The 60,948-nt window shown below is 43.1% G+C and overlaps 1 protein-coding gene across 3 annotated transcripts; it reads right to left on the bottom strand.

Annotated features, from left to right (window-relative positions):
* Positions 1-300: 300 nt before the first annotated feature.
* On the bottom strand, positions 301-58,649 carry NCALD (neurocalcin delta). 3 transcript variants are annotated; one of them, XM_074898628.1, is made up of 5 exons: positions 58,515-58,646; positions 17,191-17,587; positions 10,248-10,353; positions 9,833-9,952; positions 301-1,419 (listed from the first exon to the last, which is right to left on the bottom strand). In XM_074898628.1, exons 2-4 carry the CDS (start codon positions 17,566-17,568, stop codon positions 9,855-9,857), a joined length of 582 nt encoding a protein of 193 aa, XP_074754729.1. In that variant the 5' UTR covers positions 17,569-17,587; positions 58,515-58,646; the 3' UTR covers positions 301-1,419; positions 9,833-9,854. The 3 variants fall into 3 exon arrangements, with proteins under 3 accessions (XP_074754729.1, XP_074754730.1, XP_074754728.1); XM_074898629.1 differs by lacking the exon at positions 301-1,419 and having other exon boundaries at positions 4,572-9,952; positions 58,487-58,649; XM_074898627.1 differs by lacking the exon at positions 301-1,419 and having other exon boundaries at positions 4,572-9,952.
* Positions 58,650-60,948: the final 2,299 nt, after the last annotated feature.

Genomic DNA, 60,948 nt, shown 5'->3' with positions numbered 1-60,948 from the left:
CCCTTTGCTTGGCCGCCAGCTTTAGCCGCTGGAGGAAAAGATGTACTGGCAGCAGAGAGCCCAGCCAGCTGCAACGTGCCAGCACAGCCCCCATGCAGGGCTTAAGCCCTCACTAAGCCCTCCAGATTGGCTTGCCTGGCTGCTGCCCCATTGCCCACAGTGGTGAGTGGGCCAGGGGCTGTGAGAGCGGCAGTCAAAGGCTTCTCCAAGGTTTGCTCACCAGACCATGGGGCTAGATGAGGTCTTAAGACTTCAGTGTAAAGGGAGTAACAGCGCATGGCACATCACAGCTAGCTGCAGCAGAATGTTTATTAGTAGGAAAGAACATTTAGGGGATTTCAGTAGGAGAATTTGAACCATTGGTATCCACCATACATGGGTTTTCATCAAGATTGTTCAAGGTAACATATTTATATAAGAAAACAAAATAATTCATATTTAGGTGCAATCAGTAATTCCAGTATGAAAAAGCACCATGTCACAAAACAGTTTACAATACAAAAGTCTTCAAAATCTAACATTTAAAAACAATATTTGTTCAACAGTAATAACAATACAGTAAAAAAACTCTTATTTCCCTTCAAACAATACTGCTTATATATTTTGGCACTGAAAAAGAAACTATCACAAACGCGCCTTTTTAACCACACAATGCTGTTTTGTGAGTGTCTATATAACAAGGAAAAACATGCTTTTGAAGTCAGTCATTTTGCCAGGTGCAGTTTGAACTGCTTTCTCCATTAAAAAGAAAAAAAACTCAAAGAATAAAAACTCCTAAGCTGCAGCATGTCTTGTCTTTTGGCCCAGGACATGATCAGGAGAAGCATCTCTCTCAGACTCAATCCTCTGAGTAAATCAGCCTTGCCTGAAAGGCTGGATCTGAGCCCCTCTTCCCTCTCCAAATCCGACAAGAAATGCAGATTTAGTCCTGTCTTTTAGGGACTGACCCGAAGTTTTCACTATATTAAGCACCTCAATAAGATTCTGACCCCAAACATGCCACTCAGGCTCTTTCTTTTCCCTTAATTGCTTAATTCCTCAAAATTTTAGTTAATTTCCAAGTCACTTGCAGAAATGGTCTTACAATGTGAACCCATCTGTTTTGTCCTGGTATAGCCAGCAGTCCTAAGGAAAGCTGGACGCTGGGGCCAGCGGGGTGCCCTGGGTTAGGGGACCCTCCTCAAGGTCCCCTTCTGGGGCAGGGGCTGGCACACAGTGCAGGAGGAGGAAGCTTGAGTCTGAGAGAGGGTAATACAGAAAACTAGACTTTTCAGGAAGAATTAGTTTCCACTCAAAACTGACCCCTATTAAAACGAGAACGCAGGTACTATGCTCCAGGTGAAACACCGTGCTGTGTGCAGCTATGACGGCCCTTGAAATAGGCTGATTCTAGTGAACATGCAGTCCTTGGTGCTATCTCTAAAAGCCAAACAATAACAAAAAAAAAAAAAAAAAAAATCACTTTAAATAGTTTTACATCTTACATCAAAGATGCCACTACAAAAACACAATAGTATCACACATTAATTAGTACAGTCTTAAAAATGCAAACCAACACTGGTAAGACCCATACATTCTGCATATCGTATGTACAGAAGAGAACAGCTTCTTGAGAGGACAGTCATAGAGAGATAATCTCTTTTTTTCTGAGTACATTGCATAATACAAATACTTTATCAGCATAAGAAAATTTTACTCTGACACTAAGAATTCAAGAAAGGTCCTAACTAGAAATTAATAGCAGGGGGAACAGTGTGCGTGCTGGGGGTACAAAACACATACACAATCCTCCGCCAAAATCTCTGTCTGCTCTGATGGCCTGATCATCTACTTCCATTTTACCAGGTAGGTTTTACATGTTGCTCTACAGGTACATGCTCCCAAAGCATGCAACAGCACAGCTCCAAATCCTGAGAGCTGCCCTCAGTCGAGGCAGCTCACCTCTAGATGTCCTTTCCATGGCCTTTGCCTCATGAGAACTGGCTGGAGACTCTGAATATCACCAAGTGAGCTTACAACAGAACCGAGGGGGAAAAATTTAACACATCACAATAGCTATAGGCAACTACACGCAGGACACTAGCAATTCTAGACAGCATAAGAAAAATATGCAGACCACTTAAATCATAGTTGTCCCTCTTCTGAGTTGTAAAAGTCTTCTTTAGGATATGTAGGTTTGCTTACAAAGCATTCATCTAGAGAGGTATCTAATTTTGCCAAGACACAGGATATGCTGAACTCCATGCTGCTGCAGTTAATCTACCCATGGTAGCTTATTTAGATTTGGTATCTCTACGCTGCAATGTAGAAATAGCCTGAGAGAACAGAGATGAGAAAGCTCTCGCTGTGGAATGGTCATGGACTTAAACAGGAACCGGACACTTGGATCCATTCAGCTTTTGGCTATGGTTTATCTCAATTTATCAGTCTCTACATCATTAAAAAATATCTGCCCAAATTTACACAAACAAATGTATCACTATTTACTTTTGCATCCATTATATAATTTATTCAGCAATATATAATAATCAAAAAGTATCAAGTACTTCTGTCAGAGGATGCCAATATTGGTCACCTTGCATTCAAGAGAGAAATAGAACTGAATATACAAATATTAACTACAAGACTGCTTGGACGGAATCAAAGTGAGCAAGTGGAAGAGATAAACATATTGAAATGCAGCTCAATCTGTCTCCTTGTGACAAATGTGCAGACAAAAATAATCCCTAATGTAATTAAGCACTTCATTTTTACTAGGCACAGTGAAGCCACCTTGCTGGTATTTGCTCGGGCAGCTCTGTTTCTGGGATCATTGGGAATTTTGCTAACATATGAGCTAAATGACCAGCAGGGATGAATCTAAGAGGATCTAAAAATAAATAAATAAATCACAAACACAACTAAATCATGAATAAGGAAATTAAATACAAAATACCAAAGAAACATGATCTTGTAGAGCATTCATATGACTAACATGGAGAACAATATCTTTAGTAAGCTTCCTTAGATCCCTATCAGATTGAAACTCGGGTTTTGTTTTTCCTTTTTCTTCCAGCTACTAATAAAAACTATTTGATTGCCCTGGAAATGGAAATAAGCCAATGACAGGAAATAAAAAGGTGGTGGTGGCAAAAAACTGCGAGTTCTCTCCTAAACAACTGCATAGGTCCTATTAATCTTCCCTCTTAAAACAGCCAATTAGCAGCACAAATGAAGCTTAGAATTTAAGAGGATTTTCTCAGGTGGGTTTACTAATCACCATCATCCTCTTCAGTGGGGGAACATGAGGCCAACCCTGAGTACCACTGAAACCCTTGTCCCCAGGGAGGAGAAAACCAGAGGTCACACCCTTGACACGTGTTTTTGACAGGTGGCAGAAAGAGTTTCTGCCTGACATTACTACACCAAAATTATCACTCGGTTCATAGCATCAGGGTGCTCCAGGCAGCATCAGGGCACTACACGCTGAATGGTGACACATAGGAAGATGCTGCTCCTGCCTGGAAGAAATCAGCTGTCTGGGGAATAAACTACGGGGGCAGAGAGCAAACACCAGTCAGGTTCAGTCTGCAGTGCATCAACAAACACATACATGATAATGAAAACCGCATTGTTCCAGAGGTTCAGTGTGTTCCTGAAATGTTTAATACTGTCATTACTTAATAATAGGAAATAAAGAGTGTGGTTGGCAGGGTACACACAGTAGGGCCAAAGTCTGGGAACCAAATCAGAAGCTGTTCCATCTAAGTCCATCAAGCCTGGCTTCTCCAGATGTCAAGGGCTGGTGTTTGTTACTCACACAGAGGCTAGGGATGGCAACTGGGAGGTGGGTGCAAAACTTTGGAGAGCCAGACACCCTGAGCGCCTGCCCTGGGAAGGTGAGAACATCTTTGGTATAAGGTCAGGGCAAGAAGGGAAGATCTAAGACATGTCTCAGCTGCACAGTAAGTGAACGCTATGGAGAGGGTGGCCGTCATGTACTTCGAGATTGGAGAAGCACTCAGCAGGCTGAAGAAGCTCAGACGACCATCTCTGTGGCAGGACCCAGAGTCCCCAGCCTCAGCACACAGTGAGGACTAAGCAACCTGGGAGGTCTGGGGTAGCGCAGAGGAGCTATTCTGTGCTGACTATTGCTAAGGGGGTTTCACCCTGTGAATTCAGACCCTGATCTAAAGGCAGTGATGTCTCTTACAGTTTTTTATTTCTCTAGTCTTTTCACGTTGTTCACTATAACCCAAGCTCTTTTTTGCCTTGTTTATTGTGCATTAGTCAGCATTTTACATGTGATAGCTTAATCCCAACTATACATATTAAAATAACATTTATGACCTGTGGGAGCAATAAGGAAACCAAATATCTACATTGCAATAAGGCCCTCACATCTGGCCTTTCCAGCTGTTATTTGTTAAGATACGGAGAGCATATCTGAAAAGCTTTATATCTTATCCTGCGAAAATCCCCACTCCTGACACAACTTAGTATGGATGATTTGGATGCAACAACAGCAAAAGCCAGGCTGGAATAAGGGGTGCTGCTGAGACACCCATGGCAGCCAGTGAGGGTTTCTGCAAGGGACAAGGAGATTGCCTTTGCATTCAACTGCTCTGAATGCCAGAGGCACCTAATGGCTTCTGCAGCTCCTCAACAATGGACCCAATTTCTAGTGTCACTGCCTTCCATGCCAATTTACAGACTCTGCTGCTTTTTCCCTCACGTGCTTAAAACACAGCTGTTCTAACCTTCGCCGACCTGAAAAATGGCACCTGGGCTTTGAGAGTCAAACGGAGCTTTCCCTTCCTGTATACCAGGACTAGGAAGAAAGCTCCTGCAGGCGTTTTGCCTTGTTACATTTAGGAAATGCCTTATACTCCTCCTGGGAGCTGTTTGTTCAACTCATAACTGGGGCACCGCAAATAGCTCTGTTGCTTGTATGTAAGAAAGAGCAGAGTTGTTCCACTCATGCAACTGCATGTTCATGCTGAAGGTACTTAAAAGTGTATTTTTTCAGTGCCTCTGACTGAATATGCAGCAGACAGAGCTGCTCAGCTAGAAGGTGCCATTTCTGGTCTAGCTCTATCTCAAAGCACATCACACCACGAGTCTGACATATCACTGCTTTGTATCTTATCTGCCTACTGCGCAGTCAGTGGAAAACTCCACATGCAGCTCTGACTGTTGCTCAGCTGTCTGACGCTTGCCAAGTTTCTCTGCATTTCTAAGCACAAGTTCTGCCTGTGATACCAAGGAAACCAACTTCCCCCACTTTAAGACTCCTACATGAGATCCCATCCAGTAAGACACAGAGCAAAGAATGCAGCCAAATGCTTGTGCAAAGGGCAGGTGAAATATTCTTCTTGCACCAGTTACCTGACACCTAACTCCTGAGCCCAAGGACCGCCTTGCCAGGGAACCGAGGGAGCACCATGAGAAAGACAAAAGGAGGTGCTGGCGTAGTGGGTGTTCAGGAGGTCTTGTCCAGCCCTCCCTTCTGCTTGTTTCATTTAGTGCTTGTATGCTAGGCTTCAAAAGAAAATTCTTTGAAGGATGCCTCCTTTATCCTGACCGTGCTATATTGCTATCATGTTGCTTCTTCACCAGTGTTGCTAAAAAAAAAAAGAGAGAGTTTTAAAAGAAGGGAGACAGCTGAGCTCAGGATGTTCATTCTGAGGCAGGAGATTCCCCCCCCCCTACTGCCACGTGTCCCCAGGGACCTGCCAGCTGTCACCGTGTTCCCCAGTTCACATGTACTGAGAGACGTATGACCATGGCCATATTCTCATCTCAGCTTAGTCTGCGGATTAGGGCTCAACATCAAGTTACCACAGTTCACCAAGTTTCCATGAGTCAGCTGAGCTGAGGTTTCTGCCCATGTGTGTGCTTTCAGCCCACAGCAAATGCAAGGTAATGAGACTTAGCATGGTCCGCAGTGAAAGAAAATTCAGCTAAGCCACATTATTGCATGCTTGCCATCAGTGAAGAGAGCACATGCAGAAAAGTTCTGGGGCTCAGCCCCCAGGGGCAGTTATTAAACCATGGAGATTTGGTCATGTGTGACCACTTCTTGTGCTGGTGTGCAATACTTCTGCACGTAGACCTTGTCCAGCTACAGAAGTTACATAGTTCTGGCTTATTGTCTTAAGCAGCAGTGTCTAGAAAATGTGGAGGTCATCCTTTATAACAAAGAACAACAAAGGACAAAATGTCTTGACAGTAAGATAAAAATCCTACAAGCTCCTAAGAATAGCAAGAACAGAACAGCTCTGTGTACCTCAGGAACATCCACTGCTGTGAACTCACAGGGCTTCAAATAATGTTGAAACACAGATCTTTCTTCAGTCCCTCTCAAACCATTAGTGCTCACAAAAAGACATGCATGCTGGTTTTACAAGGATTGCATTCCCTTTTCTTCTCCCAAAGCACCCTAAAACAGACAGGCTGCCACAGATCACACAACCCATAGTCCTCACTTCATGTCTTCTGGCCCAGAGTTTGGCAAGCTGACTGGGAATGCTGTATAAATGGTACTGGCATTTTCCATGGATTCAGTCTGCATGTGAGATGTACTCATTAATTCATTTGGACAACACACTGAGTGAAAGTTACCCCTTTCGCATGCAACTAATATTGGAGAATGCATTACAAAATTGAGAGGTGATGTGAAATAGTATGTGCTGTCTGCCATCCTTCTGGTATGGAAATATTGCTGATTGATCGCTTTCAAGTGTCTGACCTGCTGTGCTATTTTATACAGGATAGGTCATTTTGTTTTCAAGAAGTTTATGAAGGCAGTTATGTTTGCAAATGCAAATGCCAGCAAAGCACAAAATTCCAATCTGAAGCACAGCACACCACTGCTGTCCTGCTGATCTGAGGTCTGCAGACGCTCCTATCACAACTCCAGCTATGGATCACTTTTGAAGTATGTGCAGAGACAGAGGAAGAAAGGGATAGTTAATAATTTAAAACAATATTAATCATCAGTGGTAGTCAGGTAAAAGAATAACCTTAGTTTACTCTGTAAATGTTTATACAAAAGTCTTATCTCAGCTACGTCTTCTGCAGCTGTAGGCTAATTCTTATTCTCCTAGATTTTGTGAACTGTGGGAAGAATTACATCTCTGCTGGCCTGAGGTCACATTGCAGGTTGTGTTTTCAGACACGTGTTGTACACTATTAACATGTGAACCAAGCCTGGTCCCAAAGCCCCACAACTACTGAGTCAAAACAGAGAGATTAGGTTCTGGGCCAGAAATATCTTATAAAACTAAAAAGAGATGGAATGCAGTTGCTTAAATAAAAGACAACTTTTTAAAAGTTTCAGTCACATGCAGCTGCTTTCACAACACCAAAAGGAAGATGGAAGTGTAGAAGGTATCCAAGTTGACCTTCAGTAAATGCCAGCTTCTGTAGGTCTGGGCTACTTTGGGTCTGGGTTCTTGTACTCAGTAGGTAGGTCACAAGTTCATCAGGGTTCCTCTAGCGTCACCTAGTCCTGCACTCAGCACTGGTGGTGATGGAGCACCCCAAGAACGACTGGGACAGTGGGATTGGTCATTCCCATCTGACAGAGGGGATGTGGATCAGTGCATGTCCACTGACCTTCCTGCAGCAATCCCCGGCAGTCTGGCCAGGCTTGTCCTGCTGAAAAACAATTCTCAAAGCACTCAAGTGGGAACATGGCTTTCAATATCTATGGGGTGATGGATACAGGAGAGAGGGCCAGAACCTCTCCACGTAAACCAGAAAATTACCTCGAAGGAGGTAGACACAGGCTCTCCTTTGAATTGTTAGATTTGTGCACAGGATGTCTAATGAAGATTAGGGAGAAAGACATAGGGAACATTTCCATTAACCAGAATAATTGGTGCAAAATTTGCCAGTGATGCTTATAGCAGCTAAAAGCACTAGGTATTGAAATATGTTTGCATCTGTGGTTGGACCTCTTTTGCTTTCTCATTTTCCCACATAAATCTCTGCTCACTATTTTCATTACTATAATGGGAATTTATCATGAACTGGATTTCTATCATCATTTGAGACAAAGGTGTGTGCCTGAAGACATTTATTGAGTGTAATTAGCCCCTCATCATTTTACTACAACTGATTAGCAATGTTATTTTCAATTTATTTTTATTTTAATTTAAAATGCTCTGCACATCACACCTGGCAAAGCAAATGGTATGGAAAAATTGATCTGGGATTTTTTCTTTCAGTTATTGTACATGCTAGCTAGTGTTCAACAAAAAATTATTCATACCCGGCTACTTATTCATGACTTCTAATTAGTACTTAGCTAATCATCATCTGTAAAGCAGATTTATTTTACTTAGTTTATTTTAAATTAAGGCTACTAGGGATTAGCATCTACAAGGTCACTTGACAAAATGCCAACCTTGCCTGTTAGACAAAGGTTACTCTAATGAGCTCATGAATTCCCAATGCTGTGCACTGCCTACATGGGTACCTCTCCAACAGGATCACAGAGCAGACTTTAGCTAATGACAGATTAATGCCAATTTAGTCAGCATAATGCCTCCTGTCTCGAAAGCTTTTCTGTTGCAGCAGCACTTGTGAAGTCCCTAAGAAATCCCTTGTATGTGTACTAGCTTTGCATACAGCAACTTTGACCAAAGGATAAAGTTTTGCAGCAGCAAATTTCAGAACTCCTGCATCTAGGTGAAAAGATAAACATTCAACATTTCTCTCAAGAGCTGATCTTTTTTTTTTTTAATTTTTATATATATAAATATACCATAAAGCGTACCATTTCCTTGTTTCAGTACAGATTTTTTGAACTTTACTAAAATAAATGAAATATAAATGCTACAATGTTTTGTTTAAAACAAGTTTTGATGACAACCTTCCCCTAAGAGCAGGCCCATAAAATCTGTTAGCTACGTGGAGAGAGACAAAAACACCTCCAAAACTTCATACTATGCAAGAGCATTCAGAACAGCAGATGTGCCTCAGCTGGAGCTGCTTGCAGGTGTCTGTGAGTTCCTCACGTGAATGCCCACTCTCCTTAGTAGACACTGCTTTATTACTAACCTGAAAATTTCACATTCGATATGTATCTCCCTTAAATTCATTGTCAAGACCCAGTTTTCTGTATCTGTGTCTGCCTTTGCTGATCCCAAATGGCAAGAGGTATTGTAAGTTGTGGATTTGGGGATCAGGATTGCAAATTGCTGAATTTTCAGATAAAGCCATGTGAAATCAAACACTGTAAACCTAGCAAAAAATATCGACCTTTGTTTTTTCCCTTCTCTTTCACAACCTGGAAAATGTTCACAGCATTTAAACAACGAGGCATAGGAGCAGGGGTGCAGATGATATACCCTGCACATGTTTTGCACTTTTGTGCTTGTTCCTGAACCTGTCTTTGATCTTAACTGGTGCCTCCTGGACAGGAGAGGAGGTTCCAGGTGAATCCTACCGCACCCATCACAACCCCTTTGGTTCAATCTCTACTACACTTTCAGGTCCTGCACGTGAATACCTAACTACTAAAGCAGCAATCTAAAATCTGTCAGTGTGTCTTGCTGCCAAGGGTTCTGTTGTTGGTTTTCTCCTTCTCAACGTGTACTTTCCAAAACAGACATGTTAAAACAAAAAACCAAAACAAAATCTTTAAAACAATGGTAACACCACAATATCTGTTTAAAACAGTACTGTTCGTGCTCTGGACAAATCGTTAAGAGCAATTCAGCATTCTTATAATTAATCCACAACAAAAGAAGCTATAAGATGCCACAAATGAAGGCATAATTGGCCATACAGAGGCAACACTACCATGAATGTTGTTTGGCAAGGAAAAAAAAAAAGCAGATACATAATTCATCCAAAGAACAGGTTCAGAACTGCCCGGCACTGCTGGGATCACACTGCAGGAGACGGACTATGGACGGATCACTCTTGGCGCCTCGGATGAACTCTTCCAGAGAAAGCTTTCCTAGAAAAGAAACACGTTTGCTTAGTGCACATGGTGGGTCACAGCACACCTGCCAAGCCTCTGGACAAGTACAGTGGAAGGAAGCTGGGGGTGCCCAAGGAACACCCCTGGGAAAGCAACCCTACAAGGCAAAGCCCTGCCTGCCTGCACCCCACTGGCTGTGGATGGTGGTGGCCTTGCCTGGGCAGTCAAAGGAGGGGTCATAGGTTTGAGGGGTCACCCCGTGTGGGCAGGACACCCCAGCCAGCCAACATGGAGGCAGAAGAGGCCACCCCGGCATCTGGAGGGAGCCTACCATCACGGTTGGTGTCCATCTGGCGGAAGATCTTCTCTGTCCTCTTCTCTGGTGTTGACTCGTCTTCTGGCATCTTCATTACAGAAGAAACCATCTTATAGATTGCCTGTGTGATATGACAGGAGCAAAGAGCTGGTAAGAGACACATTATCTTAATGCAGGGCTATGATTATCTCCTGGTGACTGAAACAGGCAGAAAATACACTGGGGGGGACCTGCTCTCTGGATGCTGAAGGGAGTCGGGTGGCACCAGTACATGCAGTTACTCTCTTCAGTTTGGACCAAGTTTGGGTTTGGACCAAGGTTACATTTTTCCTTATTAAAACAGTCTTTGGATGAATTTATCACTTGTACAGCATGTTAGGCACTCGCAGTTTCCAGTGCTTGGGGGAATGGTAAGACCACAGAGGTCTTGTCCTGTGCTGCAGTGTGTCTCCGTGCTTTGGCCACCCTGGCTCCATCCTCACCACCCCGACTCCTCATCCTGCCTTTGCTTCAGCCCCCATGTCCTTTCTCTCCCATATTGGTCAGCATCCTGCCTGCGGGGAGAGCGGTGACTCACTCCCTCCATTTGCCATGTCTCACAGATAATGAAGACTTGAGCAGCAAGGAGGTGGCCTTTTCCTTGGGGGCTGGTGTGCGTACGTGGCTTAAAACCTCATTCACAATTTGTTCCACAGAGAGCAGATGTTTTGGTCCCACACAGAACTGGTGCCACCCATAGCTAGTCTCTCCACAGACAAATCCATTAGTCACTTATGGTGCTAGCCACTCCTAAAACAGAGGTAATGTTAATTTTAAAACAAGAATGAGTAATTGTCTCTGAACTGCTTATCCAAACGGTGCCAGTAAATGTAAGCATGCAGTACCAGCAAACAAGTGGGTTTTGTGTTAGATAACTTTATGGTGATACACAGCTGGGAGAACAGCAGCAGCGAGACATCTGCAGGGTGGTGGTAGCCTTGGGGGATCCTCCCGGCCATTTAGAGAGGCAGCATATCCCAGCTCAAAGCAGCATTGCCCTGGTCTGACCAGCTCCTTCTGCCTCCTGTGGCAGCTCTTTGGTTTCTGGGTGATGGGCGCTGCACTGGGCAGTCACTGTGCTCTCCAGCCCTGGGGTGTAGGTGTGGTTCGCTTTCTTCCACAGGTTCAAATTCTTGTTTCCCCCAAAACACAGTGTCTGCAGTGGTCAGTTGATAACAGTGCAGATGTGATTGCCTTAGCTATTTGTTCTTCACTTCCTCTTGCTCTGGGAGGATGGGGTCCTTGGTGCAAGCTCAGTACTGCTCACTGGATCTCCCCTCCCCACTTTTCCCATTCATGAAGGCACTCTGGCTTGCACGCTCCCATCATCTGTCTGAGGTTCCCAAGGGCCAGCTCCAGGAATGTAACAGCACAGATTCACTAGCTGAAGGATGCTGCTAAGCAGCACAGACCTTTTACACTCAGACTAGGGAGCAACTGCTTCCTTGGACATCTTGCTTGGCTTCTCCTCTGCCAGCAGCTCACCTTTCACATCTTCTGGCCTTTAAATAACTTGAAGAGCTACACCCTGAGAATGGCAGTTGGCTGTTTAATTAATTATTCATCACTTCATGCTCAGCGCAATCAAACATCTGCTCCCTCAGTTATGTCATCAACACCATGACTGTGGATTTCCTGGTCTGCCCTCCGGAAAGTCTGTAACACTGGCTATGGGCCTGAACAGGGGAACAGAGGAAAACATTTCAGCATGAACAGCTGCTGGATGAATGGAAAATTGGTGGCCAATAGTCATCCTCATCATCATGATTTGTGCAGGGGAGTGCCCAAAGGCTCCTATGAGAATTAGGGTGCCAGAGTATTGGGCAGAGCCTACGTACAGGCAGGGATGCTGTCCACACAACTGTGACCATCTGATAACCAGGAGAACAGAAGAAAGGATAAACATGCAGCCATACGAACATAGGGATGAGGGAGCTGGAGGAAGGAGGCAATAAGGGAAGAAAAAAAAAGGATAGGGTGGACAGTAAGAATTTACCCCTTCTTCATCCTCATAGGCATGCAAGGCTCGCAGGGGTCAGAGCAGAGATGAGGCTTATAAATCTGCTAATGTTTAAGCATCTTAAGCTGTCTGGCTTTTGTCTGGGGTAGGAAGAGAGGTGGAGGGGTCATTCCCTCACTCTGAGTGAGAGGATGGCAAAGCAGAGAATCTGTATTGAAAGTGTGGGAGGAATGCTCCGGACCGGGAGTGCAGGCATGTTTACCCTGATCAAAGTAACCATAGTAAGAATATGCAGATTTTTAGGACAAAAAAAAAAAGCACTTCAGGATGACTTCATCCTACAGGGTCCTTTTCACAGAGGCGTGTGAAGGGAATAACAGATGAGATATTCTAGGAAAGCCAGATGGGAATAACATAGTAAGCGTTCCTTTCATGCTGAAAATGGTTACTCTGGACAAATTCTTATGTCCTTACTCAGAAGTTCAGTGGGAACTTTTCCCAAAGTAAAAGCCAGCTAAAGCTGATTAAGAATCTTGAGGCTTGCTCCATATTAATTCAATGCAGCTATGCAGAGCTCTTTATTGAGTGTTTGAAAGAGCAAGCTTTGAAAGGATAATTACGTGGAGCTGGGCTGTGCTAACCCTGGACTGCAACCTGGGACCGAAAGACTGCAAGGGCTCCACTCCATGTGGAGTATGACTCCTTGGCCTCATAGCACTTGGGCTGAATGCCACCGGTGGCATTCAGTAGAAGGTTTGGAGGTGGTTATCTGTGAGCAGCCACCTGAGTCAGGGCAGCTTTATCAGGTGCACTCCATCAGGAGGGCTCCTTACAGCTACCTGGCACGTCTGAATGCCACCATGAAGCTGTGCTTCCAGAGCCCTTTGTTCATCACTGGATGGAGCACAGGCTCCAGCTTCAGCTGAGCTGGCTGGTTCCCTGCTGAGCTCTTCCCTTTGATTTTCCACCTGCATGTGGATGAGTGATGGTGGGTGATTTAGGGCAAATCTCAGCCCTTTGCTCATTCACACAAGTTTTTCTCCCAGTCACTGGCTGCCACTGCTGCACTTAGGCCCAGAAACCTTGGTGGGGGCTACATTTTCCTGCTATACTTGGCAAAGCATCAAAGAGCTCTCTATGGTGATGGCAGCAATGACAGCACAAATTATCAGTCAATCCTTTTTACTCCATTGAAATAAATTTTGACAGCTAAGAGTCTCATGAAGTGAATAATTGCCCTGAAAAAACTGCTTTCCTCTCAGTCTCATGGGGATTTTTGACATTGTCTTTACTGAGAACCATATCAGCTTCTGCTTCTTCCCATACCAGCTTCTATTTCTTCCTGACTTACAAATAAGCTAGCCCAGCAAGTGAAACATGTGCGCTCTGTTTGTATTAAACTGAAAGTGTTATGCTTGTCTCTCTGCTCAGTATTCTTAACATGTCTTATGACTCCATACAGTGAAAAAATGTTCCCTTAGAACAAGGTTTCCAGCTCTTATTTGAACTCTTATTTTAAGAGACTCTTCCAAACATGTCCCATTTCAGCAAGGGGAACAAAGACAAATCTTCTAGCTGGTTTGCAGCTATTTTTGAGTGGACTGGGCTATTTAGATTATAGGTAAACATATGGGAGACATGAAAAGCATTTCTAGAGCAGGAGAAACTGAGAGGTTCTGCTGTGAGGACTGTCAAGAGGGCAGGCTATGAAGCATCTTCCCACAGTACTCTGCAGATGTGCTACGCCTGGTAGTGTAGCAGTATCCTGTGGACCTTCTATCATTAGGCTCTGCAATTGTCAGCCCACTGCTGAAGTCCTTCAGGTTATGTGATCCTCCAAACTGTGCAGCCAGCTCCATGTGGATGGCTCACGTACGTCTTGAAGAAGGGCTTTTTGGAGACTTGTCTAGGGGAAGCTCATGGGCAGGCGTGGTGAGTCTGTGACAGGCTATGCGTACATGGTTAACAGCACTATGGTAAATGGAGCTTAAAGGACCACAGGTGCTTTGCCCTCTAGCCCATCGCTTTGGAGAGACAATGGGTTTCAGAAAGTTATTATGGACCATTCACGTTCATCTTCTTCGCAGATGGCAAGGTAAGGGCTCCTGTGGGACATGAGCCATCTTAACCAGTAGCTCTGCTTTTTCCAGTGCTGCTGCTGTTACCACAAGCACCTTCTTGCAGTGCTGAGCAAGAGTGCAATGTCTGCATTGCCTGCAGAGGTGTTAGATTTGGCCAGAGCATGAGAAAGGAAATGCAAGTAAACATCAGCATCAGCATAACAGGGAAAATCACTATGAAGAGAGGACTTTCAAAAGAAAAAAAGCATGCCTTGTCCCTATGTTATTAAGATATAGTAACCCCACAGTAATAGGGGCAGTATTTTTCTGTGAAACTAAGACTTTTAAATTGATGGTACTTCTTTTAGCATTCATTTTGATATATTGTCTCATGCAAAAACCCCAACGAAAACATAATAAATCCTCTTGTACCAATATGCAAATGTATGCTAGCTAAGGGACATGTAATATGTTCCTCTGAGACATATATCAGAGATAGAACAGAGTTCTTTTTTTCACTATCAGAAAGATTGTGATGGCTGAGTGCCCCCAGGAAGACATTTGATACAGAATCCTGTCTTTTCATATAAAAAAATAATATTTCATAAATGAAAGTGATAGTTGTTAGCTGGGTTTTAGTAAGTCTAATCACTCTCCATCAAAGGAACCCCTCAATAAAGTAAGAAAATGTGCTCATCTACTTCTGTTTCTCACATAGCAGCTGAACATGCTTCCAGAGACTATGCAACAAATCCTCTTCCACTGGGAGGGGCTATGGGTGACCAGTGCAATATGGGAAGATCACTATGACCATAAAAATCTGGAATAAGAGAGCAGGCTGAGATCTACACGCACATTGCTTCATGGGAAGCTCCATCACAGAAAGAGCTTTCCTGACTGTAAAACAATTGATGGTTCATGGTGCAGAAATGGCTGTTGCTCAGGCTTATTAGGCTGTTTGCTTCCGTAATTGATTTTTGTGTAGTTCCTCAAAATGTGTGGAGAGGGTAAAAAAACCTAAGCATTGGTCAGTTGAGTTTCAGGTGAGATCCGAAAGGAGGAGAGATTCAAACCTCCCAAGAAGTGCAGTGGGAGGGCTGGAGTGTCAGGCTGAGGGCTGTACACAGTCAGTGTTGCTCTGGGTTGGGTATACAAATTCACAAAACATCTCCCTACACTGATCCCTAAGCTGCAGTTTCATTTGACGATAGCATCACAGTTGTAAAGAACAGTGCTACGATTTGGTACCAGCACAACTGTGAAGAGGGGGCAGAGCATTTCAGCCTCTAATCATGCTGGTGATCAGACCGGTGGTAACTGAAAAAAGCTGCTGGTTTTGCTGGTCCTCGCTTGGCTTGCTACAGAGAATTCAGCCACTGATGCTTTAATTAAATTTGACATGAACACATTTGTGGCATTGTTCTCCATGTCTGTAAATCTTCTGGTCTAGGGCGTTTGTGCTGCCATTCAGCAATGATGCCATCCCAGGCTACTCAACAGCAGCAAGGGGTCCCGTGGTCCTGGGGCATCTCCTCCTCCTGAGGAGCAGGCACTCACTCAGGTTTGGTTCCTTGTGTTTGCTTTGTACTTTGTCAGTTCTTTTGGGATTCTCTTTGTTTTCTCATGAGGAGAAATATGGCTAGGAAAACAATAATTGATAGCCTGTTTACCTTGCCCAGGGGAGAGGAAGATTTGTAAGGAACAGAGTATCCTCTAATGCAAATATTCCATGGGGTTTGTCATGGCACAGAGACAGGGAGGTCTCTGCCTCTGAATGTAGTCCTGCTCTTTAACTCACACACAGGAACACAAAACAGAATAAGTGAAAGATGGCACAAACCCCCTACATTTGTAGCTGAGCTTTGTTTCTGGTCTTGCTGAAGCAGTGCAAGTGCTCGTGTTAGCTACTGTCTGGAGAACATGGGACAGAGCCCTGGTAGAAAGACAAGGGCATCACACGTTAGGCTGACTCTGTACACATGGTCTGCCATTACAGACTGCAATTTGTGTGCATTCCTTTCCCTTGATTTCCAGCACAAATATAAGTCTGAATAAAACAGTACAGAGTTAACACTTCAAAATTTCCAGGGAAAGAAAAGATCTCGATAACAGTTTTTTGTTTTGGTTTGAGTTTTTTTTTTTTAAACAGCACTGCATTACACAGATTCAAGCTGTGTAAATATACTACCATATCAAAAATGTTTTAAAGATTCTAGTAGAGTGATGTGCCTCAAGGGTAAAAACATGTTAGAGGAAGCCAAAGTGAGGTGGGTCTCCAACTAACACCACAAGAAAAAGCATTCAAAGAAGCTGTGTATGGAATCGTCATCTACCCAGATAAGGTTTATCTATACTGGCAACTTAATATGAAGACAGCTAGCATGTTATTAAGTATGCAGACCTCACTGGAACTAGGCAGACAGACACCTTTTAAAATATGTGAGCTGGTTCTTCATAACAGAATGATTTCAAATATTTTTTTCTTATTGTGGAGGGAGCCTGCCCTCCTTAATAGTACACTACATGATTGATCTAAGATACTACTTGGTCCTACTGAAATTAATCGCAATTAATTGACAGTGGTTTCCCAGAGGACAGAATCACATTTATCAGCAGGTAAGTTGCTGTGCTCCAGCCCAGCAGAACTCCCAAGGGAGAATTTCCCTCACAGCGTGTTGCTCAGGAAAAACTTGCAATGGACATTAACTGCTGCAGTTGGAATTGTAACATGATCTTTGCCAAATGAAATAACATTTTATATTCAAGCCGTCATACAGAGAACCAAGACCATAATCCCCCAAATGCTGCCAGAGCTTTTAATTCAGTGTCTCATTGCTACATTGCTTCACACTTTGCTTGGAAGAAGGGAGGCCAGGGGGTGCCTCTGAGCAGCACATACCTGCACGATTTCCAGCATCTCTGACTTACTGATGTAGCCGTTCCCATCGAGGTCATACATACTGAATGCCCACTTCAGCTTTTGTTCCAGTTTACCTCTCGACGTTACGCTCAAGGCTATGATGAATTCTCTGAAATCTATTGTTCCATCTCCATTGGCGTCAAAAGTGCGGAATACATGTTCCGCAAACTTAGAAGCGTCCCCATAAGGGAAAAAGTTCCCATATATTTTTTTAAACTCCTCCATAGATAAGTGTCCACTTGGACAGTCTCTCAAGAACCCTTTGTACCACTCCTGGATCTCATGTTCTGTAAAGTCTGTACTTTCTAGCAAATCTTGCATGACTTCAGGGCGTAGTTTGCTGTTTTGCTTTCCCATATTGGTGTCAAAATATTACCTGCAGAGGAAAAGCAAACACATATGAATTATGATTATTATTAATTACTAATTATTAATAACTATTAGCTTGGAGGCAGTAGAAGAACAGTGTGTTGGATTCTGAGTTTTCTGATGATAGTTCACTCTTGGGAATCAATTGAAACTTTGGACAGTTTCCACTACTACAAGTATACTCTGAAAAAAATTAACAAACCTAATCCACATGTTGATTACATTGTCTTTTCAACAGTCTGGAGAACTGCAGTTATGTTGAACTTACTGTCATCCTACTTTGCCTTTGAAATCACAAGGTAAGCAATGGCTGTTGCAAGGTGTAGGTGACCAGTAGCTGTATGTTGCAACACACCCTCCATCCCAGTTACCCAGCTGACTCAAGGACCTGACCTGAATGAGATAGATGATACATTTTTTTGTACCTCTGGCATAAACCAGGTTGCTACAAAAGGCTGTGTTCACTTGGTCTTGCTCCAAAATAGGATCAAGGTGCAGCTGCAGTGTACACCGAAACCAGGACCTCAAAAGCCAGAATCAAACAGAGCAACCCAGAAGTTGCCTCTCTTCTTTGGCATGGACCAATTCCCATTTTAGTTCCAAATGCAGACAAAATCTGAAAAGATTTTATCAATGGTGGATTCCTCCACCCCAAACTATTATTGTGTTTTTTAATTCTCCTTGTAGCCAGAAATTGAATCTATTACTAAGTAATAGTAATGTGGGTGGTCACAGCTCTTTGAAAAAAAATCTTTGAAAAAAAGAGGAGGAGAAAAAAAAAAGTACCCAGACAACCAAATTAGAAATTCATTTCCCTTAAATTAACCATTAAGAAATATTATTGGATACAGCTTCTGTTAAATCACCTTAATTATATTTTATTTAAGGCAAGTTGATACATATCACATTGTGCAGCAGATTTACTAATGACTGATGCCCTTTAGCTTTTAAGTTTTGGAGCCTGAGTGTGTTGGATCCAAAAGGCAACATCATCAGTTTTACTGGAAGCTTAGCATTATACTTGAATTGTGGGAAGCTCCTTCTCTACTGACAGAAACCCGCCTGAGAATTTGTCATACGAATGACAGTCACAACTAAAACCTGATGTATGGATAACTTAAGTAGAATTGCAAAATAATTTACATATGACTTTCACCCTGTTGTCAGACTGGAGTCTCTGGGCCACAGAGATGGATGGAGTCGCTAATGAGCACTCATAAAATGTTCTTTCTAGATCAAGGTAATACTTTCAATACAGTATTATTACACATCAGAAGCAGATAGTGAGAAATGTACCACCATTTGAAGCTAATCTACTGTCTCTTCTATTAGGCACCGGAAAGAAGAAATTGAGGCTCCCCGGGATTGATGCTAATTGTTTACTGTGATGAGAAGCTCCCCTTCTCCCCAAGGTGAATTTGAGCTCCCCAAGGTAGTTAGAGGACTGACTCCTTAATCACCTGTGTTCTTGGACCAGAATGACCGAAAAGCTTTACTTCTCAAGGATAAAATGGTGGGATCCATCCTAGCTCTATCTGTGTCTTCACAGGATCCACATGTGGCTGTCCAGTAACTAGATATCTAGTCTAAACTTGTTGCCTACACAGCTGATGGAGAATAGACTCCCCTGTTCACAAAGAGGAGTTAAAAGTCCTGCTCAATGGGAGCCTTTCCACCTCCTGACCATTTCAGGAGCCTGGGTGACTACCTCGATCCAAACAATGTCTTTTCCTCCGACGTGTCTTCAAAACGCTTGGAGAGTGGAAGGTGCCACCTCAAAGGTAGTTTTTTCTATTGCCTTTCCTCCTTTTATCCTGATCAAAACACACTGTACAGTTTTTAAGTAATCCAAATTCTTAATACCCTGAAAATGGCAAAAATGTCCCTGTTTTATAGGCCTGGTCCAACAGCTGCCAAAGCAGCTGAAGGTTGTGTTGCCTTCAGCGGGTGTTGGACAGGGTCCATAATAAACAACCCGGGGAATTAGCTGAGTGAACGGATTATATTAGGGCAGCCAGACGGGCTGATGTCAGGCAAAACAAGAGAAGGGTCTGCCAACAGGATGGGAAAGCAACTGGACAAGTGCAGTGGCCAGGCTTAGTTTAGAGTGGCACCAGTTTAATAAAAAACAAACCAGTAAAATCCCTAGAGTAGGTAGCAGCTCCTCACACTCACAGTCGGAAGCTATTCTGCAGCCCCAGGGGCTGCACACTTTTCAGACCATTAGAGTAGAAAAGGAAGATCTCTGACTAATGTGCAAGCCAGCTGCCGTAGGAGTGAGCTGGCATTAGCTATATAATCCCTCACTGCTTTTTAATAACTCAAACATTTGAAAACGCAAAACTCGCCATGCACACTTCCAGTCCAGGGTCTTTTGAAAAATAAAATAGTGCCGTAACATGCAGGCAATGACCTTCAAGAGGTAGCCACTAAGAATGTGTTTCAGTTCAAAAAACAGTGCCTTTATAACTGCACATGGCTGCCAGTGCAACATATTTTTACCAAATAGTAAAAAATAAAGAATAGCACAACATGCTTCATTGCATTGGTAGGGGCAAAACATCATAACCAGAAAAATCTATGTTCTCTAGGCAGAAAGGGAGAGCTAACCACATGTGGCTTGCAGAAAGGCGTTGAAATTCACAGCTGCTGTGATGCCAGGCAACACAGTCAAAATCGGTAGGATTATTTCTGAATTCAGTTGTGATTAATTTCTATCATGTTCTTTGCCCTCCAGATTGTTCCTTACTAATAGGTGTGTATAAATTCCTTATTCTAGGAATCCTAACGATGGGATTTATCGTGCTCATTCTACCAACAACAGATCAAAAAACGCTTTTGCATTCCAAGCACAGAAAATCCTTGAAGACACTTGAAGATCCTTATAATCACTTCATACACTGCTGCCTGCCTCTTCAGGATAGATTAGATTATAGGCAGAGTACAGTGAGCTATGAGAATGTCAGCTAACAATTACCACAATAAATTGCATACAATGAAATAAAATTGGATCTGATTTTAGGCATTTTTCACACTTTATCACCCCTGTAGATCTTTCAAGTTTCTAATAAATGATTAAATTTTAAAAATACAGCAAGCAAATAGCAAACAGCATTTGCAATGGCAAAGTAAAAAATTGACAATACTGATAAATAGATGTTGTAGGTATACAAAACAGAGCCAAATTAAGTGTTTAATGATTAACTGCATTTCTACAATTTATTCCTCTGATACAATGGTATTAGACATGATACACATGAATGACTTCCCATATGGGACAACATTACATACAAAAATATTAAGGTCTTAATTCTGAGGGCAATATTGTTTGGTAAAAAAATGTGATGTGTTTATGGCTTGAAGAGTTGATACCATTTCAGCTGACAACTACAGAAGATCAGAAAGGAAAGCATCACTGATGTATGGTTGCTAGGGGAAGAATCTCTGTTCACTGATTAATGTAGGAAATGTCATAGGTGCTGCTCCGTAAAGTATATGCTTAGAGCTTGTGCTAATCAGGTTTAGGTGAGGAATTTTTAAGACAAGACTGAAAACAGAGCTGTTTGACAGACAACAGGCTGTGCCAGTTCAGCATCTAAGAGAATAAATAAATGAAGTAGTGACTGACACCACACTGACTGACTTTCCCTGCAGTGCAGTATACTGTGTGCAGACAGGACATCAGGCTTTACAGCCTTCTCCTCAAACAGGGAGAACTGACTGGACAGAAAGGCAATGAACACTTATTCTATCATGTATCTCTTGTCAGCAGTTTGCTGCTGCTCATTTACAGTTGTTACCTCAATCTGAAACCTCAGGGTAAGGCAAACATATTGCCTGCTTAAGAAATAGCCTTGAAGGAGTTGGGAAGCTGTAGCAGACAAGAGCATGCAGCTAACACGTTCTGTGTGAATGCAATGCAAGCATCTAAACATATTTCCTTAAAAAAAAAAACCCAACTTTTTTTTTTTTTTTTTTTAAGCAGGGATTCACTATAATAAGAAAATGCTAGCAACACATTTCTAACAATGCTCTTCCTCTTCAAACTTAACACCCATCATATAAAGACAACCCCCCCTTTTTTTTTTTAATTGAGCTCAGTCTGACAAAGACATCTTAATTTTGATTTAGGCTTAAATCTGAAGGAAAGTCCATGGCTGAGAAAAAGTATAATGAAAAAGGGTCACTTGTCCATAGAAGTGTTGGTCTAAAAATGGAGAATTTAGAATATTGGGTACTTTGTAGCTAACAGCATACACAACACGTGAAAGATGCAAAGAATCAGCTTGAAGATAAGTCCTGCTTGATATATTTCCAGTGGGGACAGCAAGACAAATCACACCACAGGCTTGGCTGCAGAGATCAACTGTGTAAAAATGAAGGCAGAAACTTTTCAGAAAGAAGCAATGAAAGATCAATTTTGTGATTTAACTGCTATTCCACAATTTAAAATTAGAAAGCAGTAGATAACAAAACATGAGCTTTAGGGAATGATCTTCCAGTGGCAGAGAGATAACACTGGACAATGCAGGAAGCCTTTTACACAGCCAGTTTATACACTCCTAAAGCCACAGGATGCACACAGAGGTAATTCTGGGGATGGATGGAGAAAGTTTTAGTAACACATCACTTCTCCAGCATAGCTGAGACATACTAGTACCATTTGACATAACTTAATATGGCTTTGTAATATTACAGAAAACAGGGATGAACCTCATTTTTGTTTGTCTTCAGAAACTGCTGTTTCTTGTCTTCTTACACATGGTCTGACCTGTTTCCAAGAAATAATCCACTTACAGGGGCAATGCTGTCTTTAACATTTCTAACACATAATTTGAGGATTTCCCTGAGACTAGCAATCGTGGGATTTCAATCCCTGCCAAGCAGCTGAAGAAGCAGTGGAAGAAGCTCCTGACGACCGCTGGAATGAACCAAAGGCTGAGCAGGACAGTTATCACTCTGAACCTGTCAGTCACAAGAAACAGTGCTCCAGCATGAGTCAGTCCCCTGTGGCAATGCCTAGTGACTTGTCTGCAGCAGGAGTGCTTTCTGCAGACAGACCCTGTGGTTCTCCACTCACCGTCACCGCTGTTATATTTCCTCCAGAGTAACTGTTGATTGTTACTAAAACCTGCACGTGTGACAAGGGGACTCATACACACTATCTATCTCTCAAGCTGTCTTCACATCTGGATACAGCAGGGATCTCACTTTCTTTCATGTCCTACCCACCGTCTCCTGTCACTGCAAACCAGCCTCCACTATGCAGTTGACAGGGTTCCTGCAAGATAAATTCTCCTGCTATCACTTTCTGCTTCTCCTTTCAATTACTTCTCTGCCTGTCACTGTGTGACTCCACTCTATCACAAACACAAAGAAGGGGTGCTGCTCTGTCCCGGTTGACTAAACCTCTGGTTGATGCAACCTTGCAGCATGGCATCCCCTTACCCTGCGATAAGGCGGGGATGTCAGGGCAAGACTGCAGTGCATTTCATGGGACTTTGGGGATGTGTCTCTAGGGCTTCCAGGCCCAAAATTTTGCCCTGTTATCAACACTTCTCAGAGTTAGAGCTACTCTCTTCCTTCTTCTCTGCTAGCTGCTATCATTGCTTAGTAAATTTTCAGATACCAAATACCAGTTCACCAATTACAGCACATGGCAGTCTCTGCAAATTTTTTACTGTAATTTGTGATCTGGTGGATGCACATTTCCAGATGCATCTCTGGTTCCTCTTTGTCCACACCCTTACAGAATGGGGGAAAGTATGCACATTTACAAAAGTAAAGGTCTTGGTGAACACATTCTGGTATAAAAGCCAAGTTTCTTTCATAAGGTGAGTTATTTTTTCAGGCTGTAATACTGTTAACTGCTGTACAAGCTTTGTAATGAGATGTTTCAAAGCAGCAGCTATCTCAAATGACACATTCTCTTCCCATCTGTGTATGCCGTTTTCCTGTGGCTGGAACACCAGTGTTGCTGTGGCCTGATTGTGAATGTAAACCCAACACTAACTGTGGGCAATGCACTCTCTGTGATCTTGTAGCTCTCCAGTGACAGTCGGGTGAGCAAGGCAGGAATGTGTGTTCAGTGATCTCTGCCACACCCCAGCACTGGGAAACTCTGTAAGTGTTCACTGAGCTCCCCACCAGCAGGTCAGGCAGAGTGCTCTTCCTTCATTTTGCTCGTTTTGCCCTTCTGATGTTCACAACCTCAGAGCCACCTCCAGCACTGCTCTCCACTTTTCCACTGGAAATTTAAGTGTCAATGCAGGATTCCACTCATGGGACATAGTGCTTTTGGTTATAGCAGCAGCAGTGCTGGGAAGAATAACTTCTTGGCTTTTAGCCTTCCACAATGAAATGCAAGTGCTACCTGGTTAAGAGATTTTTTAATTCTTGGTCCCACAGAAAACTACCTTGCAGGCTCTTGCAAGCAGCCACTTCTGGCCATTTCTAGTTTGTTTTCACACATTCATTTGAGTAACCAGTGTGGCAATGCTTGCCAAAAAAGGCTTTTGTTTATTTCTTTTTTAAACCAGCATCTTGAAACATATTTTTGAAAGAAAACCAAACTTATTAAAAATCATAGAGGGCCTTAGCAAAAAACCAGATACATGCAGAATAGAATTTTGAGCTTTGCTATCCTCAATTTATCTGCTTATATTGGTAAACAACAAAATATGGATAAAATTCATGAGCAAGATTCATTTAAAAGATCTGACATTCTGTTATCAATATTCACAAGGTACAGCAGTAAACAGATTTGCAGTGTGGTATAACAAGTACTCAATGCCTGAAACATATACTATGGAGTAAAATTTCTAGCTAAAACTATAGCTGTCATTAAAGAACAGGAAGAATAATGAAGAAGAGGAAAAAACAGAGGAAAAGGTGTGGATGGGATCATCATTCAGTATTTATGCTTTATTTGCCAATAGAGGGAACATGGGACACATGTGCTGTCCAGTTACCACTGATATTTCATAACCTGTTTGTCACAATAGATGTCACTCATGCAGTATTAGGCTTTTAGTCTGATTCCAGGATGCTGACATTTTCACTGCTGCAAGTTACCGTTTTGTCTTGTGTCACTCTCCTGCTCCTCCAGTCCCCTTACTGGGGATACTTCCCCTACAAAAGGTGACCCTAATTGCTCTTTTGACAGTACTTGGTTTGTGCTTTCCTGCTACAGCCTCCAGGAGAAACTCAAGATAAGAAATAGAAGTAAAACCTTTATAGCTAGCTCTGTGTTCTAGTTGAGGTGGGAAGTCCAAGCAAGAACAGCTGCAGAGTTCATGTGTTTCAAACTTGGAGGTGCTTATGGATATCGAACATTAAAAGCCCAGGCTCTTATCCCTTCAGATTTGCCCTGGCAGAGAAATGCTCAACTGTTCCACGTTGTCTCCTGTTTCTCTTTATCATAATTCTTTTGTGCATTTTAGCAATGAGGGCTGGCATGGGGGTGGAGGAAGGAGAAGCAGCAGTAAGACAATGCCCCTGTCAATAGAGAGTACATTACTATCAGGGTCTTCAGCATCAGTGGGTTAACTAGATAACAGCCTAATGTTTATCACTTTGCTCTCAGCAATGCCCATGGTTTCAGATGGAATTGCTTTGAGACCAGTGAGCAGTGTTTCAGTCTTGAGCAGGGAAAGGGATGATGCCCTCACACACCCTGACCTCTGTATTGGCTTTAGCATCACTGGGGCTTCCAGGGAAGGTGTCTCTTTCCAAAGCGCTTCCTGTAAGGCTGAGTGTGTGGTATGAAAAAAAAGATTACTAGCCATGAGTATTTCTAGTATCAGGAGTTGGGGGAAAAGAGCATGTTATGTAGATTTGCACAGTGTGGCGTGTTTTGCAGTGACTCTTCTCACATTCATGGGTGGTCACTCTTTCCATCTTAAAGCCTTGCATTTAGGACTCAGCTTGTCTGTGAAACTACTCCTAACTGAAACTTGGTGTACACCTGCCCATCAAACAGGAGTATCTCTGTATTTGCTCATGAAATGGACTCTGTTCACGTCCACCCATCAGATTTTGACTGTGTGTGGGCATTAACCAGGTCTGTTCTTAACCTCCTGGTAATGAGCTACTTGCTGCTGCTGCATTTAGAGCCTGACTGTTACATAGGGGAGGTGGAGGTCACTCGCCTTAGCACAAAATCTCTGCCACTTCAGACAGAGTGCACTTAAGTATCTTAAGGAATATTTTCAGCTCAATTAAGTTATAACCTCTGTCCCCACATAGGGGTAGGCAGTGAAGACAGCCAGAAAAGGGACTACCAGACCTACATATAAAGCAATCAATGTTTGCAAATCCTACAGTGATCCTCCAAAGTGCAAGTGGGTATAAATGGAGGCACTGTGCTCTCCTGTGCACACGGTGGGAGAGTCTGGCCCTCCGGCCTTTCTCAGCACCCTGGGCTTTGTCCAGAGTGCTTTGGGAAGTGTTTGCAGAGGACCATCACCCTATGAGCAATGTGAAATATGATGCTGTAAGTGTTGGTCAGTCATTCCCCAGGGCTGACCAGCAAAGGCTTCACCCACCCAGAACAGCTTAAATTCTCCCTGCTTAATGAGAAATAATTAAATAAAAAAGAAAACAGGAACCAGACAAAAGGGGGAAAACACAGATTTGGTTAAGCCCTCTCCCCAGACTCCCAAAGGGTCTCGCTATTTAATTTAAAATTTCATTTCATTTCATTTCATTTCATTTCATTTCATTTGTTTTTCTTCTTCACTCTTTAAGAGCTCACAACAATAAAAATCATGCCAATAATCACGTGCTTTTTGGTTCATCATCATTCATTTATGAAGAGCTGATGAACAATAGTTTACCATAGGCTTTGTAAGAAGAAAATTATTTGTTCATTAATCCTGGGTAGAATGATCTAAGGTCTTTAAAATAACTAACTCTTTGTCTTGGTAGACTTCAGATTACTCTTCTGGGAATTAGATATATATTTACATATTTGATTTCTTCAAACTCTATGGAATTTTTTTTTTTGTGAAAGTATTTATGCCTTTGCCTAATTTTGTATGATAAAGGGCAAGAGAGACTTTGCTAACAGTACATTAGGACACCCACCCTCAAGAGGCTGGTTTTCCAGATTTCACCGCATTCAACTGTTTCACTAAGCACAGGACATTTGCAGTATTTATAAACATGGGTGTTAAGCTAGCATCAGGAGAGCTGGCAAAATCTCTTAGCCCCTTCCAGCTGGAGGTGACTTTATCTAGCAGCATCCTTTCAAAAGGAGACCATATATCAAGATGAAAATGATGGTCATTTTCTGCAGTTATTGTGTCTTCTATTATGAAAGCAACTTGTGAATCTAAAGTCTCTTTGTTTAACAGTGCCTTTCTGGACCACATTTCCTAAAATGCTCAAGGTCACATTTTTCGAGTGCTCAGCACCCACAATTAAACTCGGGCTTCTCAAAGAAACACATTTTCCATTTGGGGACCTATGTAACAGGCAGCTTCACAAAAAGCATCTGTACCCAGTAAACTGAGACCTCCCAGAAAATAACACCACCTATTCTGGTACCTAACGAGGGCCTGAGTGTTTCAGAAAAGCCATCCTTCCTACACACCTGCGTCACTGCAATTTGTCTTTATCCTGATACTCACATCTACAGCCACGTCAAACTCGGTTTATTCTCCTTTCTTCTGAAGTGCTTCTGTCCTTTGTGTAAGGCACTCATCAGTAGTAACATAATCTTCCCCAATGCACCCAAGTGCACCAGTCATCGAACTCATCTAGCAGCAACTTTATCAAGTTTCTAATCTGTCCTACATCTTGTTCAGTCCTTTTATGTAACCATATATGCAATACCTTGGTGGAGGGTAGTGGAAACTAAAGCAGAAGCTACTGTTGCACAAAGTAACATGAGAAGCTGATGTGAATTCATGATCTTGATTTTTTTATCTTTGTAAATAAATAGCATGTGACTCCCAAAGAGTGACATTTGTGCTTACTGTACTCTTAAAAAAATTGTTAACAGATGGTCTCCTATCCCACAGCAGAGACTTGGTGTTGACAGATAAAATGAAAGCATGATGTTGGAAAAAACAGAGCCATTAACTGGTGAACTAGATCTTTTTAAAGATACTCTTATGATGGGGAAAGGAATGATGGTGGAGGTTCCTACCTGGAGAGCAACTGTGAGGTTTTGTTCCATATTGAAGAAATGTAATGGAACTTTCTCCAGGAAAGTAGGCAACAGGAGAGTGGGAGTGGGATGTTCTGGCAGCCAGAACCAGAATTTTGTGAAGGAGATGGAAGCAAGATGAACTAAGATAATGTCACAGTTTACAAGTTCATAAATATGAAGGTCCATGCCAGAGATGATTTGTCCAGCACTTAACACTGTCAAGTGTGCCTGAACACAAGGGACCTAATTTAAGAGATGATATGGATGGCTGAGGGAATTTTGTGGGAGTGGTAGGAATTTTTTAAAGCATTTTCCAAAGAAGTTTTTAAAACACAGATAAAGTGTTGTTTGTCTTTGTGCATGTCTTGTTCCTCAGAATTTTTACATCCTTGAACTTTAAAGATGGCTCTGTGAATTACTGGCCCTGAAAGAACAGCACCGGATGAATGTTTTTTCAGTAGAACCTGTTTTCATCAGGTAATACAGCTTAGTTGTAATCAAAATGTTTTGTGGAAATCTGTCACACTGAGGAAAACAAATTCTGGGAAAATGTCAGAATTTATCATTTCAACTTTATCTTTTCCTTTTAACAAAGCAAAAAGTTTCAGTCTGACTTTATCTCTTTATTAATTTTGGTTTGGCATTTATAGTAGATGTTAATGTTAGCATTATAGTGGTTTTGACATTATTGAGAAAACAATTCATTGCCAATGAAATTAAATAACTTGGTGTTTCCAGATAATTTTTAACTTCTATTCCACTGGGAAATTTTGATGTTTTGTTCCAATTTGCAGTGAACATAAATATAAATGTCAAAATTTCCTTTGGAATGGGAATTTCAGATTCTAACCAGCTCTAATCAACAACAAAGCCATCTGCTTTGTATTAATGACTTAGGGCACTATGTAATGCTGCAGAACAGGGTGATACTCTAGTGCTCGGCATTGCTCGTGGAAGTCAATGACATATGGCCAGTTTATAGCTCCTAGTTGCCTAGGGAAGTTTGAGGCTAGGCACTTTTATTTTATTCTTCATGTTGTCTTGCCAAATTCACGGAATTCATCATTCAAACCAAGATTTTTCTGCGAATGTATGAGAAAACATCCTCCCAGTGACATATGGCACAGCCTACAGTCCCTACATCTGAAGGGAACTCATAATTCCCAATTTACAGTGCAGTAAGCTACTTTCATTTCACAAAGGTTTTAAACCGATAATTTAAATAAAATATTTTCTCCACGATAAATCCCTTTTTTGAACATTATCAGGAAGATAAATCTATTTGTTTTCAAAAGATAACTTCATCCAGATGAGTCATAATTTGAATTTTATTTGAGAAGTCATATTGACATGAAGGACTTCAGCACCAACAAAATAAAGTAACATTTTGATTCTAGTTTAAGACAACGTCTTTATTATTTTTCCTAAAAACTCTTCTCTGTCTTCACAGATATATTCTTCATGCTGCAGATAAGGTACAGGAAAACCATATAATTGCCCCCAGGCCGGTCCAGCAATCCAGTCTGCTTGCTAAGGTCAGCCATGGACCCCAGTTCAGGCACTTTGCTGTGCCCTCTGAAAAGTTTCCTGTGGAGAAGAATGCAGTTACCTTTGGTGATGACAGTATCTCCTCTTTTTTCTAACAATCTGATGATTACTCAAGCCACTTTAGGGTACCTCCTTCTCCCCACTCTATGTGGGCAGCTCTGACCTGGGAAGGCTGGATCTCAGGCTGTACAACAGGCGTTTAATGTGGAGATGCTGCTTTCTGTTCCTTCTGAGCACTATTTGAGTACTAATCTGATGGGAAACTTAGCTTGGATATGATCTATAAGGTTACTGGAAGAAGATTTTGATTTGTATTCATTTTGAAAGTCAGAATGACATCCAGTCTTGACAGCCTGCCGTGAAAAACACAGACCCATGTCTTACCCGACTGCTATTTTATGCATAACACAGTGTGCTGCCTGATTTTAGAAATTACTCAACAGGAATGAATTTGGGAGTTTGAACAACATGGTAAAGGTCGATAAGCAAACTCCCTTAAGAGGCATAGAAAAACATTTTACAAATTAAGTGCCAAAATAATTTGCTGTGCTTCTCTGTCCATCTCTCTCTCACACACACACATATTAACAAATGATTGTATAATCTTTATGTTCTTACTATTAATTGTTATCAATAAGCAAAACATTAGTAGTTATCAAGTGTAGGTAGTAGCCACTCACATGAAAAATACTGTTTTACAAAGGAACCTCTGTAATGGCATCTATCATATAGTCATAACACAGACTGTAGTAAAAAAATAAATTTTTTGCAAGAAGTCAATAAAAATTATTTACATGTTCATAACATTACACAAACTGCAGTGAGAAATATTGCATAAAAACTAGAACTGAAACTAGACTGAAAAATCTGAATTATGGTTTTGAAAACATTTCTGCCATCACTGAAAATTGTCTGTAAATTCAACTAAGACAAATGCCTTCACAAATGAATGGGTTAACAGCATTTCTGTCTTCACTATTAACATCCTCTGAGGAAGTAAACAAAGTACATCAGATAAAGTGTTTTCAGACAAATGAATTCTATTTTCTCATGTGAACAACAATTTGTATTACTGATGTAGAAAAGTAGAAGTGGCATAACCAGAAAACTTCTTTCCAAAGTTTAACTTTAGGAAAATCAGATTTTATCTAACATGGAATAAAATGCCACTTTTTATCGCTTCCTAGTCACTGTAAACAAATAGAAATGTTAATTCTATTGCATTTTTAGGCCAGTTTACTTCTGCCTCTTTGCTGTTCTCAAGATGTCAGCTTCTCTGAGATTTCTTGTATGCAACTTTTAGTGCCTCTCCCTATTTCTCCCTTCCTAGGACTTTTATTTATTGTGTTATTGTATAAAACTTTGTTCTTTCTTTGATGGTTTCTTTCTCTTTTTCCTTCTCTCTTACTTTTCAGTACTATTTCTTAGCTGCCTAGAAGAAACACCATGTTTCTTACTTTTTCTATTATCGTTGAAAAAGTCTGTCATATAATTTGTCTTAAATTTTTTGCAATTTTCTCTTTATTTCTGTTCCTACTATTAGCATCTCCAAGTACTGGTGTTTCCCACACCATACACTGTGATGGAGTAGTATCCTAAAAATGAAATGTGTTATGACCAAAGCAGCAGAGTTTAGAAACCTTGGAAGGAGATCGTCTATGGCTTAATCTCTGTGTCTCTCTGCATCATTCGAAAGAAATAAGTAGGGAAGATTTATTCTGTATCTAATTGCTAGCAAATTATTACCATTTCATCCACCATGTTTTCACCTGTCTGCTTTTGTCTTAATGGTAGAGTACCAGTGCTGTTGTTACTAAGGGCAGTTTCTGAACTCTGAACACCAGCGTTTGATTAGAAATTCAGATTTTGAGGATGCGATTCCTTTTCCTGGGAAACAATACTTTTCAGACATGGAAAGAAGTGAAAACATATGTGAGTGTGTGAGAAGCTGACTCTAATCAGAATTTTTTGCCTGTGGCTAATGGAAGATTCATCAGTTACATGATGGCAAATATTTCAGATCCATTTCAGTGACATATGCTTTTATGTAATCATAATCTTACAGACAGAGATGTCTATCTCTGACATTATTTATTCCAGTTTCTTTTCTTGCTCCATATGCCCCTTATGCTCCATTCTTTCTACAGTAACCATAACCTCTTGCATTAGCAGAATCACACCTTATAAAAATAAAGGCCTTGTACTTGAAATGTCTCCCCCTCACTGCTTGTTACAAACAGCTTTTAAGATATCCTTAAAATATCTTTGGCTGACAGTTGTCTCTTCCACATTATCTCCACCAGTAAGTTCTGGCTCAACCTACTCCCTGGACACTCCACGCTTTCTGTCACTTCATGCATCAAGTATTTCCTAATTCTCTCCTCTGCTACTGATGTTATGAAAACCAGTGAAGCTCCGCTGCTTAGAAACAGGATGAACACTGAAGAATCAACTCACTGTTTGTAAAGTGCCATATAAAATCACCATAAAAATCACTTATTGAATAATAAAAGCATATCCTGTTCCACCACACATGTTCTCCTATCTTAATGTTCTAATGAATTCACTGGAAAGTCACTTAAATTAGTGAGCAACACAGGGATCCTCCTGTGAATTGCCAAAGGAATTCTCCAAGAAAGATTAAGAAATTCATAACCATGCAAATAATATATATATAACTTCTGATTTCCTACTTGCTTTTTCTTTATTAAAAGAAGGATTTTCTCCATGACGCTTACTGCTTTTAATGAATGTTCTGGGAAAGGGAGCCATTCATGAAGAAAGACTATATATTTCATTGCAAGGTGCTCTAAAATCTATCACTCATTTAAATTAAAATAAGGATGTTTTCACATTAGTCTCCACAGGATGATAAAACAGTCACTTACCAACAGTTTACCACCCAGCATTTGGTAAGATTCATTTGATCTCAATCTAAATGAAAGATGTAGCTATCATCATATCATGAACACGGTTCAAACCCACACATCGTTCATTCATTTGTGATCAGATGGGAACTGGTTTCAGTGATCTCATACTGATTTGTGAAACCTCCTATCACTATATCTTGTCATTCCTCTGATTTTTAAAAGGTTGGCAGTAAAGCTGGCTTTGGAGTTGGTTTTCAGGCACTCATGAAAAAAAAAAAAAAAGACAGACAAACCCACACAACAACTTTGGGAGAAAGTCAGAATTTTCTTGGAAGTTTCCTTGATGAAGGAGTAGGAGTGGGGTAGAGCAATATCCTTGATTTTGGCAACAAACCTTTCTTCTGGCAACTTCATTAAAAAGTCATTCCACTGTATGAGTTATCAGCAAAAAGCTGGCATTTCTGAGTGTGACTGATGGTCCTCCCTGTGCTGACAAAATTAGAAACATCAATAATTCTTAGATTAATTGCTTAGAGAATTTCCAAGAGGCAAACATTTCCTTATTTTTAGATCCTTGTTTTCTGCTGTAGTCAAAGCAGTAGAGGCCAAAGTTCAACTACATGTACTTCACTTAAACGACAGGATCCCTGTAATCTGAGTTTTACATGGGCACAGAAACAAGTGTGCATCATTGCTATGTGGGCAGGGGTGTCCTGTGGTGACCCCCGCAATTCCCAGTCCCTGAAAAAATCCTGATTTATCTCACAGAACCTGGGAGCAGTCTTCTTGACCATGTATCTCTATATCCTTCCAAAGAAGCCTGGGAGATGGACACAGTAGGGCCTCTAACAGGGACAACTGGGTGCCAGGATCATGAGTGCATGGAACGCAATCCATGCCCCATGATGTTGGCTCAGCCATAATGAAGTTTTCCATGTGTCTAGTGAGTGGTAAAAAACCTGTATTGGCCAAAAGGTGAGGATCCACACCAGCAGCGACAGGGCCTGCTGGAGTCCTGGCAAAACAGTTGTTATAGCCACCTCAAGCACAAAGCTGAAATTTGGGAAGCTGCTGTGAAATGATGCAAGTTTCATTATTTAGGTTTTCCCTGTTGCTTATGCAGGAAAAAAAAAAGGTCTTTCTGAGCAAGTTTGTGTAGCCTTCTCCACCCACTACTTAATATGCATCTGGAAATCCAATAATGGGTTTGTTTTCTGACTGAAGGTCTGTATTAGTGCTCCTGAAAGGCCCCACATGCTGTCCCTTAGCAGGGTACCAGCAGGTAGTCCTCAACGGCACAAATCCGTTGTGTCCTCACTCTCTTTTGCACATGGCATTGACAGAAAAGGATAAATACTGCTGAACTACGTGAGAATGGTTACAAACCACTGCTAAGAAGCTCTCTTTGTGAAGAAAGATCTTCAAAAGTCTCTTACTTGACCAACGAATGAGGTAAAAATAAATGGACTCTCACAGGTACCTTAGTGAGTCAGACAATGCAGGGAGCCCCAAGGTAAACACAGGAGAGAAACAGGTTGTCTGTAAATTAATCATTGCTAATGCACTACAAACATGGCAGAAAAGGATAATTAGCATGTTTGAAGCAGGGGGATATTAGTGGAGGGGGAGGTGGATGGTAACATCTGTGGAGAGGGCAAAAGGCAGTTGTCACCTGAAATGCAACAGATTAGCAAAAGTGTGGTGAGAGGTGCATTGCAGTGAGCCACAAACTGCCAAACCTGACACTCGGTCTGTATTAGACACTCAAGCTCATTTAAAAGATTTTAAACAGACCTTCTCTTCAGGATCAGGACTGTGAGACCAGTATTAGAGTGATTTTGAAGACCTCGGACAGCTCTGGCAAGGCCTGATGTCATCTGATGATTCTTGGTGCTTGTGACAATTGACTTCTGCTGATTAACTGGGTGAGGTTGAAGGCTACTTGAAAACAAGTGGGAGACCTCAGGAAAAAACTTATTTCCAGGTGTGACCTCACTCCAGCCCAGGCTGTAATTCTTTAGTGGTTCCTCCATGTAGATTCCAGCCTGCAACACTCACCAATATATGCCAAAGGTACATTCTGCTTTTTCACAGTATATAAACTAATCTAATAAAAATATTATCTCTTCCTTACAAGTCTCTTACTCTCTTAAACCATCATGGTGACAACATCCGTTTCACACTACATAGGCAGGTGTATCCTTGCACATATGTGTTCACTTGTCTAATTCTTGATTGATGTCAATCAAGTATAGCATGAAGAAATGGAGAGGGCAACTCCTGAATGCTGTAACAGGTCTGAACACAGACACCTCACAGCCAAGCAGATGCTCAGTTTTGCCAGCATCTTATCAGCTAGGAGGTTCGAGTTGTTCATCTATGCACACATGCAGGGGATTGTTTTCCTTCTGGCCCAACATAGAAGGTAGAACTGGACTGCCTAGCTCAAACACATAGCAACAGTTTGAGGACATACTTCCAAATGCCCTCTGCACCCGTCAGCATGGGGGGCCTTACACTGGGCAGAGCATGTGCTGTCCAGATCCCCTTGGAATCATGAGCATGGACATCCTAGTATTTTACACATTTCATCTAGAATCTAATTTCGTTCTTTATTAAATAAGTACCAGTCCTTTCAGGCACAGCTTTAAAGTGGGTCCAAAGTAAACAAGGATGCTCACAAAGATTAGACAGTTCAGGGTTATCATGAAATTATTTGTGCTTCAGAATATGTGTGAGATGCTCAAAGAAAGTAACGTCTGTGTGTAGTAGCTGGACTGGAGAAACTACGAAAGGAGCTACATTTTGAAGAATAAAAAAATCCTACATTTGACAGAGGTTTGATACAATTCTAAGATGATTTCTTCTCTCTTTTCTGAGTCATTCTAGATATATATCCTGAATTACCAACATGCTAATGGTCACAGAGGTGAAAGAACAATTTGGTTAAATTTGTATAATCATACTGTATTACATATACACACATTATACACAAAGCACAGTCTGTTTTCTCCAATACTGTTGCCAGATCTGACACCCAAATTTAAGCAAAGCAAATAATTGATGCAAAGTGGGACAAAAATATCATCACTGAACAGTATGTTGTTTCCTAAAAAATGCAACACATGAACTTTAAAAGCAGCCTCAAACAAGAAAGCATTATTGTGTTGATTTTTTTCTGCAGAAGTCTGTCTCAGCAGATTACCACTCTTGTCTCCATTGAATGGCCACTTGGGAAATCACATTTTTCATCTGGGAGTTCTGTAACTCTTAGATATTCCAAAATCATTTATTTACAAAGCTAGCTGAATACAAAAGAGCATTTAATTAAAATTTGACTGAAAAATGCCTAGAATATCTCATTCACAGAGGAAACTATGGCTCCTCGATGAGATGATCTAGAAACACACTGAGACCCTACTGAAAGGTGCATTGTAATCACCACAGAACAAAGATGTCTGGATGCAGACATATTACTTCTGAGAAAGACACATAGATTGTATTGTCTGAAATAGGAAGCTCTCCAGATATTTCTTGAGATATTCACAGATGCATACTCAAGTAAATGGGCAAAGTTGCACTTAATGGGACATTAATGTGGGTAAGCCCCCTTGTACGTACATACACAGAAACACTCAAACTATTCGGGGTGGAGAGCTGTGGGCTGATGCAAGGGAGGTTCCATCAATTTGCAAGTAAAGACTCTCTACATTTGAGGAAGCACTGAATAAAAGGCTCAGTGGTGCACAGCTTTTGAATAAGTAAGAAATTCCCCCTCTCCAAAGTGATCTTCCTCATTCACAAAGAGATCCCACTCTTGAATTTCTTCAACTAGTTTCCAAGGGGTGTCACAAAAATGAAGCATAAACGAAAGGCACATCTCACTGCATTAATATATATGCTCTAATGATGTGAAAATAGGTGAAAGCTAGAAGAGTTGAGAGACGAAAGCACAGATCATCCAAATTTCAACTTTTCCAACTATTTGACTTTGAAAATTCACCTTTTCTTTTCATGTAATACATGTATATGTATATGTATGAATTATGTGTATATATATACAATATATAGGTATATATATGTGCATATGTATATATATATAACATTAGCCTAAATAATATAAAATGATGGACACACTTTTCAAGAGAAGGAAGCAAGAGACTCCCTGATTAGGTTATCACATGGTAGATTAGTACACACCAGTGTGGGGAGTAGGCTGCAGAGGTGGGATGCCAGATTTAACTTAACTGTGATTGCCTTGAGGAGGGAGCCAAATGGGTCTTTCAGATCTGCTAGATGGGACAGATCTGAGGTCAGCCACCAGAGCTGCTTTTTAGAGAACTGAGTGAACCTTCAAGTGACCTTGGCACTGCAGGTCTGTTGAGCTGCTGTAGTGAGAGATGTGATCAGACATGCATGGAGTGAGAAGCAGATATTGGAAACTGAGCACTTGTTTCTCTTCCATGACTGCAAACTAAAAATGTGCCTTAAGTAAGGGATTGCCTAAAAATGTGCTGCCCACTGAACGGACCCTCTCCTGCTTCCTGTCCTGCTACAGGGAGATTATGTTTCTGCTCTATGAAGGTAACATTATCTCTATCCTACATGAACTCAGCCAGGCTAGGTAGCATGGTATTAAGCTTTCACCAAGTTATTTAGGGTAAGTCCATAGCTTTGGACTACTTTTGCAGAAAGAATCAGTTCTTAAAACCCAAAGCTCAAGCCCTCTGTCTGCTGGACTGACTGCCACCAGGGAAATGACACTACCGCTGAGAAACAGGTGAATGGGAAAAATGAGAGTTTTGGATAGTGGATAGTGCACTGTAGGCATGAAATAATGTGAGGGGACACATTTAATTACATAGACTACATAGACAAAAGCAGTTTCTACAGCAACAAAATGGAGTGCAATTTAGCAAAATAATTGCATAGCCAAAAATAAAGGCAAAAAGATGACAGCCAACCTTTGTATGGTCAAAGGAGAAGGGACTGTTGGGCAGCCAGCCTGCTCCCTGCCACAGCTGAGAGGCACGTCCATCGTCAGTCAGCTATCCCCCTGCCTGCCCAGGGCAGCTGTGTGGTGGAGATGCTGTAAGCACTACTTAGTAGCAGGGATTGTGAGAAGCTGCTATACGCTGACCACATGTCTCACTGTGGGACTTTCTGCAGCCATTGACCCTGACCTAAACTGCCCCTTTTAGCATCTCTGTTTGCATTTGGGGTTTCAGTGAGAATCCCATGCTGGATATCCCTCTATAGCCTGCATTCTGCTTTTGAGGGAAAGACAGCACTGTCCTTTGCCCTGTTTGCAGTGTTCATCAGCACAATTGCTGCTGAGATTATGGTTGGCTTAGTACATGAACAGCTTCAAGTTAGCAGCAGTACTAGCTAGAGAAAACTCCAACACAAAGAGGAGCCAGGCAACAACAACAAAACAACGAAATCTCATAACTCATCAAAAAGGTGATACCTAGCAGCTCCTAGTCAAAAAAATACTAAAGAGAGAGTTACACAGCACTGGACTAGAGCAACTGTCTTTAGAAAGGATTGGGAGAGCAGTCTGAACATGCAGATTTGCATTCACATCTTGGGAGCTACTCCTCTAGGGCATTCACCTTCCCAACACTTCAATCCATCAAGGAAGTCTTTGAAGAGCTCAGACAAAGAGCAACAAGACACAGATCCAGATAAGTTTAGACACTGAAAGTAAGAACAAAATGAGAAGCAGGGTTCTTCCTTCCAAATGTGCTCAAGCCAACCAACCAGAAGTCCCTGCTCAGCAGTCATTTGTCCCTGGAAGTGTACATACATCAGAAGTTGTCTTTTTGTCACATTTCTCAGCATAAACCAAGTTACATACTGGTCTCAGTAGGACTCATCATCTAACTCATACTTGATCTTTCTTATGATCCAGAAACTAGTTGTTTCTTTGGCCTGAGAGAGTCTAGTGGGGAAGTGTGCACAAGGAGATGGCAAGGCTCTCATGACATGCTGGCGTCACCACCATTTATAGACGAAATGTTGAACATAGGGAACCTTATATTTGGCTTTCTCTGTCCCGAAAGCTTTAATGAACAGATTTTTTATACTGTGACACATATAGTAATGTTGTCTAAGTAAAGAGGAACAGACCAAGGACAGTCCATCAGAGACCTAGAGGACTGCATGCACTGCAGTCCTGTTGACTGAGCAATCTCCTGGGTAATTATTTTCTCTCTTCACAAATCAGTGAAAAGAAGAAGCTTCTTGCAAGGTCTCATGTTTTAATAAATCCCAGAGGTTTGTCTGCACAGTGGGGACGCTGAAGTGTGCCTACATTCCCAACACCTAGGTGGCTTACCAGGAGCTTCTGCATGGCCCATGCAGGACTCTGCTGGTGATGTACAAATACATGGAAAGAGAGGCCCTGATCAACAGTGTTTCTTTGGGTGGAAACCAGAGGACATGTTTGAAGGACCTGATTAGTCCTTTGGGGTTACCAGTGGCCAGGACAAGAACTGGAAACTCCTCACCTATTTTCTACAGCATGGTTTTCACCTATGTCTGACTGCTGCTAATGTCAGTCTAATATTCAGTCTTTAAGATGTAAAGAAACTGGTTTCCTCACATCTACTTAGCAGGTGTAGGCATAGTGCATGGTGGCATATATTAATTAATTTCTGCTCTTTTTCTCTAGGAAAATGATAAACAATAAAAATGGATTTCTTTACTGAAGACTCCTAAAATGTCAGCTGTACCTTAGTGAATGGAACAAAAAGAATGTAATTAAACATCTGCCAGAAAATAGCCAGGGTTGTGGCCATGGTAACAGACACTAGCTTAGGAAAAAGGAAATATCTGTAGTTATAATTCAACGTAAAGATTGCTCATCTCCTTCTCAGAGCTGGAAGTTTACAATCAAAGCCTTGATGTGTGTGCTGGTCACTCTGTTATGATTTTTTCCTATGCATGTGGCACTGTTATTATGAGAAACTAACATTTATAAGAATATGGTGTGGCACAAGTACTACATTCACTCTTATTTGAAGGAAGAAAAACTGTTCTTTTTTGGCAGTGGGATGGAGCAATTGCTGGTAAATGCTTTTGTGGAAAATTACAATATAGCATGGTGGAAGTGGGCCAGATCTTTCCCTAACATGCAGCTGTCTCTCTCCCTTACATCAATGAAGCAATAGCTGCTTACACCACAGTGAAGCCCAGCAGCTACAAGCAGTATTGCTGGAGGATCTTGAAGAATTGAGTCTGGACTTCCTTGGTTCAGCCAAGGGAGAACTGACAGCAACTGATGAGACTCCTCAAAAACACTCACCCCCATCAAACCCTGCTCACTGCCCAACTGCCTTCAGTGTTTCCTTTAACTCCCTCCTGGGGTACACGGCTTGAATAGTGCACTCCACCAGGCAATGCAGCTCCTTGAGCACATGCAAATGGAGAAGGTGATGGTCATTAATCAAACAAATCCCAACAAAATAAAAATCACAGCAGAGAGGGACAGGACAAGCTGAGACAGAGATTGTGGGTGATAATACAGATATGCTGTGCACAGAGCTGATTGTCAGCTCCAGGAGCTGTACAGGATGTCTGAAACCACTTACGCCAAGAGCCAGCAGTGAAGGAAAGGGTTTTTCTGAACGCAGTATTTTATGCACCTGTGTGACAGCTTGTTCAAACAGAAGCTTGTGAAAAATGTGCATATTGGCCAAAGAATCCAGGCAAAAGCATTTTTCCACCCAGCTGCCTAATATCAGCCTTGGTTCATAAGATAATTCAAAACACTCTTTGAAATGTGCAGATGGTGAAACGCCTAGAAGATCTGGAAATAAGCAAGGAAAGGAAGACCTGGGGAACTGGTCCTGGTGAACACTACTGAAACAACCAACTGGTATTTTTGAAGGCTTCCTGAAAACTTCGTCTGAGGTTCACAACTAGAACTGGGGTGAACCTCAGCTTCTGGCTGGAGGTCAGTTGTGAAGCTGGTACAAGTAAATAGGTTGCAGTAGCTTTCTGTATGGAGAGGGTGGGAGTGCCTGAAAACATTATATTTTTTATGTGATTTCCTTTTGAACCACAGTGCACTGTAAGCACTCAAACAGTGCAAACAGCACTAATTTATTTGGATTTTGGTAACACAGAACTAATATGTATTTTTTCCCAGGGGGTTCCAAGCTAACAAGATGCCACCATCACCTTATTGCAGATGCTTTTAGCATACCGTTTGAAGCATTGTACATTTGGGCCTTCATAAACGAAGAGAACATAACCAACACAAGGATTTCTTTTTGTCCTGATCAATTATTTCAAATGATGTTAAACTAGCACATACTGAGCACATTGCTAGAGCCTGCAATGTAAATACTTCCTTTTCAAATCCAAAGACAACCAAATGCTTGGGAAAGTTTGGTGTAGCTTGCAAACTACCCTAGCAGGCCAAGAGAAATAAAGCTACTGCCACCAACATTACATGGGCTTCATGCCTGTGGTTTCTAACAATGCCATCCTTGCAGTGTGGCCAGATGAAAAATTTAATTCAGTTAAGTTGCATAAGAAACTCTGGTCCCACTAGCAAGCAAGGCAGCTCAATCATGAGTGAAAATCAATGACCTGTTAAAACCCGTGATGCCTTAGGGGATGGGGACCACGATACACCTGACTGCCTCTTTGCACAGCTGCCCCATGCACACAAAGCCACCTCTTTCCCTAGGTCTTGGCCACACCGTAGTTGAGCCATTCCTGTGTCCGAGGCTGCAGAGATGGACAAATTCAGTGGTTGCTCTGCTGAAGTCCAGCTTGAAATACCCAGCTCTTGGGGTTTCCTTATGGGTTGCAGTATCTATCCCTAAACTGCTGCCACAGGAGGCCTGTGGGTATTGAGCAATCTCCAGACACTATCCGACCTTGTGCAATGCCCAGTGTGTTCAGCCATTCCGCAACCCAAAGCATGTACAAAACTCCAAGGTGTCTGCCCAGCACCGCTGTACCACACGCTGCTCTCTCCCTTCTCCTGGTGCCACTTCTTGCTGCTGACCTGCAATAGCCTGTGGGAAGCAGCACTTCTGTTCCACCAGTGCTCAGAAGCTACTCTTGTTTCCAGACCAGTAAAACTTCCAGGGCCTGGGCTGGCAGTGCTTGTGGCTATCCGAAACTCAAGGGGAGAGGAAGGTGATGCAGAAGTGAGGAGGGAGGAGGCAAGAGGCGGCAGGTCTTCTGATGCAGAACAGCACTACTCCTTATTTTGCTCAAAAGGCTTCTCCCAGTCCTGCTCCATACAACCTTTCACATGAGCTGCAAAGAGTGACAGTGGATGCTGGTACCCAGGAGGGGAATTTTAGTACTGCTCTATTTCCTTCCCTGGAAGATTTGCTTTTGGAGGAGGAGGTCAGAGGTGCAGAGCAGCTACCTGAGGGAGGGCTTTCTTGCCTGCTGCTCTGAAGCACAGGAAATTGAGTGGTGTGGAGTGTGCCATGAAGCCTCACTTCACTGGAGCTTTTATCTTTTAAAATTAGGTTATCAAATTTATTGCTACAGTCACTTAATCTCACAGTGCATTATCCGTACACATGATGGACTGGAATATGAACTAACTCTGTCAATAAAGTGACTGTCTGCATCTCGATTGCCAGATACAAGGAATTCAGTCTTCCCTTTGAGATGCTAAGCAGCTGCAGGCTGGTACAGTCCTCTCCCTATGCTTTTGGTTTGGATGCTTCCTACATCCAAGTTTTCTCATCAACAGGAGGGGAGGAGAGGGGGAGAAATCTGGCTTCAGGAACCTGGCTGCACACTGTGACTCTGCACTAGCCAGTGTAGTGCCTTGGGGACTGCTGCTCCCAGGGACATCTCTGACTTATACCACAAGCTCTGTATGTGCTAGGGATCCAGCTGCCTAGCTCTGCTCAACTTCAGCCCATGTCCTGTATTGACAAGAGAGGCAGAGACCAGCAAAAGTGTTCCCTCTGCTGGGTTCAGATCAGTAGAGAGCTGCCTTGGTGGAAGGGATCCTCCACTGAAAATTCACAGCCAGAGCACCCAGTGTTGCCTGAACAGAGCAAGGGGGCTGGACTGCATCAAAGCACGTGTGCAGGTACACGCTAAATGCTTTGAATCTAGAGACAATCTTTACTAAATTACATCCTTCGACAGCAGCTCAGGACGCGACTGTTTTAATACCAACCTCTCCACATTACTTATCTACAGAAAACAGGGGGCATATAACTCCAGATTCAGAAAACCTAAATTAAGCTGTCTCATGCAAGCTATGGAAAACTAGTTAATACCATCTCTGGAGTCTAGTGACTAAGCAAACTCCAAATTCATGGGTTGATTTCAGGCAGAAACAGACATACTGGAGGCTAGTTTCACAAAACTGCTTGAGGAGAACACAGTCTCACTTTGCTCAACATCCAATGTCAAATCGAATTATATCATTTGTTGTTGTGGAGTTCCTTTATTTTACCAAAAAGAGCTGGAAAACACAACCTCATGCCAAATTAAAGCCTTTTCTGCCCGACTGCTCATCAGACAAATCCTCAAATCAATTGTTCTTAGAGCTGCAGCCAGGATAACTGTTCACCAAGTGAGTAAGACAAAGTCTGGAGTGAAATGGGAGGATCTGGATCTTGGCTTACAATATCTCAGATGTAGGCACATGATGAAGGCTTGTCAGCCAGCCCTCAATATGCAAAAGTGAAAGCTAATTCTTCAGATCAGAGAATGATTTAAAAAAGCTAAGTTATAATGCAAGAAACAAGCTTAACTAGACTGATTTGATATTTCTGGAGGCTTTTCCCACTTCTTTTTAAAGGAAGAATTATACAATTCTAATTTATACAACACATTCAGAAGAACTAGCTTTAACATTAAGAGATATCCAAAATCTGAACTGTTCAAGTGAAGGAGGGCAAGGAATGCTTTTCCTGTCATCAAAAGGGCAACCAAAGATTCAGTAATTTATCCTCTCTTGCTTTATTTGAGTCTAAAAGAGAAGTAGCTCTGTTCTTTGGTTTGTGGGATGTCACCATCAAGTCCTCCAAGTCTCTAAACCCTTTGGCACAAAGAAAAAGAGAAGACAGTTGGATCTTTGTGAGGAATCGCAGGGAGATGCTGGGGGAGAAGTCTTGCAGTCTTAATTGAAGAACTAGCAGGAATGTTGTTTTAGGACTACAAGATATTTATAGTATCACCCATTTTGAATGTAAAGGGTACAAATATCATTTTTGCTATTCCTCTGCAGGCCAAGATCTGAGGAACACAGGCCAGAGCACAAAAGAATTTTCACCCCATTCCAAATTCCCATAAAGAAGTGTACTAAGCCTGAATAATGAGTTCAGTCATTTGAATCATGAATTTGGCTTCATAACCCACTGGGAGACTGAAGCAGAGCAAAACACGTCTGCTAACACCCCGACTTGAGCGCAACAATTGGCAAGTCCTGCTGAAGAGAGATCTCAGACTGAAGTTGTAGAAATGTTAGAGGTTAGAACTGAAGTTTCTTGGCAGAACTGACCTTATATGGAAACCCTGTAGAAAGTCTGCCTGCACTGGCTTTCAAACCAGCACATAAGCTTTCATTTCTAATACATATATAAATGTGTATAGACATGTTAATTCAAAACTACTTCATTAAAATCAAAGTAAATAATTCCTGCTGGGGGATGTGCTGGACAGAGTCAGACAGATGTTTCCTCTTTAAGGATCATGGGTTGAAATGAAAGGGGAAATCTCAGGTGGTTGCAATAGGGTTCTTCAAAGATGAGTCTTGGGATGGATCTCGTTTAACATTTTCATTAATAACCATGATGCATAATCTCAAAGCAGTGCAGTTGCTGATGACACCAAGATGAGCAGGACAAGCAGGCTACCACACAAGAAGAATGGGATGATTTTGTCACTGGAATAATGCAATGGGATGGAATTCTGTATTACAAAGTGCAGTTTGTGAGGGACCAGTAGGCAGAATTAATGCTTTTAACTAGAAATGATGGAGTGGGAGGAAGAGCTGAAGATCTTATATAGCCATAAGATAACTGGAAAACACCAGTAATGATGTGACCTGCAGGAGATACATGAGCTTCCTAATGAACCTGTTGAAAATGATCTGGTGAGTCCAGGGAAGGGGAAGTACCTATGCTACTAATGAAAACACAGCAGACTGTACAAGGGTTTGGAGATATGAGGGCTCACCTAAATTACTGTAGTATGTGGCCAGGAAAGCATGCTCCAGAAGAGGGATTCTGGCCCACAGTGGCTGCAGAGCCAAATAAGGGAATGGAAAGCCTGTGCTCTCAGAGGAGACCAGAGGCACTCGGCTGTTTAGCCTAGCTAAAGAAAGGCCAAGAGGGGATATGGTTGTAGTCTATAAATACATCAGAGGGGGTAAACACTAGGGAAGGAGAAAAGCTATTTAAACTTAAGGACAATGCTGGCACAAGAACAAATGGGTATAAACTAGCCATGAATAAATTTTGGCTTGGAATGAGAAGCAAATCTCTAACCACTGGAGCAGTGAAGTCTGTGGAACAGCCTTCTCCGAAGATCACAAGACAAACGTCTTAGCTCATGTGAAAATGAGGTTTGAAAAACGCATAAATAGGGTCTTATATGATGTAGATACCTGCAGTGGACTAGACGAGTCAGGAGGTCCCCTCCTGTTCTGCCTTCCTCTGGAAGACAAATGGCATCCTAAAATCCAAGAGTGCTTCTCACAGTGGATAAAGTCTTTCTGTCACAAAGGATCATGAAGAGGAGAGCCAAAGGCGGCAATATTAAGTAAAAGTGTTACAGTATCTCTGTCTTCCCCTGCAATATATAATCTCCTGCTGCCACACATCAGTAATGTGGAGCAGCAGGAATGTGAGCAGAGGGTTATACAAGCAGATGAGTGAATGCCAGGATGCAGCAGACAGGTCAGGAGAGCTGGCCAGCTCTGTCAGTTCAAACATCAGAGAGCACTGGGAGCAGCAATCTGGTTATTGCAAAAAATTTAATTGAAATTAAGATTTACAAGTAACCTCAATAAAATTCACAGCTGGTTGGGCTTAACCTTGGAGTCAAGAGGATTTGCAGAGTATGTTGTCCAAATCTGTGAAATAGTAAGTTTCCATTTTCTTCAAAAGTGAATCATGTACTCAGTTTCTATTCAGTATTGATGGAGAAATTCACACTTTCTACAAAGTTTTTCTTCCTTAATGTGATGCCTTTGTCTCCTATAGGGAACACAATAACTTACTAATACTACATAGCTTTTTCATCTGAAGACCTCTGACCACTTTACAAAGAGTAATTACACTGGGTGACAGCTGCCTTTCAGTGTAGACTGAATCAATGCACAGGAAGAGGGAGGAAAAGATTTTCTAAAACATCTGTATGGCTTTTCATATCAGCTGGTCCTGTGCTCCTGGACAGTTGGGGTCAGTTTTCAAGGTTCCTGGGTTGGCAGGGACTTAAAAGGGGACCAGCACAAGACAGACTCCCATTAGGCACTGCCCAACCCTACCAGGGCACAGAGGCTGCCGGCACTTAAACCTCCTGACAGCCATCCTTCTGCTCCAGGGCATACCCAGGACTGTCTCACTGTTGTGACAGTGAGGAGGCATCTTGCCCCATGCTCCCCCCAAGCCACACCATGACAGACATGGATACTTATCACCTCCATGCAGCAGTGCCTGAACACACAGGGCTGCTCCCATGGCCATGGAGCCCAGGCGCTGCTTCATCACTCAGGCTTTGCACTCCCACATCCCTGCATTCCTCATCCCTCATCCCCAATGTTACTTCATGTATCACTCTGCTGCTGGGCCTCGTCCTTTCCTCACTAGCCTCAGCACACTCATTCCTCCACAGGGAGAAAAATGATCCCCTGATATTAATGGCTGGAAAGTGCTTAATGTAATAAAATAAAATAATATTCACCCTTTGATGGGTCTTCTCTATGTTTCAAATATTATAAATCACAGTTTTAAGAAGGGCTGCTCCTGCTGTAAGTAATGCAGATCTTTTGGATGCTGCAGGGTACAGGAGATGTTTGATTCTGCTGTTTAGCTATCAGATGCTTATATGCAAAAAGTCAAGAAGTTAACCTGTATGAAAGTTGTCAGCTCCCCACTTAAGAGAACACAGGTGGAAGGGAGTTGTGACTCTCGGATACCACCTTCAACTGAGTTTTCTCTTTTCCTCCTTCAAAAACTGTCTGCCCCAGGTTTGAAATAGCAATAAAGAGCAAAACAGTAGTGAATGACACCGATGCACTTTTCACTTTCTAAAACAAGAACTAGCCATGCATGGGTTTGAAAGTGGAGAGGGCCATTACAGTCCCTTGGTATCTAATGAGCTTCCAGAGGGCAGCACTGAGCACAATGAAACTGGTTTGAGATAAAACGGGGAGATCAATGGCCCATCATCTGAACTCTCTGCCCACATTTTGGCTATCATGAGCTTCCTCGGGGCAGGAAAAACCAGCTGAGAATAGATACCACAATACCTAACAAATTCATCTGATGCCAGTTTCTCTCAGGGGCTGTGTAATATACTTAACCACTGTTCCCATTAGAAGCACCAACCTAATTAGTTTATGTAACTGCATTAGATGGAGAAGGTGCATGCTGCTGATTGTTGCTTAGTGGGAATGTAGCGTGGATCTTCCTTTTGTCCACTTATAATTAAAGTGATCTTCTTTGTATATTAGATTCAGTGCCCTATAATGAAACGCAATAAAGATTCCTGAAGTAAATTACGTCTTTCTTAATATGTTTAAACAATTTTATGGAGTCTTTTATTGATTGGAAGAGGACCAGTTTCAGGAATAATGTGCTTAAACAGACATGACAAACCATCCAACTACCCAGCACTTCTCAAGGCTAATACCTGAAGTAACGACCATGTCACGCAACGGTGCCACTTCCATTTGTGCCAGACGCCTGAGAGGCAGTGATCATAAACCTCTGCAATGGGTGGGGTGGGGGATTTCAGCAATAACTTGGAAAAAAGCCTGTCACTGAATTGTCTTCAAAGACTAATTTAGCATGCTGTGAAATCTTGATCAAAATTATCCACCAACAGAATTAGATAAGCAACTTTATATAGTAAGGAATAGGGAGTTATGTTCAGTTGAGCAGTGGCAATTTGGACAACACTAATTCTTCAGTGGAAAGATTGAAGCAAAATATGATACAGAACAAGGAATGCAAACACTGATGAAACACGCAGACAGTTGAATAGGCTTTTATTACCAGATGAAACAACTATACTTTAAAACAGGATCACATTTTGGTTAAAAAATGAGCAAAAGTCAAGGAACTGTACATTATAGCTAGGTGCTTAGTGGAACTAGAAATGTAAGTTTTTGCTTTTATCTGATGACGCTTGAAAGAAACACTTGTGTTCAGTTTTGTGAAAAAATGTTTCCTCTTGTTGAGCTTTCGTTTAGAAAGATATATTTCTCTTTCACTAGTGAGAGCAGTTGTGCAGCTATACACGCACGGCAGTCTGCCCAGGACAGATCTTTAATTATACCTATCCTTTCGTGACTTCACTGGGAGACAATTGCTCAAGGCTAATAAGGATTAAACATATTCAATGACTCTGAAAAAATGGCTTAATGCTAGTCTTCCTAAATCCCCTGTATTATTTGGAACAATATGAGCACAGCAATGTGTATTTGCAAGTGAAAGGGGAAAACTTCACACTCTCATGCAGTCATCCCATGTCCTGCTTTACTAAAAGCTGGGGTCCTGCCTTACTAAATCTCACTGTTCAAAAGATCCCAGCCGATATCCTTGTGCTCTGCAGGGGAAAGGTCCTGCCAAGGCATCATAGTCGTGGTCACATTTGTCTGACTGGGATGGCCACTGATGTTAAATGATTTGCCTGGGGTTACAAGTGAGTTCATGGAGGGTTTTAAATGAGGACCCTGGCCTAAAGGGTCCCAGAGTGACAGATTTTGCCCTCTACCGAGTGACATAGCCTACCTCTGCTTAGCATCTGATAAATAAGCTGCACCTCCAGCATGCAGCAAGGTGGAAGGTGAGTCCCGTCCCATCGCCTGCACGGCCAGCAATGTCCCCAGGGACAGGAGGCACAGGCAGCCTGATCTGACTGAGAAATTCAGAGAAAGTGGAAAAAAACTACATGTCTAACAGAGGAAGTAAAAAAACCAATCAAACCTCCTTGAAAAGCTGCAGGCAAGGAGATAGGTAAATGCTTCCCTGGCTCTCTTGAACCCCCTTGACATAATGCTCCAAGGCCAAAAACTTAAAGGATGAATTCAACAGAAGAAAAGCACCAGGAGAAAACTGCATTCAGAAATCTCCTTTGCTTTTTACCTCTTGCAACCCTGAAGTTTTACAAAGAGAGCACCTGAACATCACTTCCCTCTTGCAGAGTGAATATGAAATACTTGGCAGCACTGCATGGCAGATGCAGTGCTGTGCACAGGGCTGTGGCAGCCACAGAGCTGCAGTGGCATGCAGTGCATAGTACTTCAGGAAAGGGAGGATTTAGAAAGCAGATACTGGACACAAGACAGTGTTAGAAAAGTGGATCATGTTGGTCATCTCATGTCTGCCCGGTGCTGGTGCTCTCTGATGATTCAAGCAGGTAGGGGCTGGGGCATCTCCAGGCTTCTGCCTGATTTTGGCACCCCTCTGCTGACAGCGACCCAGAGCCCAGAGTCTTGCTCCCACGCTGTGTATAGGCGGGTCCTGCTCTCCCTGCAATGGACACCACTCTTCACATATGTGTCAGTGGCACCCCTGAACCCCAGCCCCAGTGGTGCTCAGCCCTTGCACCCTCAAACACCATCTTCATAGACTTGACACTTGCAGCCCAAATGACAGCCCCAGTGGGCTCAGCCTCTGACTGCACTAAGGAGGCCCCTTGCTGGGGTTATTCCAGACCCCAGACCAGAGAGAGGGTGGTGGTATGGCTGGTCCATCCCCTCAGCACCCTGTATTTAGCAGCAGCATCTGTCTAAGTGGCATGTGACTCCTCTGGGTCTGGCCACCTTCCCGCATGGTGCCTTTCAGTATGACTCCGGGGATTTCCACAGAGAGGCCAGCACTGCTGGCTCTGGCGGGGCAGAGCTGCGGGGTCCCGCATGCCAAAGCCCCCACATGCAGTGGGGGGCAGCTCCTCTCCATCACCCTGCCAGGGCAGCCAGTGGGCTGGCTGCTCTCCAGTGAGGGCAGCAAGGTTGGGATGCTTCAATCCTCCCACTCAGCGCTTGGGTGGCTGGCCAACCACAGCGAAGGTGAACTGTTGGAATTGGAATGTGGTGACAGCAAGTTGCTGCCATGAGCAGGGTGGTGCCAGGGAGCCCCTCCGGAGCAGCTGCTTTCCTGGGTCAGCATTCAAGGATGGGACACTGGAGGAACCCCAAGGGCCAGCTGCATCCCAGCTCAGTGGGAGCTGCCTGCATCACCAGTCCGGGCGCCAGGCTCCCTTGGAGTCATTTTCCCAGAGGCTTCCCCTCTTCTCCTTCAAAGGACCATCCACCAGCAAGAAATGCTTCTGGGCAAGTTGGGCTACAAAGACACGGGACAGCAGGAGCATACCTCCTGCCAGGGCACCTTCCCTCTGCGCTGGCCATGAGCATGTCCCTTGCGTAGCTGGAAGCCATTCAGACATGTTCAAGCTTCCCCATTGAAAGAAGAATAATAACTGTTTCTCTGCAAGGGCAGCTGTAAGCTGTGCACACCCGAAGCTTGCCCCTGAGAAGCACTGCTGCAGGCTGTCAGGAAGGAATTGCCAGACTCACTGCCGAGGAGGCAAAATTGCCTGAAATACTGGGAATTGTCACCTCTCTGGTAGTCTGCCATTAGCATTCAAGGGCAGCTCGGAGCCCCCTCGACACAGACACAGGAGCACGTGCAACTGTCCGGCTCAGGCTGCAGATCCCCAACTCTCCCCATGTAAGCCATTCCTCTGTTTAAAAATGTTATTTTGGGAAAGAAATGAATAATGGGAACAGCACTGGAAAAGCACAGGGAATTCAGCAAACAAAAGAAAAGATGCTATTTTTGAAAATGCCTCAAACTGGTAACTGTGGCTTGTTTTAACCCCTTCTTTCCCAGCTGTCTCTTCTCCGCCCTGCCAGGAGGGACATCCACAAGCATGGTGGGAGCTGCACGCAGGAAAGCTGTGTTTTACTATATGCTCTCAGTATGGGAGCCACACCACAGTGAATTAATCATGGACACACAGTGAACTAATAGCAAAATACACTTCAATTTTTAATCAGACACTTTTAATTGAGATGGGGGTTTCTGCAAGGGTCCCAGTATCTAATAAAAAGAGCAAATCCCAGGCAAGCAGTCACCCTACTAGTGCTTCTGCCACCTTTTGTCATCTCTCAAAGAACTGTATTTCTCTAATCGCAGCATCACAAGCATTATGCGGACTTGGTGAGTGGGGGGGTCTAACCCTGCACAGCAGCTAACTGCCCATGGTTCACAGAGAAAAGCACATCACTGCTGCGAGTAAAGAAACTGAATTTGCCAAAGCTGCAGATCCAGATAAACATTACAAATTTATCTTAACACATCTACCAAGACCCCCACAGCACTAGCATGGAGTATGTTATACTGCTGTTTCATCAGCTCTCATTTATCCTTGCCACTAGTGTCACCTGATCTGCCAGGTCTCTTTGCAGCCCTGGTCAGCACTGGCATGTCTCTCCTCTCTGTGGCATCCTGCAAGAAAGGAAGGAACTGGTGACATCTGGGCCACCACTGCTGGTGACTCTGCAGGTCCTCCTGACAAAAGCAACCAGCTGCTCTCCCTTGTGAGCTAAACCCTAGCAGAAGAGAGGCAAAATAACAAACAAATGTGGTGGAGCTGCTGCCCTGATAATGCTGGAGGAAGAACAGCTAAGGTCTGAGCTCATGTTTTCAGTTCCTAAAGTGACACTGCTCTGCCCAAGTGCTGCTGTGTGTCAGCTGGGACTCCCAGTGGCAGGGGACAGGGGCTTCTCTTTCACAGGCAACCTCATTTCTGAAGTGTCAGAAAAGAGTTAATTCTGGTTTAGGAAGAAGACTCTGAACACTGCTCCCTGAATTTTGCCTTCCAGAAGAAGAATGCTATCTTTTGTTCAGAAAGAGAAGAGTTCCTCTTTCCACTGCCCCTGACCTTTCCAAGTCCCAGCACTTCTGCCTTTCACTGAGCTCTGCTTCTCAGCTTTTACCTTAATGGTAACAAGGGGAACTTCCTTGGGAAGAGTCACTCAGTTCCTTCATCAGGCTCTGACAGCAGGGGTAAAGCAAAATGTAGATAGTCTTTCTGCAGAAGTGCCCACTACCCAGCAGCTTTCAATAACTCAGTGACCAGATAGTGCTACACAGACCTCAGAGCTGTAAGTGGTTTAACATCATGTGCCATTAAACATTACATGCCTTGCAAGTCACATTGGGGATTCTGATTAAGGAAACCCTCCGATGCAGCAAGGAAGAAAGGCAAATTCTGATATGTTCTTGATTTTTAGCAGTATAGTAATTGAAAGTGAAGGGTGAAGTGAAATAATTGAAAGTGAAATCTGTGTGCTGTGTCAAATCAGCAATATTGTTCAAACAATAGGAGACTGTGGTTAGACTGAAAGATGTGTCTTTGGCCAGCTGTAATTTCGCACTCCTCTTGTTCGCATTAGCCTGTGAAATAAGTCTACAAAAATGCAAGCTACCCTTCAGATGAAGCTGTTTTAGTAGGGTCAGAACGGCCGTGAAAAACCTTAGACAAGACAAACAGCTATGAATAGGACACTTGACAGACAGGTCCAGAGGACAACAGACAGTGTTTCTGCTGAGATATAATTGCTCTAATTGGACCTGGGCTTGCTAAAATGGTAAAGCTAAAGAGGACTCTGCAATCATGCCGCCATTCTGCACAAAAGAATAGTGTTGTGATAGGAAGCATATAGCAGTTGTGGAAATAATCAACGGCTTTGTGCTTGCTTCCCCCTGGTATCTTGGATTTGCCATTAGGAACATGCACACAACATGAGCAGAATATTTTCTTTAGAGTTAAAAGGCTGAATTGCTTTACGGCTGAAGTCTCTTTGAGTATTATTCAGCTGAAGTTAGACACTTCAAATGAGCTGGATCCATTGTGTTTTTGCAATCCTGGAGGAGACACAGAAAGGCCATGTGAGGTATAATCAGGGAATCTGCCTACTTTAGGAGTGATGCAATTTGGTGAGGAAAGAAGCTAACTTTAACCTTCTTCAGCTTTGTCTTTTCTAGAGCGAAAGCCTGTAAACTACCTGAGCTGCTCATGTAATAAACCCTCCATACACATAATCTCGAGTATCTCTAAAACCTGGTCTCTTCTATGATATGAGAACAAGCATGAAGCGCTTAAAGGGAAAAATCTTTGTCCTCCAGTAGCACATACTGTGCAAGAGTTGACTATGCAGTGCTTCTCCAGCCCTATTTTGAACCCAGCATCCAGCACTGAGAGCAGCCCTTCTAGCCATCGTTACATCAGATGGCAGGAAAATAACGGAGCATCACTAGTAATGTAGGAAGCATTTCTCTTCCCTGACTCTCTCAGGCAGCTCCACTTCACACAGGTGTTGGCTGGCCTATACTGCAGATGCCCAAGGACACTGGGCAATGCTACCAGGGGTCCCTCCTGGGGCAAACACAGCAGTGCAGGAACAGTGACAGCAGAACAGACGAGAAGTGGCAAGCCTGTCCCTGGCCCCATCCTGCTATCACCTGGTCACTTAGTCCTGCCCAGGGCTCTCCTTCCCCCAGTTGCCCCATCCCACCTAGTCCATTGTGCCCCTGCAGCAGCAGGCCAGCCTGGCTCTAGCCTGCTCCCAAGGCCCCATTCTCTTGATGGTGAAATACAGCACACTGCTAAGAGGCTTTGTGACAAATGTGGCAGGTATAAACCTGTCTCAAAGCCTTTCAACCCCAGTGTGTACCTGCCTCCATGCACAGACAAAGCTGACTGCAACACTGTCTCCTGCTCCTCTGGAGTTTCTAAGCAAATGTGTAAAAATATGGGTGTGATGCTCAGGAGCTGCTCATGCCCCACCTGCAAAACAGCACTCACACAGGGTTCCCCAGGCGAGGCCACTTATACATAAAGAGCCAACCTGGCTTACTGCATCCTCCCTAACAAAAATGCCTTCTCAGGACATGTGCAGCAATGCCCTGCAGCTCCTGCCCTTTGCTCACATTGCAAATACCAGACCCAGGTTGCAGGATGTGCATCAGCCAAAATGCAAGTGACAGGGTGGACATCCTCCCCTACACCCAGGCAAAGCACCAGGGCTGGGTGTAGGTGGGTGCAGGAAGGTGGCCCTGGGCAGGCACAGGAAAATGGACTTGTTCTTCAGAGCACACTGGAGGCAACAATGCTCCTGAGTCACTAGCCAGCCCATTTATCCACGCAGTCCTGGGTCCACAGGTCCACACTCCTCCTTTTTATGTCCTGCCCTGACATTTCCTCTGGAAAAGCACTGGGACTGTCTCTCAGCAGGACTGAGAGAGATGTACAGGGACATGAAAGCATCAAATATGCCCCACGCTCAGCTTCTGCCTCCTCTCAGTGCTGGCTTTGCTTTGTGCATCACAGACTTTGCTCCACATATTGGCCTGTCCAACACCCCAACAAAGTGGTGGGAAAAATTGGCCATGCATGACGCTCTCCAAAGAACTGTGTGTATCAGACAAAACTGGACAGGTTTTATTAACAAAAGCCCATCTACAAAGAGAAGATGTGTTCCTTTCCAGCTAATATGTCTAAGATAAGCCAAAGATCATAACAAGAATAGCAATACACTATAAGGATTGACATCAGTGAGATTTACACAGCTAAAACTTTGCACAAGTCTGTGAACACGTGCAGCAAAAAGTCTTGAATTACAAAAGAAGAGAAACAGAGCTAAACCAAGACCCATCCTCTGCTCTCTCCCGTGAGAGGAGGCATAGCTGGGAATTCCAGGGGCTGGGCAAATTAAAACCAGCATTTCAGCCGAAACTACAAGCTTCTTGGCTTTTCTGTGTGTAAATCAGATCCTTACATTATCTCAGTGTCATTTTGTGGCTGAAAGCAGTTCAGCAACTATCAGCACAGCCAGACTGAAATTCAGCAGAACAGGATCTGAGCACTTCAGCTCTTAATGATTAGATGTTTCTGTGGAAATGAATCTTACAGAAAAATGAAGTTCGGCAGAAAGTTGACAGTGTGTGGAGACCGCAGAATGGAGAGGAACTTTACAACTCGGCCTTCACATTTTCCACCTATAGGATTTCAACATTTGCTAAAGTTGTACTGAGGGCAGCTTCTTCACAGAGCTGCTCCCTCTGGGAAATATCACATTCAGCAATTCCTGAATTACAGTTTCTAATTATATTTTCATACTGTAATGCTGTCTGAAATGCACATTTGATGACAGAATAATTCGATCCATGTAAAATAATTACAAAATTACTGTTTCTCAAACCTCAACTCATACTCCCTGCTATTTAAGTAGATAAATTTAACAGCAGCAAAAGTAGAGCCAAAACATAGTGTATTTTTTAAACTGTTATCTGACTATAACTGTCTGCATAGATTTGGCTCACCATGGAAGATTATTTCTAAAATATCACTACCAAAAACATTCCAGAATTAGGATTTTTGTTGCTTTAGCCTGGAACCAACAATCAGGTCAACTTTTATTTTGCATTCAGAGTACTATACACATGGCATCTGCATTTAATTGGAAAAGCAACTGTTGATTAAAATCTCTACTGCAGCTCAGTTATCATTTAAACCATTTGTTGCTAATGTTGATGCAGGACATTAAATTAGCACAATGATTTTTAGCAGTGTGGAAACCAACTTCTGCAATATGTAATTTAAGAGCCTGAAACTCCATACTGCTACATCATTTCCCGCCGTCTGACAATTCCCCTCCTGTATGAGGGATTTTACACCCACCCCCCCACCCCGAATTACTGCCTTCAGTAGAGGCTGGGACCTTTAAAAAACCAGCAGAAATCTCATTCTGTTTGAAAAATGCAAGGAGTCAGTTCTCTGCATTGCAAGGGGTTTTTTTAGGTTTTATTATGCTTCTAGCCTAAATTTAAATTGTCATTGCCCATCAACTCAACCAGATCAAGGTAGAGCACACTAAAGGCTTGAGTGTGTTATTATTACCAGGCTGGAGGCATCAACAACTGGTGTCTGTTTTTAATTTCCCTGGCTGTATCCAGTTGTGTGAGAAGTGAGACCTCAATCCTGTTTTTAGCCAAGGTCTCTCCTAAGGTGACGTGCTCCAGTTCCTCAGGAATCGCTGCTCTGCTTGCCCTCCTCCATGGACAAGGAGACTGTCGGAAGAGATCATCTCATGTGAGTGCAAGGGGGTGACATTTCCAAATGACATGAAGGCTGATGGGAGGTATGAGGGTCAATTTGACCTCCCAGAAGGTGGTGAAGTGTCACCAAGCCTGTGTTCAGATCGTTTTTTTTTTTCCTTTATGTCAGTGGATTTCAAGTCCAATTAAGTTGGCAGTCTCACAGCTGTGGCATTGGGCAGAATATGAGGGATGGGCTGCAGCCACCTTCCCCCTCTTTTGGTGGTAGGAAGGAACCTACAGGTTGCTTGTTCTTTTCTCATGGTGGGTGAAACCACTGGCAGGGCAGAGACAGCGGGATGCCTAACCTTACATTGCCTGGCAATTTCACACACTCCCTAGGTAAAATCCATGCATTTGTCAAAATGGTTTGGTACAGAGCTGACCATCAAAAATGAGAGCATGTAACCACTGAGCAGAGACATGCAGTCCTGAGATGACTCTCACATACTGTCCTCTGCCCTTCTCCTGAGGACAGACCTGTGCCTTCTCCTTCAGTTGCAGACTCTCGCACTGCCTGCGAGCTACCTGCCTGACCGCGTTTTGGTTGTCCCCACCTTCTGGGCTCAAAGGAGCCCAGGCCAATGGGATGCCCAGAGTCCACAAAGACTCAGTGAGAGGGGACAGAGCTGGTCACTCTGCCAAGCAGGACACATCCCTGTGCAACCTCAGTGGCACTCACCAGCTTCCCCAGTAACGCTGCCTCTCCACTCTCCTGCTGCAACATGGTCAGGACCCTTCTGGTAAAATGTGAAGCAGTTTATCATCTTTCTCTCTCAGGTCAAGTTAGCGCCTTTTGAAGACTTGCTCAGTATCACTAAACCAAGATATGTTCATTCCAGTTGAAGATGAGGAGGCTATTTTTAAAATATTTCTAACTAATAGCTCTTGGGAAGTTGCATCAATTATTTTTCCCCTTGCAGCTGTTTTCAAGGCATCAAATGCTACAGGACACTATATTCGAGCCAAAATGGATGAGGTGAGGCCCCAACCCTCCCCAAGCATCACTGCCACACTGATAACTCAGGTCAAACCTGGCAGATGACTGCAGGTATAGATGGAGCCAAATCCTTTAGATGTGAAGGTGAGTGACTTTCCTTGAGTGGCAGGTGCTGCTCAGCTTGAATCTGTCCCTGTACTCCATGCCCCAGTGCCTCACCAGACTTGCCCCACCAGCTGGTGAACAAGCAGACCTTGGAGGGTGGTGGGTCACGTCGACTGCCTCCCCCTGCCCTTCCCTCCTACTCCACTGCCCAGACTCCGGGGGGTCTCACATGCGGGTGGGGGGGACACAGACTGCCACTGGCGAAAACGTGGTTCCCCATGCCGGCTGGGGAGCAGCTGTGCCCAGCCCAGCCTAGGCGGATCACCTGGGCGAGGATGCCGAGAGCCCCACTCCCCGTGGGAAGGCTGTGCACGGGGTGCTAGTACCTCCACACCGAAGCTGTGAGGCTCCTGTAAACCTTGGTTAAAGCCACCTATGACAAGTCACTCGAGATTCCTCATGCGCTGATGCATTGACATCAGGTGAAGAATTTAATAAAGAATATTTCAAATATTTCAGCCCCCCCAAACATTGATGTTTTTAGGCACGAGAGTTGAATAGGAAAGAACAGATGAGATAACACCAAGTGAAATGGTTTAGAGGTTTCAGACGCATTTATCCTTGCTGTTCTGTTAAGAATGCCAAATGCAGTGAAATCCAGAGCATTAAGCCGTAACTTTCCTTACGGAAGTGTTTTCAGTTTTAATCTCTGCTTTGGCTCCCTTTCTGAAACAATTACTTCTGCTGCATTTGGTAACATTACAATAATTTTTGCATAATTTTTTATCTTTTATTGCTCTGTGCTTTCATTTTTTTTTTGTAGCGCCGTGACCGTTTCAGACTGGCAGCTGCTTTAGAAAATCATTACCATTATCAATAAACCCTTTGAACTTTGGGAGGAAGGGAACAGAAGTATATAATTAGAGAAGATAAGAATGATCTAGCATACTTTTTCCAGGAAACAACGCACATGATGCTTCAGTGTAATCTGTTCTTAAAATGAATCTATATGTTCCCACACAAGCAAACTCAGGCTGTGACACTAAACTTCAGGAGCTTGGGATCTCATTCCCCACAACAGCCCCCTCAGAGAGGACAATACAGAAACAGAACCAAACTGCCTCTTCTTTTTACAAAAAGACCCAAACAGCATTTCATTTTTCAATTACTGTGATGCTGTTCATGCTGCCGTTCTTTTTTTAACTATTCTAACTGCTCTCAACCCACAACAGAAAGAAAGAAAAAAAAAAAACAACAAAACCACCAAGCTGTGCATATGTGTGTGAGAAAAAGGGTAGAAGTCTGTGTTACAGCAGTGTTGCTCTCTTGTCATATTTCAGATAATTTTTCAGGAAGCTCTTGATCCTTTCCTTTGTAAACACTACACAGTCAAGAGTGCCGTGCCCCAGGAGAGGGACAGAAAGCCCGGGGAGTGTGTGGGGTGCAGGGACTCCGTGTGAACAAAAATGATTTAAACACTCAAACTTTGGGAGTTGGATTTCAAGCTGTTCCTAGCTGCATCGGTTGCTGGCTTCCCCTCACTGAACACGTTGGGTACAAACCCGCCTGAATTGGACAGCACTGAAAAACTACAAGCTCCAACAGAGGTATAAAGCTGTAGAGATGCCCAAATCAACACAATACCTAAATGCAATTTCTTTTAACTCCCAAATGCATTAGCCTAGGATTACTCATGTTCATTTATATTCCTAAAGTGACAAACGAGAACAATATCATTTTATTCCCCTTTCATGGATCATTAATCTAAATTTAACTCTGCTTTGCAGTCTGCACACAGAATTAGTAACTGGAAGCTGCTTTGCATTTATCTGATAGTGCCGGGCTTGTTCATCAAGGCAAACTTCCAGCCAAAACAAACAAGTGAAAAAAATATCAGTCACGATAAGCTGCTTTCTATACTATTTTTTTTTTTAAAGGAAAAAAACAGTACCTGACGAGAACATAAAGCAAATGGTTACCTCACACTGCAGAAATGCAAGTTTTTAATAGTCCATGCTCTGGCAGCCCCTGAGAAACAGCAGCGGCAGCGACGGCGGTGGCGGGGATAAATCCAGCATCTACTAGGTTCTCACAAGGCTTTGGCTGAGCGGCCGAAACCGCAGGCTCTGCCTCCAGCTGACGTCAAGGCGGCTGTCACATGGCCAGGCGCAAGCCCAGGGAGCACTGGTTGTCCTGGCAACCCCAGCACTGCTCCGAAATTATTTCAATAGGTCATCTGTCATACTGCGCGCACACTGGAACCATCACGGGCGCCCGGACAACCCAAACACCAAGGGCTCGCTGGAGCTGCCTGCACCCCGGGGTTGGTCCCAACACCGACGCTGTCTTAACCCTATCCCCTTAAGAAAACGTGCTTCCCTCTTCCTCCTGCATCCTCAGTCTCCGGCAGAAAAAAACCAAAACCCTTATACGTCTGGTTTGCCCAAGGAAAGGGGTAAAAGTGCTGTCCTCCATGCGTACCAGGGCACCTCAGCGATGTGCAGCTGGGTGCTGCCCCAGCTAGCTAAAATTAGGGTCTTTCAAAATGACACACAGCTGAGGTTTTATTCATAGCCACAGAGATGCACATTTGGTCGCCAGCGTCTCTGCCCAGATTCGGGGTGAGGCAGAGGAAGTCCTCGCCGAAGCGATGTGGGGTGGCAGCTATGCGGGGGTGTGGGCCGGCCCCCAGAGGTGCTTGGCCAGCTTGGCCTCACATTCCTGAGCCTGGCCACCGGCCCCTCCTGCTTGCCTGCCAGAGATGCTTCTCCTGCTACTCCTGGCAAAACGTCCTGGGAAGGGGAGCGAAGCAGTGCCTGCCTCCACCTGGCTCTGACTCACCTCTGCAGCCTTATCCTGCAGGCAGAGACACGACACCAGTGTCTCAGATTTCCTTGTAACTCTAGCTAAAACCCACTCCTTTGCCGAAATTTCATTTTTTTTCTCTCTGCACCTTAGCAGAGCCCCACAGCCCATGAACACACCAGGGGCAGGGTGCAGGAGGGGACAGGAGGAGGGAGAGACTTTCATCTGCAAGAAGCAGGGAGGAAAGGCAAAGTGTCAGCAACAGGAAAATACTCCTGTGCTCATCTGAGTCAGTGATGGTTCCCGACTGGTGCCCAGGATATGAGATACCAGGAACTAACCACAGTAAATGGCTCTGATGAAGGTGGAAGCAGATATAAAGCCATGTGGGATCTGCAAATGCAAACACTGGGGCATCCCCAGCTGAAGTTGGCTTTGGCCTCTTTGCAAGGCAAAAGAGAAAAAATTGAAAATGAAAAGACAACCTAGGATGGGTCATAAACAGGTGCTGGGGAGGGCTTCCCCCCACCCAAGGCAGAGGGAGGTTGGTGGGGTCATGGGATTGGCAGGCGAGGGGACTGCTGAGCCTGATCATCCTCCTCTGCATCTCTCTCTCGAGTGCAAGAGCAGCAGGTGCTTGGGATATTTAGCACATCATCAACTACGGCCAACGGTGGTTTATGTAGCATTTAGCGAGACATGTGTCTGTGTCTCCAGCACAGCTTATAAACCACCTTTCCAGCACTGCTGTGGTGCTGGGGCTTCCTGGGGCTGTTCATATTAGAGGGCAAAGCCCCCTGGGATCAGGAGCTGCCCTCTAGGCCTTGGTGCAAAGCAGTGAAGAGGGCTTACAATAGAGTAAGGCGGTCCCCACTGTCTAAAATTTGTGCCTTAAAAAGAAAATATTCACAATTAGCTGGGAAACCTGTGACCATTTAACAGAACACGAATAATGCGGTGAATTTTAAAAACCCCACTGACTGCTACATGTGTTACATATAATCACACATATTAATCCAGTATAGAAGGCTGAAACTTTGTGTCAACACCCACCAATAAAATTGTACCATAACATACAGATGTATTTTTTCACTGGTACAATACAGCAGAAAGTTTGGGATTGCAGTTTGAAAAGATATCCCTCAACACTGCACAGTGCACTACTTTCTATTTGTCTGTCAAAAATGTGTGCACCTGGAGAAGATTTTAATAGATTTTAACGGTTTTGATTCTTTTAAAGGCCCTTTCACAAAAGTGGACAATACAACACATGCATTTTAATGGTCACAAAACATTTCAGTAGCCATTTTGCTGATGCCCTAAAGGCCTGGCGGAGGTGGCCAGTCAGGGTCCCCTGCTTCCACATCAGTTCCGTCCTCCACACCTACAGACACACAAGTGTGCAGAACACTTCTGTCCTCCAGAATAAAAAAACCCCTTTCATTCTCCTTTACAGGGTATTTCTGCTGCAGGGCAAGACCCGGATGGATTTTTAAACCATGCACAATGTTTATAAGGGCATATTAATTATATGTTGTGAAGGTTAAAATTTTCAGCCATTTGAAAGATGCTAAGTGAGAAAACAGAATGACCAATGCTCTGAAAAGC

The sequence above is a fragment of the Athene noctua genome, chromosome 2, assembly GCF_965140245.1.
Source record: "Athene noctua chromosome 2, bAthNoc1.hap1.1, whole genome shotgun sequence".
Taxonomy (NCBI): domain Eukaryota; kingdom Metazoa; phylum Chordata; class Aves; order Strigiformes; family Strigidae; genus Athene; species Athene noctua.
The sequence above is the reverse complement of the archived record's forward strand: the minus strand, read 5'-3'. Positions and strand labels throughout refer to the sequence as shown.

What these genes read in the sequence shown, in the direction of transcription:
- NCALD (XM_074898629.1), bottom strand. Translation starts at nt 17,568, where the DNA reads ATGGGAAAGCAAAACAGCAAACTACGCCCTGAAGTCATGCAAGATTTG. An exon ending in AGATGCTGGAAATCGTGCAG is followed by an intron (nt 10,354 to 17,190) that starts GTATGTGCTGCT and finishes CATATCACACAG; the next exon opens with GCAATCTATAAGATGGTTTC. An exon ending in GATGGACACCAACCGTGATG is followed by an intron (nt 9,953 to 10,247) that starts GTAGGCTCCCTC and finishes TTTCTTTTCTAG; the next exon opens with GAAAGCTTTCTCTGGAAGAG.